Source organism: Lutjanus erythropterus, chromosome 12 (genome assembly GCF_056507025.1).
Source record: "Lutjanus erythropterus isolate fLutEry1 chromosome 12, fLutEry1.hap2, whole genome shotgun sequence".
Lineage (NCBI taxonomy): Eukaryota > Metazoa > Chordata > Actinopteri > Lutjaniformes > Lutjanidae > Lutjanus > Lutjanus erythropterus.
This window is the reverse complement of record NC_139328.1, coordinates 37,272,878-37,344,966: the sequence shown is the minus strand read 5'-3', so window position 1 is coordinate 37,344,966 and position 72,089 is coordinate 37,272,878. Positions and strand designations below refer to the sequence as shown.

At 44.6% G+C, this 72,089-nt stretch overlaps 2 protein-coding genes across 2 annotated transcripts; both read right to left on the bottom strand.

Moving 5' to 3' along the window:
• Window positions 1-14,358: 14,358 nt before the first annotated feature.
• Window positions 14,359-41,903, bottom strand: LOC146318433 (SUN domain-containing protein 1-like). The gene is made up of 8 exons (XM_084732547.1): window positions 41,833-41,903; window positions 16,068-16,258; window positions 15,879-15,955; window positions 15,429-15,564; window positions 15,124-15,239; window positions 14,838-15,011; window positions 14,643-14,732; window positions 14,359-14,472 (listed from the first exon to the last, which is right to left on the bottom strand). Exons 1-8 carry the CDS (start codon window positions 41,901-41,903, stop codon window positions 14,359-14,361), a joined length of 969 nt encoding a protein of 322 aa, XP_084588673.1.
• A 12,964-nt stretch (window positions 41,904-54,867) lies between these two features.
• On the bottom strand, window positions 54,868-59,733 carry LOC146318432 (uncharacterized). Its single transcript, XM_084732546.1, has 11 exons — window positions 59,625-59,733; window positions 59,414-59,517; window positions 59,050-59,322; window positions 58,809-58,902; window positions 58,596-58,663; window positions 58,070-58,456; window positions 57,776-57,979; window positions 57,593-57,664; window positions 57,192-57,261; window positions 56,771-56,842; window positions 54,868-54,962 (listed from the first exon to the last, which is right to left on the bottom strand). The coding sequence occupies exons 1-11, from the start codon at window positions 59,731-59,733 to the stop codon at window positions 54,868-54,870; spliced, it is 1,548 nt and encodes a 515-aa protein (XP_084588672.1).
• Between the last annotated feature and the right edge of the window lie 12,356 nt (window positions 59,734-72,089).

The window sequence follows — 72,089 nt, the reverse complement described above, 5'->3', positions numbered from 1 at the left end:
CTCAATATCTACTCATTCCTGTGCTGATGTGAGGAGGGATGAAGATCTCCAGTACATAAAATACTCCAAGAATTTCAACAGAAAACAAAACCATAGTGACATGCATTGCAATTAAAGTGAAGAGTGATCAGTTTTATAATGTAAAAATGAACACAAACAGCTCACAAAATGTCTCCATGCTGCACGAATGATTTAATCCTGGAAACAACTCAGACAACAGACAGAGTTTTTCTCAGAAACAGTGACTTGTTAGGCACACAGTTTAACTAACAAACTTTGAACAGAAAAGAAAATGTCTGAGCACTTGGACATAGAAGAGAAACACTGTTTTTTGGCTGCAGCTGTGCCGCTTGGGATAGAGCTTCTGTAGAGGCTACAGTTGACAATGAGGCTGAAAACACGGTGTAAATGGTGTCTTTTTGGGTTACATTTTACTGTCACCTCTTACAAACACTTAAATCACACCACAGGAGCGGTACGGAGACAGTTTGTGGGTTATTTGTGCGCACTTGAGGTCTTCACCCGTCCTCGCATCGGCACGGGGGTGAGTGGGTGTCGCGAGCAGTTTGGTTTTCGCAGCGGACCGTGGCTTCGGGGCGACGTCGGACGGTCGCGGCGACGCGTGGCCTCTCCGCTCCCGGGGCGGGTCCAGCCGGCGGGCGGCGGTGGCCGGCCCCCCGAGTGGCGCGGGGGTGCTCGGGCCCGTTCATCGCTGCTTGCAGCTTTAATTCTTCTTCTTATTTTTCCTTTTATCCTAAGGTCGCATTTTTGAGGGCCTAAACGTGCTCAAAAAGTCCCAGTTTTTTGCACACTCGTCAGGTCTTGTGAAAAATTCAATATTTTATGGTCGTTACAAAGGGGCGTGGCAAAATGGCTCAACGGCGCCCCCTAACACTTTTCAAAATCGAAGCCCCCAGCTTTAACTTTGCCCTAGGCGTACGAAATTTGGTACACCTATGTATCATGTTGGGACGGACAAAAAAGCCTCTTGGAGTGACCCCCTAAACCCAACAGGAAGTCGGCCATTTTGAATTGTATTTTCAAATTAAGGTCATTTTTGGCCATTTTCACACGTCGTACTTTAACGAACTCCTCCTACACGATTAATCAGAACGGCTTCAAAATTGCTGGCCACCACCTACACGACTTTGTGATCAAAAGTTGTTAAAAGATCGCGCTATCGTTAAAGTGCCTGACCGTGAGGTGGCGGCGAACTTTGACTTCTCGCCATGAAAAACAAAACTGCTATAACTACACCATAAAAGGTCCAATCTGCACCAAACTTCACATGTTTGATCATAGTCCCGCCCTGAACACACGTATATGAAAATATTCCATAATTGTCACAGTGCCCCCTGGTGGCGACAGGAAATGTCATTTTTTACAGTTTAACGTGCTGTTCCCACCACGTTGACCATATCTGACTCATATTTGGTCAGCTAGGCCTTAACAAGTTGGTAATGCTATATTGTGAAGATTATGATGTATCGTCAAACGGCGTTGCGCCGAGAGCGCGGCGAAGTCGATGTTTCGCCAAAACGCAGAAAAGTGGCCTGAACTTCACTGTCCTTGGTCATATCTGCCTGAAATTTCACATGTGTGTTAATGGTCCAGGTCTGAACATGTGATATGAGTTTCGTTGATGGGCGTGGCCAAATGGCTTGGCCACACCCCTTAAACATCAGCCCCTGCGGCACGTTTCACCGTTATGCACCAAACTTGGTACAGATATGTATCACACCCAGACGCACAAAAAAGCCTCTTGGACCCATTGGCCAAACCCAACAGGAAGTCGGCCATTTTGAATTTTGTGGCCATTTTTGGCGTTTTCAAAGCATTGGAATGTGACGAACTCCTCCTACAGGATTGATCAGAACGGGTTCAAAATCACTGTGTGCCATCTAGACAACATTGTGATCAAAAGGCATTAAAGATTTACGCCCTCGTTGAAGGGTGTGGCCGTCAGGTGGTGGCGAAGTTTGATATCTCGCCATGAAACACGAAATTGCTATAACTTGGGCAGACATGGTCCGATCCCCACCAAACTTCACAAGTGTCATAGAAGTCCCGGTCTGAACACATCCACATGACAAGCAGGAGACATACTCACAGCGCCACCTAGCGGCGACAGGAAGCGACGTCGAATTCCTTAAGGGGACGTCAAAAGGCCGTGACAATCACAGAGCCTCTTCGCCCGGGGCGAATCCTGCCACGAGGCCGCGGCCGCCGGCCCCCCGAGTGGCGCGGGGGTGCTCGGGCCCGTAAAACGCTGCTTGCAGCTTTAATTATTTATCTTTTTCCCCTAAGATCGCATTTTTGAGGGCCTAAACAGGCTCAAAAAGTCCCAGATTTTTGCACACTCATCAGGTCTTGCGAAAAATTCGATATTTTATGGTCGTTACAAAGGGGCGTGGCAAAATGGCTCAATGGCGCCCCCTAACAGTTTTCAAAATTGAAGCCCCCTGCTTTAACTTTGACCTAGGCGTACGAAATTTGGTACACATATGTATCATGCCGGGACAGACAAAAAAGCCTCTTGGAGCAACCCCCTAAACCCAACAGGAAGTCGGCCATTTTGAATTGTATTTTCAAAATAAGGTCATTTTTGGCCATTTTCACACGTCATACTTTAACGAACTCCTCCTACAGATTTCATCGAAATGACTTCAAAATCGGTTTGTGTGAGATCCACAACTGTGTGATCAAAAGTTATTAAAAGATCTTCGTATCGTTGAAGGGCGCGGTCGCTGCGGAAGGGCGAATTTTGATATCTCGCAACACCCACATCAAAAACCACGAAATTGCTATAACTTTAGCATAAATGGTTCGATCTGCACCAAACTTGCTGTGATGGATAATAGTCCCGCCCTGAACACATCTATGTCACAATATTCTGTGATTGTCATAGCGCCCCCTGGTGGCGACAGGAAATGACATGTTTTACTCTTTGAGGTCCTGCTCCAAGCACGTTGACCATATCCAACTCAAACCTGGTCAAACCGTCTTTAACATGTTGATAATCGTGTATTATGAAAATCGTGCCATGATGTCACACTGTCTTTCCGTGACGGAGCGGCAAAGTTGATGTTTCGCCAAAAATGAAAAATTAGCATTAACTTCACTATACTTAGTCAAATCTGCCTGAAACTTGACATGTGCGTTAACGGTCCAGGCCTGAACATGTGATATGAGTTTCGTTAATGGGCGTGGCCAAATAGTTTGGCCACGCCCCTTAAACATCAGCCCCTGCGGCACGTTTCACCGACATGCACGAAACTTGGTACACATATGTATCACACCCAGACGCACAAAAAAGCCTCTTGGACCCATTGCCCAAACCCAACAGGAAGTCAGCCATTTTGAATTTTGCGTCCATTTTTGGCGTTTCTCACGTGTCGTATTTTAACGAACTCCTCCTACAGGATTGATCAGAACGGGTTCAAAATCACTGTGTACCATCTAGACAACATTGTGATCAAAAGGTATTAAAGATTTACGCCCTCATTGAAGGGTGTGGCCGTCAGGTGGCGGCGAAGTTTGATGTCTCGCCATGAAACACGAAATTGCCATAACTTGGGCGGACATGGTCCGATCCCCACCAAACTTCACAAGTGTCATAGAAGTCCTGGTCTGAACACATCCACGTGACAAGCAGGAGACATACTCACAGCGCCACCTAGCGGCGTCAGGAAGCGACGTCGAATTCCTTAAGGGGACGTCAAAAGGCCGTGACAATCACAGAGCCTCTTCGCCCGGGGCGAATCCTGCCACGAGGCCGCGGCCGCCGGCCCCCCCGAGTGGCGCGGGGGTGCGAGGGCCCGTAAAACGCTGCTTGCAGCTTTAATTCTTATTATTATTATTATTCTGGCAAAAGTAAATCGCTTATTTGGGGGCCTTAACATATCTGAAAACTCACGAAATTTGGCGGCCGCGTCAGTCCCGGCGAAAAATTACGTATTTTAAGGGTCTCGCAAATGGGCGGGGCGAAATGGCTCAGTAGCGCCATCTACAGACGAGCCCCGACGGCATGTTTCTCCGACGCGCACGAAACTTGGTACGCAGATAGAACACACCGGGGCGCACAAAAAAGCCTCTTGGAGCCATGGGCTAAACCCTACAGGAAGTCGGCCATTTTGGATTTGGTGCCCGTTTTTGGCGTTTTCCACGTGTCCTATTTGAACGAACTCGTCTGACACGGTTCGTCATAATGGCTTCAAAATCGCTGTGTACCATCTAGACAACTGTGTGATTAAAAGTTATTAAAAGTTTCACGTCATGATAAAGTGCCTGGATGTTAGGTGGCGGCGAATTTTGGCGTCTCGCCATGAAACAGGAAATGGCTATAATTTTTGGGGTACATGGTCAGATCTGCACCAAACTTCATGTGTATGATCAGTGTATGGCCCTGAATGGAAATATATGAAAATATTCCATAATTGTCGTAGCGCCCCCTGCTGGCGACAGGAAATGTCATGTTTTACAGTCTGAGGTCCTGCTCCCACCATGTTGATTATAGCACTCTCAAATTTGGTCTGAAAAGCCTTAAGACGTTGATGATGCTACATTATGAAGATCAGGACGTTTCGTCAAACGGCGTTGCCATGGCGGCGCGGCGAAGGTCCATGCTTCGCCACAATACAGGAAATGGCTATAACTTTGGTAAAAAAGGTCATATCTGCACCAAACTTGACATGTCTGATAATAGTCCGGCCCTGAACACACCTATATGAAAATATTCGATAATTCTCATAGCGCCCCCTGGTGGTGACAGGAAATGAAATTATTTACAGTTTGAGGTCCTGCTCCCACCAAGTTGACCGTATCAAACTCCAATTTGGTCTGAAAAGTCTTGAGACATTGATGATGCTATATCCTGAAGATCAGGACGTCTCGTTAAACGGCGTTGCCCTGGCGGCGTGGCGAACGTCCATGCTTCGCCATAAAACAGGAATTGCTGTAACTGGACTGTACATGGTCAGATCTGCCTGCAACTTGACATGCTTATTAAGAGTCCTGGTCTGAACATATGGTATGAGTTTCGTCCATGTCTGTGGCCAAATGGCGTGGCCACGCCCATTAACGCGTTTCGCCAAAACACAGGAAGTGGCTTTAGCCTCCCTGTACTTGGTCAAAACTGGCTGAAAATTTACATGTTCATTAGCAGTCTCCACCTGAACATGTGATATGAGTTTTGTCCATGGGGGTGGCCAAATGGCTTGACCACGCCCTTTGACGTGCGGCGCCGGAAATAGTGAGTTTTGGCCGACGTGCACGAAAATTAAAACACATATGTATCACAGGGAGATGAACAAAAAAGTCTCTTGGACCCATAGGCTAAAATCAACAGGAAGTCGGCAATTTTGAATTTTGTGCTCAATTTTGGTGTATTCCACAAGACCTATTTTAACTAATTCCTCCTACAAATATTTTTCAATTTACTTCAACACTGGCCTGGAGCATCTACACAAGTGTGTGATTAAAACTTATTAAAAGATTTTGTCAGCGTTAAACGCTGTGGCTGTAGCGGGGTGGCGAATTTTGGTGTTTCGCCATGAAACAGGAAATTGCTATAACTTTAATGTAAATGAGCCAATCTGCATCAAACCTCACATGTGTGATAATAAGCATGCCCTGAACACAGCTATGTAATACTGGGAGCAGGAAACAACACTGAATTCATTTCAAAAGTAGTTCACCTAAAAATGAAATTGCACTCAATATCTACTCATTCCTGTGCTGATGTGAGGAGGGATGAAGATCTCCAGTACATAAAATACTCCAAGAATTTCAACAGAAAACAAAACCATAGTGACATGCATTGCAATTAAAGTGAAGAGTGATCAGTTTTATAATGTAAAAATGAACACAAACAGCTCACAAAATGTCTCCATGCTGCACGAATGATTTAATCCTGGAAACAACTCAGACAACAGACAGAGTTTTTCTCAGAAACAGTGACTTGTTAGGCACACAGTTTAACTAACAAACTTTGAACAGAAAAGAAAATGTCTGAGCACTTGGACATAGAAGAGAAACACTGTTTTTTGGCTGCAGCTGTGCCGCTTGGGATAGAGCTTCTGTAGAGGCTACAGTTGACAATGAGGCTGAAAACACGGTGTAAATGGTGTCTTTTTGGGTTACATTTTACTGTCACCTCTTACAAACACTTAAATCACACCACAGGAGCGGTACGGAGACAGTTTGTGGGTTATTTGTGCGCACTTGAGGTCTTCACCCGTCCTCGCATCGGCACGGGGGTGAGTGGGTGTCGCGAGCAGTTTGGTTTTCGCAGCGGACCGTGGCTTCGGGGCGACGTCGGACGGTCGCGGCGACGCGTGGCCTCTCCGCTCCCGGGGCGGGTCCAGCCGGCGGGCGGCGGTGGCCGGCCCCCCGAGTGGCGCGGGGGTGCTCGGGCCCGTTCATCGCTGCTTGCAGCTTTAATTCTTCTTCTTATTTTTCCTTTTATCCTAAGGTCGCATTTTTGAGGGCCTAAACGTGCTCAAAAAGTCCCAGTTTTTTGCACACTCGTCAGGTCTTGTGAAAAATTCAATATTTTATGGTCGTTACAAAGGGGCGTGGCAAAATGGCTCAACGGCGCCCCCTAACACTTTTCAAAATCGAAGCCCCCAGCTTTAACTTTGCCCTAGGCGTACGAAATTTGGTACACCTATGTATCATGTTGGGACGGACAAAAAAGCCTCTTGGAGTGACCCCCTAAACCCAACAGGAAGTCGGCCATTTTGAATTGTATTTTCAAATTAAGGTCATTTTTGGCCATTTTCACACGTCGTACTTTAACGAACTCCTCCTACACGATTAATCAGAACGGCTTCAAAATTGCTGGCCACCACCTACACGACTTTGTGATCAAAAGTTGTTAAAAGATCGCGCTATCGTTAAAGTGCCTGACCGTGAGGTGGCGGCGAACTTTGACTTCTCGCCATGAAAAACAAAACTGCTATAACTACACCATAAAAGGTCCAATCTGCACCAAACTTCACATGTTTGATCATAGTCCCGCCCTGAACACACGTATATGAAAATATTCCATAATTGTCACAGTGCCCCCTGGTGGCGACAGGAAATGTCATTTTTTACAGTTTAACGTGCTGTTCCCACCACGTTGACCATATCTGACTCATATTTGGTCAGCTAGGCCTTAACAAGTTGGTAATGCTATATTGTGAAGATTATGATGTATCGTCAAACGGCGTTGCGCCGAGAGCGCGGCGAAGTCGATGTTTCGCCAAAACGCAGAAAAGTGGCCTGAACTTCACTGTCCTTGGTCATATCTGCCTGAAATTTCACATGTGTGTTAATGGTCCAGGTCTGAACATGTGATATGAGTTTCGTTGATGGGCGTGGCCAAATGGCTTGGCCACACCCCTTAAACATCAGCCCCTGCGGCACGTTTCACCGTTATGCACCAAACTTGGTACAGATATGTATCACACCCAGACGCACAAAAAAGCCTCTTGGACCCATTGGCCAAACCCAACAGGAAGTCGGCCATTTTGAATTTTGTGGCCATTTTTGGCGTTTTCAAAGCATTGGAATGTGACGAACTCCTCCTACAGGATTGATCAGAACGGGTTCAAAATCACTGTGTGCCATCTAGACAACATTGTGATCAAAAGGCATTAAAGATTTACGCCCTCGTTGAAGGGTGTGGCCGTCAGGTGGTGGCGAAGTTTGATATCTCGCCATGAAACACGAAATTGCTATAACTTGGGCAGACATGGTCCGATCCCCACCAAACTTCACAAGTGTCATAGAAGTCCCGGTCTGAACACATCCACATGACAAGCAGGAGACATACTCACAGCGCCACCTAGCGGCGACAGGAAGCGACGTCGAATTCCTTAAGGGGACGTCAAAAGGCCGTGACAATCACAGAGCCTCTTCGCCCGGGGCGAATCCTGCCACGAGGCCGCGGCCGCCGGCCCCCCGAGTGGCGCGGGGGTGCTCGGGCCCGTAAAACGCTGCTTGCAGCTTTAATTATTTATCTTTTTCCCCTAAGATCGCATTTTTGAGGGCCGATATTTTATGGTCGTTACAAAGGGGCGTGGCAAAATGGCTCAATGGCGCCCCCTAACAGTTTTCAAAATTGAAGCCCCCTGCTTTAACTTTGACCTAGGCGTACGAAATTTGGTACACATATGTATCATGCCGGGACAGACAAAAAAGCCTCTTGGAGCAACCCCCTAAACCCAACAGGAAGTCGGCCATTTTGAATTGTATTTTCAAAATAAGGTCATTTTTGGCCATTTTCACACGTCATACTTTAACGAACTCCTCCTACAGATTTCATCGAAATGACTTCAAAATCGGTTTGTGTGAGATCCACAACTGTGTGATCAAAAGTTATTAAAAGATCTTCGTATCGTTGAAGGGCGCGGTCGCTGCGGAAGGGCGAATTTTGATATCTCGCAACACCCACATCAAAAACCACGAAATTGCTATAACTTTAGCATAAATGGTTCGATCTGCACCAAACTTGCTGTGATGGATAATAGTCCCGCCCTGAACACATCTATGTCACAATATTCTGTGATTGTCATAGCGCCCCCTGGTGGCGACAGGAAATGACATGTTTTACTCTTTGAGGTCCTGCTCCAAGCACGTTGACCATATCCAACTCAAACCTGGTCAAACCGTCTTTAACATGTTGATAATCGTGTATTATGAAAATCGTGCCATGATGTCACACTGTCTTTCCGTGACGGAGCGGCAAAGTTGATGTTTCGCCAAAAATGAAAAATTAGCATTAACTTCACTATACTTAGTCAAATCTGCCTGAAACTTGACATGTGCGTTAACGGTCCAGGCCTGAACATGTGATATGAGTTTCGTTAATGGGCGTGGCCAAATAGTTTGGCCACGCCCCTTAAACATCAGCCCCTGCGGCACGTTTCACCGACATGCACGAAACTTGGTACACATATGTATCACACCCAGACGCACAAAAAAGCCTCTTGGACCCATTGCCCAAACCCAACAGGAAGTCAGCCATTTTGAATTTTGCGTCCATTTTTGGCGTTTCTCACGTGTCGTATTTTAACGAACTCCTCCTACAGGATTGATCAGAACGGGTTCAAAATCACTGTGTACCATCTAGACAACATTGTGATCAAAAGGTATTAAAGATTTACGCCCTCATTGAAGGGTGTGGCCGTCAGGTGGCGGCGAAGTTTGATGTCTCGCCATGAAACACGAAATTGCCATAACTTGGGCGGACATGGTCCGATCCCCACCAAACTTCACAAGTGTCATAGAAGTCCTGGTCTGAACACATCCACGTGACAAGCAGGAGACATACTCACAGCGCCACCTAGCGGCGTCAGGAAGCGACGTCGAATTCCTTAAGGGGACGTCAAAAGGCCGTGACAATCACAGAGCCTCTTCGCCCGGGGCGAATCCTGCCACGAGGCCGCGGCCGCCGGCCCCCCCGAGTGGCGCGGGGGTGCGAGGGCCCGTAAAACGCTGCTTGCAGCTTTAATTAGGGGGCCAAGCCCGCGGGGCCTGGGGACCGCGAATGCAAGGCATACGCGGTTCCCAGGACCAGCGGTGCTGGGAACCCTATTGTTTTTGTTCAGATTTTTATTAGGGGGCCAAGCCCGCGGGGACTGGGGAACGCGGATGCAAGCATACGCGTTTCCCAGTACCAGCGGTGCTGGGAACCCTATTGTTTTTGTTCAGGTTTTTATTATTATTATTCATCATCATCTTCTTCTCTATTTTTATTCTTCTGTTGATAAAACTCATGCTGCAGCCTAAACCGTGCAAGTTTGGACGATGAAAATTTGAGGGCTGGCCCAGACCCCTGCAGGGACGGCAGACGCTAAAAACTGCACATGTCCGCCTGCAGGGGGCGCTATAACCAAGGACAACGTGTTTTGGTCTATAACTCCCACACCGTATGTCGCACATTCAAAAACCTTATATCCCCATATTCCTTGAATGGAGCTGAGTCACTTTGTAATTGGCCACGCCCACTTCCGCCTAAATAACGTTTTCGCAAAATCGCGAAAACTGGCAAACTTGCTTTTTCGAACTCCTCCTAGGGATTTTGTTCGATCTGCACGAAAATTGGCCAGGACACTCTTCTGCTCCTCATGACCTAAAGTTATCAAAAGATTTTTTTTGGGTTGAAAATTCCGCGAATTATTAACGAACAAATTTCCGTAGCTAGCCGTAAAAATGGAAAATGTTGCATATCTCGGTCAAAGTAAATGCTATCGACACCAAATCAGAGATCCTTGGTTGGCATGAGACTGGGAGCCTATGAGCTGAATTTGGCGAATGTTGGCTCCTAGGGGGCGCTACAGATATGGGAAGTTTATATCTCTAGAACGGCTGCACCGATTTCTACGAAATTTGGTCCGTACGATGTAGGGCCGGTCCTGAGGCCATATCTTTAAGGGGGTCATGACAGGTCAATGTGGGCGGGGCTTATTACAAGATAAACAAAAAAAATTAATTTCTGCCAAAGTATAACACTTAGGGCTTTGAAACTTTATGGGTACATGTAGAATAGGACTCAGATCCCGCCTACCGAAAATCGCACGTGTGCTCCACTAGGTGGCGCTATAACGCATTTTTGCCTATAACTTCCACATTTTAAATGACACGTTGAAAAATCTTATATTGCCGTATTCCCCGAATAGCGCTGGATCTTCTGACGTAGGCCCCGCCCACTTTCGCCGAAAATTCCCGTCGCTAAGTCGCCACGTGTCCGAAACCTACTTTTTAGAACTCCTCCTACAGTTTAAGCGCCATCAAGGTGAAAACTGTTCCAAAAGCCCAAGATGATGTCCTCAAACGTCTTGTCTTTATGTCTTCATCCACAACCAAAAGATATTCAGTTTACTGTCATAAAGGAGTAAATAAACCAGAAAATTTTCACATTAATAAGATGACTTCTGTCACTCAACTTTACGCTTCTCTTCTTAAGGCCATTACCAGGTCACGAAATCCCAGCCCAACCTGACAAAACATATTTCTGTAATAAAAACAATCATTTTCATAGTCCATGTTCTGTCATTCTGCACATACAAATGAAAGAAAATACACTTTTCTGCAAAGTTTTTCGGTCTGCTACTTACAGCTTTAGTAACTTAAACAACAAGTTGCCAACTGACAGATGGGCACTATGTTTAGCAAAAACTAACAACATAAAACACGTTGTTGATTTGAGGGAGGGTGAAGGTGGATGTAGGGGCAGGGGGGTTGTTTAGTTGAATATGTTAGTTTGCTTGACTCATCTATCCTGTATTTGACTGAAGCTCGTGCAAGTTAAAATCTATTCCTGCATCCATGTGGTGTTTGGTTTTAAACTTTTGGGTTTAAAAAGTGGATTTATCGTCATGTTTGCTTGTAAACCTGTTTGCAGCAGCTACCACAGAGGAGCTGACTGTCCTGTTTACAGTAAGATAATTAGTCTCTATGTTCACGTTGACCGCTGACCAGAGGGGAAAATGTATTTGAAAGACACTTTGTGAGAGTAAACAGAGGAGGGATGTAAAGGAAAGAATCAGCTACTCAGGTGAGCACTGTCAGCAGTGACAAACAAACACATAAAGGGCTTTTTCACTGGTCAAACCATGCCTTTATTGTGCCGAGTTGCACCTGAGATGGACCTGCTGGAGCAGGAGCCAAAGCGAGCCCAACTCGCCTGCAAGTGGGATGCGGTCATGTCTTTTCTCCCCCTCAAACAAGCTGCATTGTGATACTCAGTGAAAAAGACGTTTTTAAAAGTCTCTTTATGTTCGGCTCTCCGTACCTTTCGTTTCTAACTGAATTTCTGTGTTTTGAAATGTAGTTTCTCTCCTCTGGCATTGTTTGTACTTTCAGGTCTCTGCTTTATTACACACAGCTGATGTCTGTCAGTCTGTGCTCACTCATGATTGCTTCAGTACATTGTTGCACATGCAGTCTGGCTGATAGGACGGGATCAGGACAGAGAAAATGAAGCCCAACTCAGATCTTCAATCAAGTATTTAAGCGTTTGCATGATGGACAAAATCCCAGCTATACTTTGTTATGTAAATTTTCAAATGTTGGCAAAGCATTTACAATTAAAATGCAGTTGCAGTTATTAAATGCAGTAAAATATTTGATTCATCTGTAAACCCCAGCTGCTGACTGTCACAAGAAGCCATCTCACTGGGGAGGTGACGCCCCCTGGTGACAAAACTAGGATTCAGTTCCCAATAAAAGTGTGCCAAAAACTGCCAAAACTAAATAACGCTTTTCGCCAAGAACAAATGGAGGTCTGTGGCACTCCAAAGGGTCTGTATAAAGTTTTCAGATTCATTTAAATTATGTTTATTTGCACATCATTGATACTGAAAAAAAATGTCTTAATACAAAAGGCATCATTATAGCATGACTTTATATTATAATTAATTAAACAATTTGAGTAATTTGCATAATTACCTCATTATCAGGTTTAACAGAAAAGATTAAAGTCAAATATCATCACAGACTTCCAGAGTAAGTTTATTTTAATGTTAATGAGCTCCAGCCTCTGCCCGTTGGCTGTGGGCACTGGATTAGGACACCTGCTCCTCCTCGTCCTCCTGCTGTTGCGAACATGGCGGCAGCAGTGTGTTCAGCTGGGGCTGACGTTCTCCCCTCCGCTGCTGCTCCAGCTCATCTCTGAGGTCATACACCTGAATCAACGTTTGGCTCCACCTTTTGTCACGTTTAACTGTTTCTTTTTTCCCATCTTTCACATAAGTCGCATTGGAAATGAAGACATTGCTGCAATATGTCAGTATCTGAATCCATGTTTCCAGGCTCAAGGTGTCAGTTATGTTGCTGATGGTTTCATTTGCTTATGTAAGTCACATAGAGGCATCAGTAATAAACTGAGGCTGTCATAACCAGTTAATAACTCCTTGTAGTACAGAACTTGATTTGACCCCTGGATGCTACATATCTACATATATTATGAGACTGTTCTGAGCATGTAGGGAAAAATCCCTTTTCACTCTACTGTAATTGCAAAGCCAGTGACTTAGTAAAAGACTGTGGTACAAGAATATTCTCATCAACCAAAATGAATGTTAGACTAGAGTTTGAACACCTACAGTTACAGAGAATGTAACTGACAGCATGTAAAACATTTTTAGTCAAAGTGAACAGTGTAAGTTTGAACCTGTCTACCAGGTGTTAAGAGCAGAAACACCCAAAAACAGCATAAAATAAAATAATTTCTTTGTCTTTGTTTCAACAGAACAGAGGTAAATCTGCAGTTTTCTTCAGTATCACCCTCGCTTTCACCAAGCAGCCAAAGTATTGCCTTTACTTTTTGAGATACACATTGCATTCAGCAAGTAGTGTTTTACCTGCATTTTTTTTCTCAAACACAAATGTTGAAATAGTTCATGGTTGTCACAGTTTGTTATGATACAGTTGAACTTTTCCAAAAATAAAATATTTTTACAAAAATGTTTATAAAAAATGTTGGATCATGTAGACTTTAAAAGTTTAAAACTCACCATATTTTTAAAACAGGCATTTTACAAATACACTGTGTCCTTGTTGTGTCAGTTATTGGACTTATAACCCCTGAATCAAACTTTTCAACAAAAAGCATGAGCTCTTAGATAACCAAAAGTAAAAAAAAACATGCAGAAACAAATAAATATGTTATCAGTTAGTGTTTATTGTTCCAATGTGCACAGAAAAAAAAATCTCAGATGGGCCAATTAACCTAACGTGCATGTCTTTTGAGTGTGGGAGGAAACCGGAGCACCCGGAGAAAACCCACGCAGACACAGAGAGAACATGCAAACTCTACACAGAGAGAGAACCAGAGCCGGAACCGACCGCCAGTCCTTCCTCTGTGTTGCCACAGTGCTAACCACTGCGCTACTGTGCCGCCCAAAGAGTGAAGGTGAATCAGAGTGACACATAGACAGACAACCACTCATACTCACATTCACACCTACGGGCAATTTAGAGTAACCAATTAACCTAACGTGCGTGTCTTTGGACTGTGGGAAGAAGCCGGAGCACCTGGAGAGAACCCACGCAGACACGGGGAGAACATGCGAACTCCGCACAGAAAGGCCCCGCCCGAGCAAGCCGGGAGATCGAACTCAGGACCTTCTTGCTGTGAGGCGGCAGTGCTAACCACTGCGCCACCGTGCCAAAACCTTTTGATTCACAGAGTCTGATTCACCTTCACAGACAGAGAAAAATAGACAGGTTGAGAGACAAACAGAGAAATAGAGATACAGAGACAAACAAACAGAGAAATAGAGATACAGAGACAAACAAACAGAGAAATAGAGATACAGAGACAGCTGTCCGTCGATGATGTCCGCTGGTCCTCCTCTTCTTCCGTCTTCAGTCTGCCAGGTTCCCATGGACCTTGAAGCTGTACAGACAGGAGTAGTCCGGATGTCCCCAGTTGCTCTCGACTTGCAGCTTCACATAGCTGAAGACACCTGCTTTGTGATCCTGAGAGACAAGAGAAATGAGCAGAGTTAGTTTGGATGGTCAAAAATGAGAGGAAGGGGAATAAGGGATAAAAGGGAAAGCAAACTGCAAACTCATAATATTTTAGCGTTTGGATGAAATTAAAAAAAAAAGAAATGTGTGTGTGTTTTATTGCATGCTATTATACTTACAGGTATTTTGAAAGTCTGCACTGAGCCGCCGTCCTGGTCATAAAGAAAAGTGCCAAGTTTGGTCCATTCGCCGTCTACAGTTTCCATTCCCTGTGAGAGAGAAAGCAACAGGTCCAGTTGAAGACTTGGCCTCCATGTATGAGACAGTGAAACTGAGGATGTCTGTAGTGTAACAACGTTGAAATTGTGACTTACATAGACTGAAAACTCTTTTGGGGCGCTCATAATAGCGCCAGTTGGGGACAAGCTCTTTGAGATGTGACCCAGTGTCACATGGCTGATGGCGACGGGGTAGGACAGGGCGATGGATAAATGCCCACGCCCACCTGCAAAGGCCCAGCAACATCCTGGCCTCAGAGGTGTGTGTCCCTGAGGAGAGAAAATAAAAAAGACAATTTATACATGTGTTGTATGTAGTGTACCAACTATAATAGGATATAGCCATACCACATAACTATTTGTTTTTGTGTGTATTTCCTACCTGAATAACAGTCATTGGGCTTACAAAGGATGCCCAGATCGGTATGCCAAAAATTGTTATTTCTTTGTCTTTCGGCAGATATGGTTTTGAAGTCTGTTGGAATAAAACCTTGGCACCTGCCCACGAAAAAACACAACAGGAAAGTGATAAGGCAATCCTAAGACTATGTGAATTACAATCTATGAATAATGTATTAAGAATTCTATGTAAACTGCTTTGGTAACAACATATTTTGTTCATGTCAATGAAGCTATTTGAGTTAAAATTGAACATTGAAAATAAAAAGATGGATTTAGATGTCTCACCCAGTGACTCCAGTGCAAAGTTGGGCCAAGTGTCTGCGTCCGGAAGCAGGTACTTAATTTTTTTCTTTAACTTGAGCAACTCATCCTGAAGCTCTTGCAGCTGCTTTGTTATGTTTCTATCTCCTGCATTTAAGTCCTGTAAGTGAGAAGAAATTCATCTTTTAGGTTTGATTGCACCAACAAGGATTGTTTTTTTAAAAAAAAAACAATTAAATCATGGTTTAACTTTAAATTTTGTTGCAGCATTTTAAACTAGCTTAAAATTAAGAAATATTCCATTTAAACCTCAGTTTAGTTTTTTGTATAAACCTGGATTAATTTACTCCAATTTAAAATGTGATCAGAATCTATATTGGGAAGGAAAAAATAGTATTGGAACATCTCTGGGGTGCACAGGAAGAATAAAAAGTAATTTCTATTTTAATGAGAATCTGCTTATATGGGTCATACCTGATCTAAACTGGTAGGTGAGTCTGACGAATCTGTGGGTCGTGATACTAAAATGATGCTCCTCAAGTATACAAGTCCTAATGGATAGAGAGAAACTAGGTCAGATGTTTTATACAAAAGACAGACAAGTCTACAAAACTCACAAGCTTATGTCCTAGATATTATGAGTGTATGGAAGAGATGACTTACCAAAACACAGAGGCAGCATGAAGACAAAGACAAAAATCTTAAGAAAGATCATGGTGCGGCCCCTGCTGTCGGTGTGGCTGTTGCCTTGGCTCATAACGTTGTGGCTATTAATGTCACTGAGGTGGCTGTCGATGCTGTGCGTGTCACTGAAGAGGCTGTCGTTATTGATCCTGGGGTTGATGGTCTTACTTCTAAAAGATCCAGAATGGTACTGGCGTCTTTTGAAAATCCTGTATTGATGAAAATTATAAAAGAGTGAGAGCTTTGAAGATGCATAGTTAAAAACACATGACTGCATTAAACACATAACTGTGTGCCAAATATGTGTACACATATAACATGATGGTGGCATGAAAATGCTAACGTCCACTTACTTGTAAAGGAGCTCCTTGTAGGAAATGGATGGTGTTCCATCACTATTGTAATATCCTGTGGATTCTAGTCGGGCGCTTCTTCGTGCCATGTCATGTAAACTAAACAACAGAGCAGAGGGGGTCAGTCACTCTCTGATACAAGGCAAGTCATGTCATACACTTTTAAATGTTACTTTTCTAATTACTAGACTTCTAGATGGCGTCTAGTTTGTGGTGCTTACCAAAAAACACATATGACAAAATCAACATCACTGTCCCTGTTATTCAAAATAATCCACAGACTTTGTTATGAGCAATTTAATGTAGGTCTGTGGATTATCTTGGGTAACCAGGTCATAAATTCCGAAGAGACATTAATGTTGAGTTTTTCAAATGTATTTTTTGGTGCTTTCAGCTCGACACCATCTAGTTCCATAATATTCAATACAAGGCAGACATCTCTACGGCTGATATCTCCAAAACTCACACCAAAATAATTAAATGGACAAGTTTTTGAATAAGTATAACTGTAGGGCTACAACGATTATTTTCATTATTGAGAAATCAGCCTAAAGTTTTATGCATTAATCAATTATTTGTTTGGTACATAAAAGATCAGAAAATGGTGAAAAATGTTGAGACGTTCTCAATTGTTTTGTCCACATGCCAAAAAATATTCAGTTTAGTGTCATAGAGCACTAAGAAAAACACAATAATCACATTTGAGAAGCTGGAATCAGAGAATTTGGACATTTTCTTTATTAAAAAATTAAAAATGTCTCAAAACGATTAATTGGTTGTTAATTGATTTAATAGTTAATTAATAATTCTTGCACCTCTACATCTAATTCACTATGTGCTACATTTGATTAGAGTTTAAATGTACGTTAAAGTTTTAAGGGGTTTACAATATTTTGTCAAGATACACTGGACAACATATAAACATCTCGCACTGTTTGAATATTTTTTTTTCATATTACACAAACACAATGTTTTACGAATGTAAGATATAAATAATGGCTTACCTTAAAGGCGACAGAAGTTTTTTCGTGTGTTGGTCGTGTCTTCAGTGTCCTCTGGGAGTGAAATGAGACTCACAGAATCAAATCCTGGAACTGTTGACCGTCACATTCTGTTCACATCACAATGATGTAGAACTCTAGAACTCTAGAACATCAAAGACCACGTTCCACGTTCCATCACGGTGCGAAGTAACTAAATACATTTACTCAAGTACTCAAGTCCCATTTTCAGACACATGCGCCTCACTTTCGTGTATCTAGTTTATCCTAGCCTGGTCTATACCTCACAACGTTTCAGCGGGAAATATTGTTCTTTTTAGCCTATTTCATTACATTTCTTTGAACACAAAACATATGATCAACTCATTAAATATGATACACTGTTAATGATTAATTACGTGAGATCTTCATTTCTTATAACACACAAGAAGAATAAAGTTGTAAATTAAGCCCCTAAAGTCCCGACAAAAATCTTGTTGCACAAAATAATAACTTCTGTGTACAAATTATTATTATTATTAGGGCCCGAGCACCGAACCGGTGCGAGGACCCTATTGAAATCAAAGGAATTATTATTAGGGCCCGAGCACCGAACCGGTGCGAGGACCCTATTGAAATCGCAAGAATTATTATTATTAGGGGGCCAAGCCTGCGGGGACTGGGGAACGCGGATGCAAGCATACGCGTTTCCCAGTACCAGCGGTGCTGGGAACCCTATTGTAATTGTTCTGATTTTTATTATCCCTATTATTAGGGGGCCAAGCCCGCGGGGCCTGGGGACCGCGAATGCAAGGCATACGCGGTTCCCAGGACCAGCGGTGCTGGGAACCCTATTGTTTTTGTTCGGATTTTTAGGGGGCCAAGCCCGCGGGGCCTGGGGACCGCGAATGCAAGGCATACGCGGTTCCCAGGACCAGCGGTGCTGGGAACCCTATTGTAATTGTTCAGATTTTTATTATTATTCATCTTTTCTATTTTTATTCTTCCGTTGATAAAAGTCATGCTGCAGCCTAAACCGTGCAAGTTTGGACGATGAAAATTTGAGGGCTGGCCCACACCCCCGCAGGGACCTCAGATGCAAAAAACTGCACACGTCCGCCTGCAGGGGGCGCTATAAGCAAGGACAACGCGTTTTGGCCTATAACTCCCACACCGTATGTCGCACATTCAAAAACCTTATATCCCCACATTCCTTGAATAGAGCTGAGTCTGGCCACGCCCACTTCCGCCTGGACGTCTTTACCCGAAAAATTGCGAAAACTGGAAAACCTGCTTTTTCGAACTCCTCCTAGGGATTTTGTTCGATCTGCACGAAAATTGGCCCGGACACTCTTCTGTTCCTCATGACCTAAAGTTATCAAAAGATTTTTTTTGGGTTGAAAATTCCGCGAATTATTAACGAACAAATTTCTGTAGCTAGCCATAAAAATGGAAAATGTTGCATATCTCGGTCAAAGTAAATTCTATCGACACCAAATTGGAGATCCTTGGTTGCCATGAGACTGGGAGCCTATGAGCTGAATTTGGCGAATGTTGGCGCCTAGGGGGCGCTAGAGATATGGGAAGTTTATATCTCTAGAACGGCTGCACCGATTTGTACGAAATTTGGTCCATACGATGTAGGGCTAGTCCTGAGGCCATATCTTCAAGGGGGTTATGACAGGTCAATGTGGGCGGGGCTTATTACGAGATAAACAAAAAAAATTAATTTCTGCCAAAGTATAATACTTAGGATTTTGAAATTTTATGGGTACATGTAGAATAGGACTCAGATCCCGCCTACCAAAAATTGCGTTCGTGCTCCACTAGGTGGCGCTATAACGCATTTTTGCCTATAACTTCCACATTTTAAATGACACGTTGAAGAATCTTATATTGCCGTATTCCCTGAATAGCGCTGGATCTTTTGACGTAGGCCCCGCCCACTTTTGCCGAAAATTCCCGTCGCTAAGTCGCCACATGTCCGAAACCTACTTTTTCGAACTCCTCCTACAGTTTAAGCGCCATCTGCGCCAAACTTTGCACATACAATGTCTAGATGTGTCTGATCTAAAGTTATCAAAGGAATCGTTGAACGACAAAAAATTCGCTAATTATAACCGAACGATTTTTTGGCTAGCTCAAAAAACGCATGTTGTGTCATATTTCGGTCAAACTAAAGTCTTTTGACTTCAAACTTAACACGCTCGTTCCAGAGGTCATCCGCAGACTCTGTGCCAAATTTGGTGCGGATCGGCCAATAGGGGGCGCTACAAACCCAACTAGGTGGCGCTATAACGCATTTTTGCCTATAACTTCCACATTTTAAACGAGACGTTGAAAAATCTCATATTGCCGTGTTCCCTGAAAAGCGCTGGATTTTCTGACGTAGGCCACGCCCACTTTGGCCGCAAATTGCCGTCGCTAAGTCGCCATATGTCCAAAACCTACTTTTTCGAACTCCTCCTACAGTTTAAGCGCCATCTGCGCCAAACTTTGCACATACGATGTCTAGACGTGTCTGACGAAAAGTTATCAAAACAATTGTTGCACGTCAAAAAATGCGCTAATTATAACCGAACGATTTTTTGGCTAGCTCAAAAAACGCATGTTGTGTCATATTTAGGTCAAACTAAAGTCTTTTGACTTCAAACTTAACACGCTCGTTCCAGAGGTCATCCACAGACGCTGTGCCAAATTTGGTGCAGATCGGCCAATAGGGGGCGCTACAAACCCAAAAACATCAGGTTTCCCAAAAGTTGCTCAGAGTCGTCCTAAATTCGCTGTGCATGATGTGGGTTCCCTCCCGAGGCCGACCGCAAAGTTACCTAATGATTGGTCATGCGTCACGCGTCCCCGCGATCGCCCCGAGCCCCGCGTCCCTCAGAGCCCGCGGCGCTGGGTTCCAAGGGCCGCGGGGGCCGGCTCGCGCGGGGAGGCTTGGCCCCCGTTCATAACTGCTTGCAGTTCTAGTTATTAGGGGGCCAAGCCCGCGGGGCCTGGGGACCGCGAATGCAAGGCATACGCGGTTCCCAGGACCAGCGGTGCTGGGAACCCTATTGTAATTGTTCGGATTTTTATTATTATTATTAGGGGGCCAAGCCCGCGGGGACTGGGGAACGCGGATGCAAGCATACGCGTTTCCCAGTACCAGCGGTGCTGGGAACCCTATTGTTTTTGTTCAGATTTTTATTATTATTCATCTTTTCTATTTTTATTCTTCTCCCGATAAAACTCATGCTGCAGCCTAAACCGTACAAGTTTGGACGATGAAAATTTGAGGGCTGGCCCACACCCCCGCACGTACCTCAGACGCCAAAAATTGCACATGTCCGCCTGCAGGGGGCGCTACAAGCAAGGACAACGCGTTTTGGCCTATAACTCCCACACCGTATGTCGCACATTCAAAAACCTTATATCCCCACATTCCTTGAATAGAGCTGAGTCACTTTGCAATTGGCCACGCCCACTTCCGCCTGGACGTCTTTTCCCGAAAAATCGCAAAAACTGGAAAACCTACTTTTTCGAACTCCTCCTAGGGATTTTGTTCGATCTGCACGAAAATTGGCCCGGACACTCTTCTGCTCCTCCTGACCTAAAGTTATCAAAAGATTTTTTTTGGGTTGAAAATTCTGCGAATTATTAACGAACAAATTTCTGTAGCTAGCCGTAAAAATGGAAAATGTTGCATATCTCGGTCAAAGTAAATGCTATCGACCCCAAATCAGAGATCCTTGGTTGGCATGAGACTGGGAGCCTATGAGCTGAATTTGGCGAATGTTGGCCCATAGGGGGCGCTAGAGATATGGGAAGTTTATATCTCTAGAACGGCTGCACCGATTTCGACGAAATTTGGTCCGTACGACGTAGGGCCGGTCCTGAGGCCATATCTTCAAGGGGGTCATGACAGGTCAATGTGGGCGGGGCTTATTACAAGATAAACAAAAAAATTTAATTTCTGCCAAAGTATAATACTTAGGGTTTTGAAATTTTATGGCTACATGTAAAATAGGACTCAGATCCCGCCTACCGAAAATCGCGTTCGTGCTCCACTAGGGGGCGCTATAACGCATTTTTGCCTATAACTTCCACATTTTAAATGACACGTTGAAAATTCTTATATTGCCGTATTCCCCGAATAGCGCTGGATTTTCTGACGTAGGCCCCGCCCACTTTCGCCGAAAATTCCCGTCGCTAAGTCGCCACATGTCCGAAACCTACTTTTTCGAACTCCTCCTACAGTTTAAGCGCCATCTGCGCCAAACTTTGCACATACGATGTCTAGACGTGTCTGATCTAAAGTTATCAAAGGAATTGTTGAACGACAAAAAATTCGCTAATTATAACCGAACGATTTTTTGGCTAGCTCAAAAAACGCATGTTGTGTCATATTTCGGTCAAACTAAAGTCTTTTGACTTCAAACTTAACACGCTCGTTCCAGAGGTCATCCGCAGACTCGGTGCCAAATTTGGTGCGGATCGGCCAATAGGGGGCGCTACAAACCCAACTAGGTGGCGCTATAACGCATTTTTGCCTATAACTTCCACATTTTTAATGAGACGTTGAAAAATCTCATATTGCCGTGTTCCCTGAAAAGCGCTGGATTTTCTGACGTAGGCCACGCCCACTTTTGCTGCAAATTGCCGTCGCTAAGTCGCCACATGTCCAAAACCTACTTTTTCGAACTCCTCCTACAGTTTAAGCGCCATCTGCGCCAAACTTTGCACATACGATGTCTAGACGTGTCTGACGAAAAGTTATCAAAAGAATTGTTGCACACCAAAAAATGCGCTAATTATAACCGAACGATTTTTTGGCTAGCTCAAAAAACGCATGTTGTGTCATATTTAGGTCAAACTAAAGTCTTTTGACTTCAAACTTAACACGCTCGTTCCAGAGGTCATCCACAGACGCTGTGCCAAATTTGGTGCAGATCGGCCAATAGGGGGCGCTACAAACCCAAAAACATCAGGTTTCCCAAAAGTTGCTCAGATTCGTCCTAAATTCGATGCGCATGATGTGGGTCGCCTCCTGAGGCCGACCGCAAAGTTACCTAATGATTGGTCATGAATACCGCAGCTCGGACGACGGCGCGCGTCCCCGCGATCGCCCCGAGCCCCGCGTCCCTCGGGGCCCGCGGCGGCGTTTCCCAAAAGTTGCTCAGAGTCGTCCTAAATTCGCTGTGCATGATGTGGGTTCCCTCCTGAGGCCGACCGCAAAGTTACCTAATGATTGGTCATGAATACCGCAGCTCAGACGACAGCGCGCGTCCCCACGATCGCCCCGAGCCCCGCGACCCTCGGGGCCCGCAGCGGCGGGTTCCGAGGGCCTCTGGGACCGGGTCGCGCGGGGAGGCTTGGCCCCCGTTCATAACTGCTTGCAGTTCTAGTTAGGGGGCCAAGCCCGCGGGGACTGGGGAACGCGGATGCAAGCATACGCGTTTCCCAGTACCAGCGGTGCTGGGAACCCTATTGTTTTTGTTCAGATTTTTAGGGGGCCAAGCCCGCGGGGCCTGGGGACCGCGAATGCAAGGCATACGCGGTTCCCAGGACCAGCGGTGCTGGGAACCCTATTGTAATTGTTCTGATTTTTATTATCCCTATTATTATTTTCTATTTTTATTCTTCCGCCAATAAAAGTCATGCTGCAGGCTAAACCGTGCAAGTTTGAACGATGCAAATTTGAGGGCTGGCCCACACCCCGGCACGTACCTCAGACGCAAAAAACTGCCCATGTACGCCTGCAGGGGGCGCTATAACCAAGGACAACGCGTTTTGGCCTATAACTCCCACACCGTATGTCGCACATTCAAAAACCTTATATCCCCACATTCCTTGAATGGAGATGAGTCACTTTGTAATTGGCCACGCCCACTTCCGCCTAAATAATTTTTTCGCAAAATCGCGAAAACTGGCAAACCTGCTTTTTCGAACTCCTCCTAGGGATTTTGTTCGATCTGCACGAAAATTGGCCCATACACTCTTTGGCTGCTCATGACAAAAAGTTATCAAAAGAATTTTTTTGGGTTGAAAATTCCGCGAATTATTAACGAACAAATTTCCGTAGCTAGCTGTAAAAATGGAAAATCTTGCATATCTCGGTCAAATTAAATGCTATCGACACCAAATCAGAGATCCTTGGTTGGCATGAGACTGGGAGCGTATGAGCTGAATTTGGCGAATGTCGGCGCCTAGGGGGCGCTAGAGATATGGGAAGTGTATATCTCTAGAACGGCTGCACCGATTTCTACCAAATTTGGTCCGTACGATGTAGGGCCAGCCCTGAGGCCATAACTTCAAGGGGGTCATGACAGGTCAATGTGGGCGGGGCTTATTACAAGATAAACAAAAAAAATTAATTTCTGCCAAAGTATAATACTTAGGGTTTTGAAATTTTATGGCTACATGTAGAATAGGACTCAGATCCCGCCTACCGAAAATTGCGTTTGTGCTCCACTAGGGGGCGCTATAACGCATTTTGGCCTATAACTTCCACATTTTAAATGAGACGTTGAAAAATCTTACATTGCCGTATTCCCCGAATAGCGCTGGATTTTCTGACGTAGGCCCCGCCCACTTTCGCCGAAAATTCCCGTCGCTAAGTCGCCGCGTGTCCGAAACCTACTTTTTCGAACTCCTCCTACAGTTTAAGCGCTATCTGCGCCAAACTTTGCACATACGATATCTAGACGTGTCTGATCTAAAGTTATCAAAAGAATTGTTGCACGACAAAAAATGCGCTAATTATAACCGAACAATTTTTTGGCTAGCTTAAAAAACACATGTTGTGTCATATTTCAGTCAAACTACAGTCTTTTGACTTCAAACTTAAGACGCTCGTTCCAGAGGTCATCCGCAGCCTCTGTGCCAAATTTGGTACGGATCGGCCGATAGGGGGCGCTACAAACCCAAAAACATCAAGTTGCTCAGATTTGTATTAAATTCGCTGTGCATGATGTGGGATCCCTCCATTTTTGCCTATAACTTCCACATTTTAAATGAGACGTTGAAAAATCTCACATTGCCTTGTTCCCTGAAAAGTGCTGGATTTTCTGACGTAGGCCACGCCCACTTTTGCCGCAAATTGCCGTCGCTAAGTCGCCACATGTCCAAAACCTACTTTTTCGAACTCCTCCTACAGTTTAAGCGCCATCTGCGCCAAACTTTGCACATATGATGTCTAAACGTGTCTGACGAAAAGTTATCAAAAGAATTGTTGCACACCAAAAAATGCGCTAATTATAACCGAACGATTTTTTTGGCTAGCTCAAAAAACGCATGTTGTGTCATATTTAGGTCAAACTAAAGTCTTTTGACTTCAAACTTAACACGCTCGTTCCAGAGGTGATCCACAGACGCTGTGCCAAATTTGGTGCGGATCGGCCAATAGGGGGCGCTACAAACCCAAAAACATCAGGTTTCCCAAAAGTTGCTCGGAGTCGTCCTAAATTCGCTGTGCATGATGTGGGTTCCCTCCTGAGGCCGACAGCAAAGTTACCTAATGATTGGTCATGAATACCGCAGCTCGGACGACGGCGCGCGTCCCCGCGATCGCCCCGAGCCCCGCGTCCCTAGGAGCCCGCAGCGGCGGGTTCCGAGGGCCGCGGGGACCGGGATCGCGCGGGGAGGCTTGGCCCCCGTTCATAACTGCTTGCAGTTCTAGTTAGGGGGCCAAGCCCGCGGGGCCTGGGGACCGCGAATGCAAGGCATACGCGGTTCCCAGGACCAGCGGTGCTGGGAACCCTATTGTTTTTGTTCTGATTTTTATTATTATTATTATTTTTATTCTTCCGCCAATAAAAGTCATACTGCAGGCTAAACCGTGCAAGTTTGGACGATGAAAATTTGAGGGCTGGCCCACACCCCCGCACGTACCTCAGACGCAAAAAACTGCACACGTCCGCCTACAGGGGGCGCTATAACCAACGACAACGCGTTTTGGCCTATAACTCCCAGACCATATGTCGCACATTCAAAAACCTTATATCCACAGATTCCTTGAATTGAGCTGAGTCACTTTGTAATTGGCCACGCCCACTTCCGCCTAAATAATTTTTTCGCAAAATCGCGAAAACTGGAAAACCTGCTTTTTTGAACTCCTCCTAGGGATTTTGTCCGATCTGCACGAAAATTGGCCCGAACACTCTTCTGGTCCTCATGAGCATAAGTTATCAAAAGATTTTTTTTGGGTTGAAAATTCCGCGAATTATTAACGAACAAATTTCCGTAGCTAGCCTTAAAAATGGAAAATGTTGCATATCTCGGTCAAAGTAAATGCTATCGACACCAAATCAGAGATCCTTGGTTGGCATGAGACTGGGAACCTATGAGCTGAATTTGGCGAATGTCGGCCCCTAGGGGGCGCTAGAGATATGGGAAGTTTATATCTCTAGAACGGCTGCACCGATTTTTTAGAAATTTGGTCCGTACGATGTAGGGCCACTCCTGAGGCCAGATCTTCAAGGGGGTCATGACAGGTCAATGTGGGCGGGGCTTATTACAAGATAAACAAAAAAATTTAATTTCTGCCAAAGTATAACATTTAGGGCTTTGAAATTTTATGGGTACATGTAGAATAGGACTCAGATCCCGCCTACCGAAAATCGCGTTTGTGCTCCACAAGGGGGCGCTATAACGCATTTTTGCCTATAACGTTCACATTTTAAATGACACGTTGAAAAATCTTATATTGCCGTATTCCCTGAATAGCGCTGGATTTTCTGACGTAGGCCCCGCCCACTTTCGCCGAAAATTCCCGTCGCTAGGTCGCCGCGTGTCCGAAACCTACTTTTTGGAACTCCTCCTACAGTTTAAGCGCTATCTGCGCCAAACTTTGCACATACGATGTCTAGATGTGTCTGACCTAAAGTTATCAAAAGAATTGTTGCACGACAAAAAATTCGCTAATTATAACCGAACTATTTTTCGGCTAGCTTAAAAAACACATGTTGTGTAATATTTCAGTCAAACTAAAGTCTTTCGACTCCAAACTTAATACGGTGGTTCCAGAGGTCATCCGCAGACTCTGTGCCAAATTTGGTGCGGATCGGCCAATAGGGGGCGCTACAAACCCAAAAAAATCGAGTTTCCGAAAAGTTGCTCGGATTCCTACGAAATTCGCTGTGCATGATGTGGACTGCCTCCTGAGGCCAACCGCCAACTTACGTAATGATTGGTTAAAGTGGGCGGGATTTATTACAACAAATCAAAATCACCACGCATTCTGCCTTTGGCACTAACAGTGCACACCCACTACAGTGAATACTGCAGCTCAGCATCAGGCTGTGTCCTGACAATTGCCCTGAACTGGAATGCCGCAGCTCGGACGACGGCGCGCGTCCCCGCGATCGCCCCGAGCCCCGCGTCCCTCGGAGCCCGCGGCGCTGGGTTCCGAGGGCCGCGGGGACCGGCTCGCGCGGGGAGGCTTGGCCCCCGTTCATAACTGCTTGCAGTTCTAGTTATTATTATTATTATTTTCTATTTTTATTCTTCCGTTGATAAAACTCATGCTGCAGGCTAAACCGTACAAGGTAGGGCGGTGCAATTTGGCGGGCTGGCCCACACCCCCGCAGGGATCTCAGACGCAAAAAACTGCACACGTCCGCCTACAGGGGGCGCTATAACCAAGGAAAACGCGTTTTGGCCTATAACTCCCAGACCGTATGTCGCACATTCAAAAACCTTATATCCACTGATTCCTTGAATGGACCTGAGTCACTTTGTAATTGGCCACGCCCACTTCCGCCTAAATAATTTTTTCGCAAAATCGCGAAAACTGGCAAACCTGCTTTTTCGAACTCCTCCTAGGGATTTTGTTCGATCTGCTCGAAAATTGGCCCAGACACTCTTCTGCTGCTCTTGAGCTTAAGTTATCAAGAGATGTTTTTTGGGTTGAAAATTCCGCGAATTATTAACAAACAAATTTGCGTAGCTAGCCGTAAAAATGGAAAATCTTGCATATCTCAGTCAAAGTAAATGCTATCGACACCAAATCAGAGATCCTTGGTTGGCATGAGACTGGGAGGCTATGAGCTGAATTTGGCGAATGTTGGCTCCTAGGGGGCGCTAGAGATATGGGAAGTTTATATCTCTAGAACGGCTGCACCGATTTCTATGAAATTTGGTCCGTACGAAGTAGGGCCGGTCCTGAGGCCATATGTTCAAGGGGGTCATGACAGGTCAATGTGGGCGGGGCTTATTACAAGATAAACAAAAAAAATTAATTCCTGCCAAAGTATAATACTTAGGGCTTTGAAATTTTATGGGTACATGTAAAATAGGACTCAGATCCCGCCTACCGAAAATCGCGTTTGTGCTCCACTAGGGGGCGCTATTACGCATTTTTGCCTATAACTTTCACATTTTAAATGACACCTTGAAAAATCTCACATTGCCGTATTCCCCGAATAGCGCTGGATTTTCTGACGTAGGCCCCGCCCACTTTCGCCGAAAATTCCCGTCGCTAAGTCGCCACATGTCCGAAACATACTTTTTCGAACTCCTCCTACAGTTTAAGGGCCATCTGCGCCAAACTTTGCACATACGATGTCTAGACATGTCTGAGCAAAACTTATCAAAAGAATTGTTGCACGACAAAAAATGCGCTAATAATAACCGAACGATATCTTGGCTAGCTTAAAAAACACATGTTGTGTCATATTTCGGTCAAACTACAGTCTTTCGACTTCAAACTTAACACGGTGGTTCCAGAGGTCATCCGCAGATTCTGTGCCAAATTTGGTGCGGATCGGCCAATAGGGGGCGCTACAAACCCAAAAACATCGAGTTTCCCAAAAGTTGCTCGGATTCGTACGAAATTCGCTGCGCATGATGTGGACTCCCTCCTGAGGCCAACCGCCAACTTACGTAATGATTGGTCAAAGTGGGCGGGATTTATTACAACAAATCAAAATCACCACGCATTCTGCCTTTGGCACTAACAGTGCACACCCACTACAGTGAATACTGCAGCTCAGCATCGGCCTGTGTCCTGACAATTGCCCTGAACTGGAAGGCCGCGGCTCGGACGACGGCGCGCGTCCCCGCGATCGCCCCGAGCCCCGCGTCCCTCGGGGCCCGCGGCGGCGGGTTCCGAGGGCCGCGGGGACCGGCTCGCGCGGGGAGGCTTGGCCCCCGTTCATAACTGCTTGCAGTTCTAGTTATTATTATTTTCTTCCTCTATTTTTATTCTTCCGTTGATAAAACTCATGCTGCAGGCTAAACCGTGCAAGGTAGGGCGGTGCAATTTGGAGGGCTGGCCCACACCCCCGCACGTACCTCAGACACAAAAAACTGCACATGTCCGCCTGTAGGGGGCGCTATAACCAAGGACAACGCGTTTTGGCCTATAACTCCCACACCGTATGTCGCACATTCAAAAACCTTATATCCCCACATTCCTTGAATAGAGCTGAGTCACTTTGCAATTGGCCACGCCCACTTCCGCCTAAATAATTTTTTCGCAAAATCGCGAAAACTGGAAAACCTGCTTTTTCCAACTCCTCCTAGGGACTTTGTCCGATTTGCACGCAAATTGGCCTGGACACTCTTCTGCTCGTCATGACCTAAAGTTATCAAAACATTTTTATTGGCTTGAAAATTCCGCGAATTATTAACGAACAAATTTCCGTAGCTAGCCATAAAAATGGAAAATGTTGCATATCTCGGTCAAAGTAAATGCTATTGACACCAAATCAGAGATCCTTGGTTGGCATGAGACTGGGAGCCTATGAGCTGAATTTGGCGAATTTTGGCCACTAGGGGGCGCTAGAGATATGGGAAGTTTATATCTCTAGAACGGCTGCACCGATTTCTACGAAATTCGCTGTGCATGATGTGGACTCCCCCCTGAGGCCAACCGCCAACTTACGTAATGATTGGTCAAAGTGGGCGGGATTTATTACAACAAATCAAAATCACCATTCTGCCTTTGGCACTAACAGTGCACACCCACTACAGTGAATACTGCAGCTAAGCTTTGTCCTGTGTCCTGACAATTGCCCTGAACTGGAAGGCCGCAGCTCTGACGACGGCACGCGTCCCCGCGATCGCCCCGAGCCCCGCGTCCCTCGGGGCCCGCGACCGTGGGTTCCGAGGGCCGCGGGGAACGGCTCGCGCGGGGAGGCTTGGCCCCCGTTCATAACTGCTTGCAGTTCTAGTTAGGGGGCCAAGCCCGCGGGGCCTGGGGACCGCGAATGCAAGGCATACGCGGTTCCCAGGACCAGCGGTGCTGGGAACCCTATTGTAATTGTTCTGATTTTTATTATTATTATTATTATTATTTTTATTCTTCCGCCAATAAAAGTCCTCCTGCAGGCTAAACCGTGCAAGTTTGGACGATGCAAATTTGAGGGCTGGCCCACACCCCCGCCCGTACCTCAGACGCTAAAAACTGCACACGTCCGCCTACAGGGGGCGCTATAACCAAGGACAACGCGTTTTGGCATATAACTCCCACACCGTATGTCGCACATTCAAAAACCTTATATCCCCCAATTCCTTGAATGGAGCTGAGTCACTTTGTAATTGGCCACGCCCACTTCCGCCTAAATAATTTTTTCGCAAAATCGCGAAAACTGGTAAACCACCTTTTTCAAACTCCTCCTACGGATTTTGTCCGATCTGCACGAAAATTGGCCAGGACACTCTTCTGCTCCTCATGGGCTTAAGTTATCAAAAGATTTTTTTTGGGTTGAAAATTCCGTGAATTATTAACGAACAAATTTCCGTAGCTAGCCCTAAAAATGGAAAATGTTGCATATCTCGGTCAATGTAAATGCTATCGACACCAAATCAGAGATCCTTGGTTGGGATGAGACTGGGAGCGTATGACCTGAATTTGGCGAATGTCGGCGCCTAGGGGGCGCTAGAGATATGGGAAGTTTATATCTCTAGAACGGCTGCACCGATTTCTACCAAATTTGGTCCGTACGATGTAGGGCCAGCCCTGAGGCCATAACTTCAAGGGGGTCATGACAGGTCAATGTGGGCGGGGCTTATTACAAGATAAACAAAAAATAATAATTTCTGCCAAAGTATAACACTTAGGGCTTTGAAATTTTATGGGTACATTTAGAATAGGACTCAGATCCCGCCTACCTAAAATCGCACGTGTGCTCCACTAGGGGGCGCTATAACGCATTTTTGCCTATAACTTCCACATTTTAAATGACCCGTTGAAAAATCTTATATTGCCGTATTCCCTGTATAGCGCTGGATTTTCTGACGTAGGCCCCGCCCACTTTCGCCGAAAATTCCCGTCGCTAAGTCGCCACATGTCCGAAACCTACTTTTTGGAACTCCTCCTACAGTTTAAGGGCCATCTGCGCCAAACTTTGCACATACGATGTCTAGACATGTCTGAGCAAAACTTTTCAAAAGAATTGTTGCACGACAAAAAATGCGCTAATTATAACCGAACGATTTCTTGGCTAGCTTAAAAAACACATGTTGTGTCATATTTCGGTCAAACTAAGTTCTTTGGACTTCAAACTTAACACGGTGGTTCCAGAGGTCATCCACAGACTCTGTGCCAAATTTGGTGCGGATCGGCCGATAGGGGGCGCTACAAACTCAAAAACATCGAGTTTGCAAAAAGTTGCTCGGATTCCTACGAAATTCACTGTGCATGATGTGGACGCCCTCCTGAGGCCAACCGCAAACTTACGTAATGATTGGTCAAAGTGGGCGGGATTTATTGCAACAAATCAAAATCGCCACGCATTCTGCCTTTGGCACTAACAGTGCACACCCACTACAGTGAATACTGCAGCTCAGCATCAGGCTGTGTCCTGACAATTGCCCTGAACTGGAATGCCGCGGCTCGGACGACGGCGCGCGTCCCCGCGATCGCCCCGAGCCCCGCGTCCCTCGGAGCCCGCGGCGCTGGGTTCCGAGGGCCGCGGGGGCCGGCTCGCGCGGGGAGGCTTGGCCCCCGTTCATAACTGCTTGCAGTTCTAGTTATTATTATTATTTTCTATTTTTATTCTTCCGTTGATAAAACTCATGCTGCAGGCTAAACCGTGCAAGGTAGGGCGGTGCAATTTGGCGGGCTGGCCCACCCCCCCGCACGTACCTCAGACGCAAAAAACTGCACACGTCCGCCTGTAGGGGGCGCTATAAGCAAGGACAACGCGTTTTGGCCTATAACTCCCACACCGTATGTCGCACATTCAAAAACCTTATATCCCCATATTCCTTGAATGAAGCTGAGTCACTTTGTAATTGGCCACGCCCACTTCCGCCTAAATAATTTTTTCGCAAAATCACGAAAACTGGAAAAGCTGCTTTTTTGAACTTCTCCTAGGGATTTTGTTCAATCTGCACGAAAATTGGCCCATGCACTCTTCTGGTCCTCATGAGCAAAAGTTATCAAAAGATTATTTTTTGGGTTGAAAATTCCGCGAATTATTAACGAACAAATTTCCGTAGCTAGCCTTAAAAATGGAAAATCTTGCATATCTCGGTCAAAGTAAATGCTATCGACGCCAAATCAGAGATCCTTGGTTGGCATGAGACTGGGAGCCTATTACCTGAATTTGGTGAATGTTGGCTCCTAGGGGGCGCTAGAGATATGGGAAGTTTATATCTCTAGAACGGCTGCACCGATTTCTACGAAATTTGGTCCGTACGTTGTAGGCCCAGTCCTGAGGCCATATCTTCAAGGGCGTCATGAAAGGTCAATGTGGGCGGGGCTTATTACAAGATAAACAAAAAAAATTAATTTCTGCCAAAGTATAATACTTAGGGTTTTGAAATTTTATGGCTACATGTAGAATAGGACTCAGATCCCGCCGATCAAAAATCGCACGTGTGCTCCACTAGGGGGCGCTATAACGCATTTTGGCCTATAACTTCCACATTTTAAATGACACGTTGAAAAATCTTATATTGCCGTATTCCCTGAATAGCGCTGGATTTTCTGACGTAGGCCCCGCCCACTTTCGCCGAAAATTCCCGTCGCTAAGTCGCCACATGTCCGAAACCTACTTTTTGGAACTCCTCCTACAGTTTAAGGGCCATCTGCGCCAAACTTTGCACATACGATGTCTAGATATGTCTGAGCAAAACTTATCAAAAGAATTGTTGCACGACAAAGAATGCGCTAATTATAACCGAACGATTTCTTGGCTAGCTTAAAAAACACATGTTGTGTCATATTTCGGTCAAACTAAATTCTTTCGACTTCAAACTTAACACGGTGATTCCCGAGGTCATCCACACGCTCTGTGCCAAATTTGGTGCGGATCGGCCGATAGGGGGCGCTACAAACCCAAAAAATCGAGTTTCCGAAAAGTTGCTCGGATTCCTACGAAATTCGCTGCGCATGATGTGGACTCCCTCCTGAGGTCAACCGCCAACTTACGTAATGATTGGTCAAAGTGGGCGGGATTTATTACAACAAATCAAAATCACCACGCATTCTGCCTTTGGCACTAACAGTGCACATCCACTACAGTGAATACTGCAGCTAAGCTTTGTCCTGTGTCCTGACAATTGCCCTGAACTGGAAGGCCGCGGCTCGGACGACGGCGCGCGTCCCCGCGATCGCCCCGAGCCCCGCGTCCCTCGGGGCCCGCGGCCGTGGGTTCCGAGGGCCGCGGGGAACGGCTCGCGCGGGGAGGCTTGGCCCCCGTTCATAACTGCTTGCAGTTCTAGTTATTATTATTATTTTCCTCTATTTTTATTCTTCTCCCGATAAAACTCATGCTGCAGGCTAAACCGTGCAAGGTAGGGCGGTGCAATTTGGCGGGCTGGCCCACACCCCCGCACGTACCTCAGACGCAAAAAACTGCACACGTCCGCCTGTAGGGGGCGCTATAACCAAGGACAACGCGTTTTGGCCTATAACTCCCACACCGTATGTCGCACATTCAAAAACCTTATATCTGCCAATTCCTTGAATGGAGCTGAGTCACTTTGTAATTGGCCACGCCCACTTGCGCCTAATTAATTTTTTCGCAAAATCGCGAAAACTGGAAAACCTGCTTTTTTGAACTACTCCTAGGGATTTTGTCCGATCTGCAGGAAAATTGGCCCGTACACTTTTCTGGTCCTCATGAGCTTAAGTTATCAAAAGATTTTTTTTGGGTTGAAAATTCCGCGAATTATTAACGAACAAATTTCCCTAGCTAGCCATTAAAATGGAAAATGTTGCATATCTCGGTCAAAGTAAATGCTATCGACACCAAATCAGAGATCCTTGGTTGGCATGAGACTGGGAGCCTATGAGCTGAATTTGGCGAATGTCGGCGCCTAGGGGGCGCTATAGATATGGGAACTTTATATCTCTAGAACGGCTGCACCGATTTCTACGAAATTTGGTCCGTACGATGTAGGGCCAGTCCTGAGGCCATATCTTTAAGGGGGTCATGACAGGTCAATGTGGGCGGGGCTTATTACAAGATAAACAAAAAATTATTAATTCCTGCCAAAGTATAACACTTAGGGCTTTGAAATTTTATGGGTACATGTAGAATAGGACTCAGATCCCGCCTACCGAAAATCGCGTTTGTGCTCCACTAGGGGGCGCTATAACACATTTTTGCCTATAACTTCCACATTTTAAATGACACGTTGAAAATTCTTATATTGCCGTATTCCCTGAATAGCGCTGGATTTTCTGACGTAGGCCCCGCCCACTTTCGCCAAAAATTCCCGTCGCTAAGTCGCCACATGTCCGAAACCTACTTTTTCGAACTCCTCCTACAGTTTAAGCGCCATCTGCGCCAAACTTTGCACATACGATGTCTAGACGTGCCTGATCAAAAGGTATCAAAAGAATTATTGCACGACAAAAAATGCGCTAATTATAACCGAACGATTTCTTGGCTAGCTTAAAAAACACATGTTGTGTCATATTTCAGTCAAACTAAAGTCTTTTGACTTCAAACTTAAGACGCTTGTTCCAGAGGTCATCCACACGCTCTATGCCAAATTTGGTGCGGATCGGCCAATAGGGGGCGCTACAAACCCAAAAAATCGAGTTTCCCAAAAGTTGCTCGGATTCGTACGAAATTCGCTGTGCATGATGTGGACTCCCTCCTGAGGCCGACCGCCAACTTACGTAATGATTGGTCAAAGTGGGCGGGATTTATTACAACAAATCAAAATCACCACGCATTCTGCCTTTGGCACTAACAGTGCACACCCACTACAGTGAATACTGCAGCTCAGCATCAGGCTGTGTCCTGACAATCGCCCTGAACTGGAATGCCGCGGCTCAGACGAAGGCGCGCGTCCCCGCGATCGCCCCGAGCCCCGCGTCCCTCGGAGCCCGCGGCGGCGGGTTCCGAGGGCCGCGGGGACCGGCTCGCGCGGGTTCCGAGGGCCGCGGGGACCGGCTCGCGCGGGGAGGCTTGGCCCCCGTTCATAACTGCTTGCAGTTCTAGTTATTTTCTATTTTTATTCTTCCGCCAATAAAAGTCATGCTGCAGGCTAAACCGTGCAAGGTAGGGCGGTGCAATTTGGAGGGCTGGCCCACACCCCGGCACGTACCTCAGACGCAAAAAACTGCCCATGTACGCCTGCAGGGGGCGCTATAACCAAGGACAACGCTTTTTGGCCTATAACTCCCACACCGTATGTCGCACTTTCACAAACCTTATATCCCCATATTCGTTGAATGGGTCTGAGTCACTTTGTAATTGGCCACGCCCACTTCCGCCTAAATAATTTTTTCGCAAAATCGCGAAAACTGGAAAACCTGCTTTTTCGAACTCCTCCTAGGGATTTTGTTCGATCTGCACGAAAATTGGCCCGGACACTCTTCTGCTGCTCCTGAGCTAAAGTTATCAAAAGATTTTTTTTGGGTTGAAAATTCCACGAATTATTAACGAACAAATTTCCGTAGCTAGCCGTAAAAATGGAAAATGTTGCATATCTCGGTCAAAGTAAATGCTATCGACGCCAAATCAGAGATCCTTGGTTGGCATGAGACTGGGAGCCTATGAGCTGAATTTGGCGAATGTCAGCACCTAGGGGGCGCTACAGGTGTGGGAAGTTTATATCTCTAGAACGGCTGCACCGATTTCTACGAAATTTGGTCCGTACGATGTAGGCCCAGTCCTGAGGCCATATCTTCAAGGGGGTCATGACAGGTCGATGTGGGCGGGGCTTATTACAAGATAAACAAAAAAAATTAATTTCTGCCAAAGTATAATACTTAGGGTTTTGAAATTTTATGGGTACATGTAGAATAGGACTCGGATCCCGCCTACCGAAAATCGCGTTTGTGCTCCACTAGGTGGCGCTATAACGCATTTTTGCCTATAACTTCCACATTTTAAATGACACGTTGAAAAGTCTTATATTCCCGTATTCTCTGAATAGCGCTGGATTTTCTGACATAGGCCACGCCCACTTTCGCCGAAAATTCCCGTCGCTAAGTCGCCACATGTCCGAAACCTACTTTTTGGAACTCCTCCTACAATTTAAGCGCCATCTACGCCAAACTTTGCACATACGATGTGTAGACGTGTCTGATCTAAAGTTATCAAAAGAATTGTTGCACGACAAAAAATGCGCTAATTATAACCGAACAATTTTTTGGCTAGCTTAAAAAACACATGTTGTGTCATATTTCGGTCAAACTGCAGTCTTTTGACTTCAAACTTAAGACGCTCTTTCCAGAGGTCATCCGCAGACTCTGTGCCAAATTTGGTACGGATCGGCCGATAGGGGGCGCTACAAACCCAAAAAAATCAAGTTGCTCAGATTTGTATTAAATTCGCTGTGCATGATGTGGGTTCCCTCCATTTTTGCCTATAACTTCCACATTTTAAATGAGACATTGTGAAATCTTATATTGCCGTGTTCCCTGAAAACCGCTGGATTTTCTGACGTAGGCCACGCCCACTTTCGCCAAAAATTCCCGTCGCTAAGTTGCCAGATATCCGAAACCTACTTTTTCGAACTCCTCCTACAGTTTAAGCGCCATCTGCGCCAAACTTTGCACATACGATGTCTAGACCTGTCTGACGAAAAGTTATCAAAAGAATTGTTGCACACCAAAAAATGCGCTAATTATAACCAAAGGATTTTTTGGCTAGCTCAAAAAACGCATGTTGTGTCATATTTCGGTCAAACTATAGTCGTTTGACTTCAAACTTAACACGATCGTTCCAGAGGTCATCCACAGACTCTGTGCCAAATTTGGTGCAGATCGGCCAATAGGGGGCGCTACAAACCCAAAAACATCAGGTTTCCCAAAAGTTGCTCAGATTCGTCCTAAATTCGCTGTGCATGATGTGGGTTCCCTCCTGAGGCCGACCGCAAAGTTACCTAATGATTGGTCATGAATACCGCAGCTCGGACGACGGCGCGCGTCCCCGCGATCGCCCCGAGCCCCGCGTCCCTTGGAGCCCGCGGCGACGGGTTCCGAGGGCCGCGGGGACCGGGATCGCGCGGGGAGGCTTGGCCCCCGTTCATAACTGCTTGCAGTTCTAGTTATTAGGGGGCCAAGCCCGCGGGGACTGGGGAACGCGGATGCAAGCATACGCGTTTCCCAGTACCAGCGGTGCTGGGAACCCTATTGTAATTGTTCAGATTTTTATTATTTTCTTCTATTTTTATTCTTCCGTTGATAAAACTCATGCTGCAGCCTAAACCGTGCAAGTTTGGACGATGAAAATTTGAGGGCTGGCCCAGACCCCCGCAGGGACCTCAGACGCAAAAAACGGCATACATCCGCCTGCAGGGGGCGCTATAAGCAAGGACAACGCATTTTGGCCTATAACTCCCACACCGTATGTCGCACATTCAAAAACCTTATATCTACCAATTCCTTGAATGGAGCTGAGTCACTTTGTAATTGGCCACGCCCACTTCCGCCTAAATAATTTTTTCGCAAAATCGCGAAAACTGGAAAACCTGCTTTTTCAAACTCCTCCTAGGGATTTTGTCCGATCTGCACGAAAATTGGCCCGTACACTCTTCTGGTCCTCATGAGCTTAAGTTATCAAACGATTTTTTTTGGGTTGAAAATTCCGCGAATTATTAACGAACAAATTTCCGTAGCTAGCCTTAAAAATGGAAAATGTTGCATATCTCGGTCAAAGTAAATGCTATCGACACCAAATCAGAGATCGTTGGTTGGCATGAGACTGGGAACCTATTAGTTGAATTTGGCGAATGTCGGCCCCTAGGGGGCGCTAGAGATATGGGAAGTTTATATCTCTAGAACGGCTGCACCGATTTCTACGAAATTTGGTCCGTACGATGTAGGGCCAGCCCTGAGGCCATAACTTCAAGGGGATCATGACAGGTCAATGTGGGCGGGGCTTATGACAAGATAAACAAAAAAAATTAATTTCTGCCAAAGTATAACACTTAGGGCTTTGAAATTTTATGGGTACATGTAAAATAGGACTCAGATCCTGCCTACCGAAAATCGCATGTGTGCTCCGCTAGGGGGCGCTATTACGCATTTTTGCCTATAACTTCCACATTTTAAATGACACCTTGAAAAGTCTTATATTGCCGTATTCCCTGAATAGCGCTGGATTTTCTGACGTAGGCCCCGCCCACTTTCGCCGAAAATTCCCGTCGCTACGTCGCCGCATGTCCGAAACCTACTTTTTCAAACTCCTCCTACACTTTAAGCGCCATCTGCGCCAAACTTTGCACATACGATGTCTAGACGTGTCTGATCTAAAGTTATCAAAAGAATTTGTTGCACGACAAAAAATGCGCTAATTATAACCAAACGATTTCTTGGCTAGCTTAAAAAACACATGTTGTGTCATATTTCGGTCAAACTACAGTCTTTTGACTTCAAACTTAACACGATGTTTCCAGAGGTCATCCACAGACTCTGTGCCAAATTTGGTGCGGATCGGCCAATAGGGGGCGCTACAAACCCAAAAACATCGAGTTTCCGAAAAGTTCCTCGGATTCCTACGAAATTCGCTGTGCACGATGTGGACTCCCTCCTGAGGCCAACCGCCAACTTACGTAATGATTGGTCAAAGTGGGCGGGATTTATTACAACAAATCAAAATCACCACGCATTCTGCCTTTGGCACTAACAGTGCACACCCACTACAGTGAATACTGCAGCTCAGCGTCAGGCTGTGTCCTGACAATCGCCCTGAACTGGAATGCCGCAGCTAGGACGACAGCGCGCGTCCCCGCGATCGCCCCGAGCCCCGCGTCCCTCGGGGCCCGCGGCGGCGGGTTCCGAGGGCCGCGGGGACCGGCTCGCGCGGGCAGGCTTGGCCCCCGTTCATAACTGCTTGCAGTTCTAGTTATTAGGGGGCCAAGCCCGCGGGGCCTGGGGACCGCGAATGCAAGGCATACGCGGTTCCCAGGACCAGCGGTGCTGGGAACCCTATTGTAATTGTTCAGATTTTTATTAGGGCCCGAGCACCCGCGGTGCGAGGCCCTATTGAAATTGCTCGGATTATTCTTATTATTATTATTAGGGCCCGAGCACCTCGGTGCGAGGCCCTATTGAAACTGCTCGGATTATTCTTCTTCTTTTTTTTCTTCTTACAATAGTAAATCGCTTATTTGGGGGCCTTAACATATATGAAAACTCATGAAATTTGGCGGCGGCGTCAGTCCCGGCGAAAAATTACGTATTTTAAGGGTCTCGCGAATGGGCGCGGCGAAATGACTCAGTAGCGCCATCTACAGACGAGCCCCGACGGCATGTTTCTCCGACGCGCACAAAACTTGGTACGCAGATAGAACACACCGGGACGCACAAAAAAGCCTCTTGGAGCCATGGGCTAAACCCTACAGGAAGTCGGCCATTTTGGATTTTGTGCCCGTTTTTGGCGTTTTCCACGTGTCGTATTTGAACGAACTTGTCCGACACGGTTCGTCATAATGACTTCAAAATCGCTGTGTACCATCTAGACAACTGTGTGATTAAAAGTTATTAAAAGATATACGGCATGTTAAAGTGCCTGGATGTTATGTGGCGGCGAATTTTGGCGTTTCGCCATAAAACAGGAAATGGCTATAATTTTGGGGTACATGGTCAGATCTGCACCAAACTTCATGTGTATGATCAGTGTATGGGCCTGAACGGAAATATATGAAAATATTCCATAATTGTCATAGCGCCCCCTGGTGGTGACAGAAAATGACTTTTTTTAGGTTGTGACGTGCTGCTCCAGGCGTGTTGATTATTTCTAGCTCAAATTTGGTGAAGATGACCTTAACAAGTGGGTGATGCTACATTTTGAACGGCGTGACGGTCCGGCGAAGGGTGTCGACGCGAGAGAGCGGCGAAGGACCGCGGCCCGAAAACATGACATATTTAACAATAACTTCTGTGTGCAAGTTTATATCGGCATGAAATTTCACATGTGTGTGACAGGTCCCGGCCTGAACATATGACATTAATTTCGTTGATGGGCGTGGCCAAACGGCTTGACCACGCCCTTTAAACTTCAGCCCCCCCGCCACGTTTCTTGGACATGAATGAAACTTGGTACACATGTGTATCACACCCAGACGCACAAAAAAGTCTCTTGGAGCTATAGGCCAAACTCAACAGGAAGTTGGCCATTTTGAATTTCCTGGTCATTTTTGGCGTTTCACTTGTCATGCATTTTAACGAACTCCTCCTAGAGGAAGAATCAGAATGGCTTCAAATTCACTGCCTACCTTCTGGACTACACTCTCATCAAAAGTTATTAAAAGATTTTCCTCATGTTGAAGGGCGTGGCCATAGTGTGGCGGCGAATATTGATGTTTCGCCATGAAACAGGAAATGGCTATAACTTTAGTAAAAAAGGTCATATCTGCACCAACATTCACATGTCTGATAATAGTCCGGCCCTGAACACACCTATATGAAAATATTCCATAATTCTCATAGCGCCCCCTGGTGGTGACAGGAAATGTCATGTTTTACAGTCTGACGTCCTGCTCACACCACGTTGATTATATCAAACTCCAATTTGGTCTGAAAAGTCTTAAGACCTTGATGATGCTATATTATGAAGATCAGGACGTCTCGTCAAACGGTGTTGCCCTGGCGGCGTGGCGAAGGTCCATGTTTCGCCATAAAACAAGAAGTTGCTATAACTGGACTGTACATGGTCAGATCTGCCTGAAACTTCACATGTTTATTAACAGTCCTGTTCTGAACATATGGTATGAGTTTCGTCCATGTCCGTGGCCAAATGGTTTGGCCACGCCCATTAACGCGTTTCGCCAAAACACAGGAAGTGGCTTTAACCTCCCTGTGCTTGGTCAAAACTGGCTGAAATTTTACATGTTCATTAACAGTCCCAGTCTGAACATGTGATGTGAGTTTTGTCCATGGGCGTGGTAAAATGGCTTGACCACGCCCTTTGACGTGCGGCGCCGCAAATAGTGAGTTTTGGCCGACGTGCACAAAAATTGGTACACATATGTATCACAGGGAGATGAACAAAAAAGTCTCTTGGACCCATAGGCTAAAGTCAATAGGAAGTCGGCAGTTTTGAATTTTGTGCTCAATTTTGGTGTATTCCACAAGACCTATTTTAACTAATTCCTCCTACAAATATTTTTCAATTGACTTCAACACTGGCCTGGAGCATCTAGACAAGTGTGTGATTTAAACTTATTAAAAGATGTGGTCAGTGTTAAACACTGTGGCTGTAGTGGGGTGGCGAATTTTGGCGTTTTGCCATGAAACAGGAAATTGCTATAACTTTAATGTAAATGAGCCATTCTGCATCAAACTTCACATGTGTGATAATAAGCATGCCCTGAACACAGCTATGTAATACTGGGGGCATGAAATGACAGTGAATTCCTTTAAAAAGTAGTTCACCCAAAAATGAACTTGCACTCAATATCTACTCATTCCTGTGCTGATGTGAGGAGGGATGAAGATCTCCAGTTCACAAGACACTCCCATAGTTTAAGCAGAAAACAGAACTGTAGTCAAATCCAGCTAAATTGAAGTGAATAGTGATCAGTTTTATAATGTAAAAATGAACACAAAAAGCCCACAAAATGTCTCCATGCTGCACCAATGATTTAATCCTGGGAAACACTCAGACAACAGACAGAGTTTTCTCAGAAACAGTGACCTGTTATGCATAGAGTTTCCTTAGCAAACTTTCAAAAAAGAAGAAAATGTCTGAGCACTTGGACATAGAGGAGAAACAGTGTTTTTTGGCTGCAGCTGTGCCGCTTGGGATAGAGCTTGTGTACGTGCTTCAGCCGTGTGCATGCATTTCCAGTCTCAGAGGCTACAGTTGACAATGAGGCTGTAAACACAGTGTTAATGGTGTCTTTTTGGGTTACATTTTACTGTCACCTCTTACAGACACTTAAATCACACCGCAGGAGCGGTACGGAGACAGTTTGTGGGTTATTTGTGCGCACTTGAGGTTTTCACCCATCTTTGCATCAGCACGGCGGAGAGTGGGTGTCAAATGCCGTTTGGTTTTCCGGGCTCACTGTGGCTTCGGGGCAACGTCGGACGGTCGCGGCCACGCGTAGCCTCTCCGCTCCGGGGAGGGTCCGGCCATCGGGAGGCGGTGGCCGGCCCCCCGAGTGGCGCGGGGGTGCTCGGGCCCGTTCATCGCTGCTTGCAGCTTTAATTCTTATTATTCTGGCAATAGTAAATCGCATATTTGGAGGCCTTAACATATACGAAAACTCATGAAATTTGGCGGCCGCGTCAGTCCCGGCGAAAAATTACATAATTTAGGGGTCTCGCAAATGAGCGGGGCGAAATGGCTCAGTAGCGCCATCTACAGAGGAGCCCCGACGGCATGTTTGTCCGACGCGCACAAAACTTGGTACGCAGATAGAACACACCGGGACGCACAAAAAAGCCTCTTGGAGCCATGGGCTAAACCCTACAGGAAGTCGGCCATTTTGGATTTGGCACCCGTTTTTGGCGTTTTCCACGTGTCGAATTTGAACAAACTCCTCCGACACGGTTCGTCATAATGACTTCAAAATCGCTGTGTACCATCTAGACAACTGTGTGATTAAAAGTTGTTAAAAGTTTCACGTCATGTTAAAGTGCCTGGATGTTATGTGGCGGCGAATTTTGGCGTTTCGCCATGAAACAGGAAATGGCTATAATTTTTGGGGTACATGGTCAGATCTGCACCAAACTTCATGTGTATGATCAGTGTATGGGCCTGAACGGAAATATATGAAAATATTCCATAATTCTTATAGCGCCCCCTGCTGGCGACAGGAAATGTCATGTTTTACAGTCTGAGGTCCTGCTCCCACCATGTTGATTATATCAAACTCCAATTTGATCAGAAAAGCCTTAAGACCTTGGTGATGCTATATTATGAAGATCAGGACGTCTCGTCAAACGGCGTTGCCCTGGCGGCGCGGCGAAGGTCCATGTTTCGCCACAACACAGGAAGTTGCTATAACTGGACTGTACATGGTCAGATCTGCCTGAAACTTGACATGTTTATTAAGAGTCCCGGTCTGAACATATGGTATGAGTTTTATCCATGTCTGTGGCCAAATGGCGTGGCCACGCCCATTAACGCGTTTCGCCAAAACACAGGAAGTGGCTTTAGCCTCCCTGTACTTGGTCAAAACTGCCTGAAATTTTACATGTTCATTAACAGTCTCCACCTGAACATGTGATATGAGTTTTGTCCATGGGCGTGGTAAAATGGCTTGACCACGCCCTTTGACGTGCGGCGCCGCAAATAGTGAGTTTTGGCAGACGTGCACGAAAATTGGTACACATATGTATCACAGGGAGATGAACAAAAAAGTCTCTTGGACCCATAGGCTAAAGTCAACAGGAAGTCGGCAATTTTGAATTTTGTGCTCAATTTTGGTGTATTCCACATGACCTATTTTAACTAATTCCTCCTACAAAGATTTTTTAATTGACTTCAACACTGGTGTGAAGCATCTAGACAAGTGTATGATTAAAACTTATTAAAAGATTTGGTCAGCGTTAAACGCTGTGGGTGTGGTGTGGCGCTGAATTTTGGTGTTTCGCCATGAAACAGGAAATTGATATAACTTTAATGTAAATGAGCCAATCTGCATCAGACTTCACATGTGTGATAATAAGCATGCCCTGAACACATCTATGTAATACTGGGGGCATGAAATGACAGTAAATTCCTTTAAAAAGTAGTTCACCCTAAAATGAACTTGCACTCAATATCTACTCATTCCTGTGCTGATGTGAGGATGGATGAAGATCTCCAGTACATAAAATACTCCAAGAATTTCAACAGAAAACAAAACCACAGTGAAATCCAGTGCAATTGAAGAGTGATCAGTTTTAAAATGAAAAAAATAAACAGAAAAACAAACAGAAAATGCCTCCATGCTGCACAAATGCTGTAATCCTGGAAGCCACTCAGATAACAGACAGCATTCTACTCAGAAATAGTGACTTGTTAGGCACACAGTTTAACTAACAAACTTTCAACAGAGAAGAAATGTCTGAAGACTTTCACATAGAAGAGAAACATCATTTCTTTGCTGCAGCTGTATTACTTGGGCTACAGCATGTGTACCAGCTTCAGCTGTGTGTACGCACTTCCAGTGTCAGAGGCTACAGAATTGTCCAATCTGCATCAAACTTAACATGTGTGATAATAGTCATGTCCTGAACACAGCTACATAATACTGGGAGCAGGAAACAACACTGAATTCCTTAAAAAAGTAGTTCACCCTAAAATGAACTTGCACTAAATATCTACTCATTCCTGTGCTGATGTGAGGAGGGATGAAAATCTCCAGTACACAAAATACTCCAAGAATTTCCACAGAAAACAAAACCATAGTAACATCCAGTGCAATGTAAGTGAAGAGTGATCAATTTTATAATGTAAAAATAAACACAAAAAGCTCACAAAATGTCTCCATGCTGCACGAATGATTTAATCCTGGAAAACACTCAGACAACAGGCAGAGTTTTTCCTCAGAAACAGTGACCTGTTATGCATAGAGTTTTCTTAGCAAACTTTCAAAAAAGAAGAAAATGTCTGAGCACTTGGACATAGAGGAGAAACAGTGTTTTTTGGCTGCAGCTGTGCCGCTTGCAATAGAGATTGTGTACGTGCTTCAGCCGTGTGCATGCATTTCCAGTCTCAGAGGCTACAGTTGACAATGAGGCTGACAACACGGTGTAAATGGTGTCTTTTTGGGTTACATTTTACTGTCACCTCTTACAGACACTTAAATCACACCAGAGGAGCTGTACGGAGACAGTTTGTGGGTTATTTGTGCGCACTTGAGGTCTTCACCCGTCCTCGCATCGGCACGGGGGTGAGTGGGTGTCGAGAGCCGTTTGGTTTTCGGGGCGGACCGTGGCTTCGGGGCGACGTCCAACGGTCGCGGCTGCACGTGGCCTCTCCGCTCCGGGGCGGGTCCGGCTGGCGGACCGCGGTGGCCGGCCCCCCCGAGTGGCGCGGGGGTGCTCGGGCCCGTTCATCGCTGCTTGCAGCTTTAATTAGGGCCCGAGCACCGAACCGGTGCGAGGACCCTATTGAAATCGCAAGAATTATTATTATTATTATTATTCTCGTTCACAATCTTTAATCGCATTTTTGGGGGACTTGCCATATAGGTAGGGCCGCCAAATTTGGCGGGCGCGTCAGTCCCGGCGAAAAATTACGTATTTTAAGGGTCTCGAAAATGGGCGCGGCGAATTGGCTCAATAGCGCCATCTACAGACGAGCCCCGACGGCATGTTTGTCCGACGTGCACGAAACTTGGAACGCAGATAGAACACATCGGGACGCACAAAAAATCCTCTTGGAGCCATGGGCTAAACCCTACAGGAAGTCGGCCATTTTGGACGGCGCGGCCGATTTTGGCGTTTCGCACGTGTCGTATTTGAACGAACTCGTCCCACACGATTCGTCGTATCGACTTCAAAATCGCTGTGTACCATCTAGACAACATTGTGATCAAAAGTTATTGAAGGTTTACGTTTTTGATAAAGGGCCTGCGCGCCAGGTGGCGGCGAATTTTGATGTCTCGCCATGAAACAGGAAATGGCTATAATTTTGAGGTACATGGTCAGATCTGCACCAAACTTCATGTGTATGATCAGTGTATGGGCCTGAACGCAAATATATGAAAATATTCCATAATTGTCATAGCGCCCCCTGGTGGTGACAGAAAATGACTTTTTCCGGGTTTTGACATGCTGCTCCAAATGCATTCATTATTTCTAGCTCAAATTTGGTGAAGATGACCTTAACAAGTGGGTAATGCTACATTTTGAAGGGCGTGGCGGTCCGGCGAAGGGTGTCGACGCTAGAGAGCGGCGAAGGACTGCGGCCCGAAAAAACGACATATTCAGCAATAACTTTTGTGTACAAGTTCACATCGGCATGAAATTTCATGTGTGCGTGACAGGTCCCGGCCTTAACATATAATATTAATTTCGTCGATGGGCGTGGCCAAACGGCTTGACCACGCCCTTTAAACAGCAGCCCCCCCGCCACGTTTGACCGACGTGCACGAAACTTGGTACACACGTGTATCACACCCAGACGCACAAAAAAGTCTCTTGGACCCATAGGCCAAACCCCACAGGAAGTCCGCCATTTTGAATTTCCTGTTAAGTTTGGCGTTTCACTTGTCGCGCATTTTAACAAACTCCTCCTAGAGGAAGGATCAGAACGGCTTCAAATTGGCTGGCTACCTTCTGCACTACACTCTCATCCAAAGTTACTGAAAGATATTCCTCAAGTTGAAGGGCGTGGCCATAGTGGGGCGGCGAATGTTGGCGTTTCGCCAATAATTCAGTTTTTTAATTTTTTGCTATAACTTCTGTATAAATGGTTCAATTTGCACCACACTTCACATGTCTGATAATAGTCCGGCCCTGAACACACCTATATGAAAATATTCCATAATTCTCATAGCGCCCCCTGGTGGCGACAGGAAATGACATGTTTTACAGTTTGAGGTCCTGATCCCAGCACGTTGACCATATCACTCTGCAATCTGGTCTGAAAAGCCTTAAGACCATGATGATGCTACATCATGAAGATCACGGCGTCTCGTGAAACGGCGTGGCCCTGGCGGCGTGGCGAAGGTCCATGTTTCGCCAACACACAGGAAGTTGCTATAACTGGACTGTACATGGTCAGATCTGCCTGAAATTTCACATGTTTGTTAACAGTCTGGCTCTGAACATATGGTATGAGTTTTGTCCATGTCCATGGCCAAATGGCGTGGCCACGCCCATTAACGCGTTTCGCCAAAACACAGGAAGTGGCTTTAGCCTCCCTGTACTAGGTCAAAACTGGCTGAAACTTTACATGTACATTAACAGTCCCAGTCTGAACACGTGATATGAGTTTTGTCCATGGGCGTGGCCAAACGGCTTGACCACGCCTTTTGACGTGCGGCGCCGCAAATAGTGAGTTTCACCGATGTTTACAAAAATTGGTACACATATCTATCACATGGAGATAAACAAAAAAGTCTCTTGGACCCATAGGCTAAAGTCAACAGGAAGTCGGCATTTTTGAATTTTGTGCTCAATTTTGGCGTTTTTCACATGTCCTGTTTTAACTAATTCCTCCTACAGAAATGTTTCAATTGACTTGAAAACTTGAGTGGACCATCTAGACAAGTGTGTGATTAAAACTTATTAAAAGATTTGGTCAGCGTTAAACGCTGTGGCTGTAGCGTGGCGGCGAATTTTGGCGTTTCGCCATGAAACAGGAAATTGCTATAAGTTTAGTGTAAATTGTCCAGTCTGCATCAAACTTCACATGTGTGATAATAAGCATGTCCTGAACACATCTGTGTAAGACTGGGAGCAGGAAATGACACTGAATTCCTGTAAAAAGTAGTTCACCCAAAAATGAAATTGCACTCAATATCTACTCATTCCTGTGCTGATGTGAGGATGGATGAAGATCTCCAGTTCACAAAGTACTCCAAGAATTTCAACAGAAAACAACACCATAGTGACATCAAGTGCAATTAAAGTGAAGAGTGATCAGTTTTACAATGTAAAAAATATTACAGTATTATTATTTCAATTGTATGGAATGGATACAATAGCATTGTATTGGCATACATTGATGCACCACAAACATGAATAGATATGCATGTTTTCGTAATAGAGTGCCCATCATATGGTTTTTCATGTACATGTCAAAATAGTCAGCAGGGCACCGCAGGGTATCGAACCCCATCCCAGTAAAACCAGGAGTACCATTACCAGTGCCTTTTGCTTTTTGACGTTACATGGAAGGTAAAGCAAAACCTGCATCACAACAGCATGTGAGTAGCATTATTACATATTGCGCCTTATGTTTACTTTTTCACACCAAATGTAAATAAATATATATGTAGTGCAAATGTCAGTATGTGCTGTATAGACAACACATATGCTTGATATGTTTCAGTTAAACATGCTGTTGTAACACAGTAAACGAAACCTTTGTTCTGCATTGTGCACACAATACAATAATATACAAACCGTAGACAGCAAACACCCTAGAATTTAACAGAAATGCGGCAAAATAACATTAAAAAAAACAAACATAAATTTAAAAAAATTAATGAATTTGTTTTGTTTTTTTTAACATTTTGTAGAGCACACATACACGACCATAGCTGCAGGAAGTATGTCAAAAACCATGGAAAGCATGTAGGGCACAAAGCAGATGCAATGATGCAACAGACACAGCAAAAACACATTGAACAACAAGCAGAGATTTTGTCTGACCTAGCCTGCTGTACTGTCTTCCTTATTACAGTATGTTCTAGATACAAAAGAACATGCAATCCCCTCGTGGTGGCTGAAATATGTTGGCACCACTATTGTCTTAATGGCATAATTGTTTGTTTTTACATACACATGATCAATTAGTGTGCCCTTTTCCGTTGTGGGTTGACTAACACACTGAACAAACCCCTTTTTGGTCACAAATGTGCAGAGAGATGTGTTTTCTACAATGTTCTCATTGAAATCGCCCATGATAGCGATTGTATCACTCAGTGGATCTAACCAATCAAGTAAATTGCCTAAGTTTTCTTTAAACAAAGGCATTGGATATATTGGTGGTCGATAAATAACTGCTATTAATATGTTGTAAATGGGATAGTTGTATACCGCACATTCAATATTGACATTTGGTGGCTGAATCACATTCCAGTCTATATTGTTGGCATTATACATGCCAACACCACCATGTTCTTGCCTTTGTATATTAATTAATGTGGGGTTGTTACTACTGTACGCTAAACTGCGAGGTTGACAATGAAAAGTGAAACCATTAATGTTCACAGTTTCTAATGATGGCAACTGAGGCAGCCATGTTTCTGTAACAGCAATACAGTTAAGCTGTAAATGCTGTGTACAAGCCACCAAATCTGCTGCATGCAGTCTTAAATTTTGCACATTCATCAGAAACACATTAAAGGTATTGGAGGGCAAGTTACATTCTATGTTTTCCACCAAGAAAGGAGGCATGTTCTTAATTGCATCCAGAATGCCATCTTTACAGTATATTGCTTTTTCCTCAAAGTCTTGAACAATTAAACCAGATAAATTTGTTACGCGGCTTAAGGCCACATATGCCTGACCAGGTGCAAAGATCCTTTTTAACGACACAACTGCTTTTTCTACAGTTAGGCCTTGAACTTTATGGACAGTTATAGCCCATGCTAGCTTAAGAGGAAATTGCCTGCGCAATCCGCCTTTGTTTGTGGCCTTTTCCTCTTCTGGACTAATAGCAGTCGAATCACCTAAATCTTGTGACACATTTGCACATTGTTTCCTGCTTTGTGCACCAACATGTTTATCATCAAATTTAACATACACTTTTAAAGGGAATTTACTTTTTTGAGAATATAGTATGTGTGTAACAGTACCGCACACACCGTTCACAAGGCCATCATTGATGTCTATATTTTTGCACAGCATTACACGTGCATCCTTTCCCAATAGCAATTGTTCTGACAGACAAGTGTAAGGTGCCTTGGCATGATGTCCCTTGATTAATTCTAATTTCCCTGTTCTAGTGTTATTCATATAATCTTGAGCTTCTATCTGTATGTAATCAGGACACATCTTGAATAATTGCTGTTCATTATGCTCATTAACTTGTCTGTTTGTGGGAAATATATGTAAAGCTGGACTATCTTCGCCTGTTTCGCATTGTTTCAATATTTGTATGTCATTATCTAGCATTTTTGTCCCTTTATGACGTGTGCGTAGCCTGTTCAATAACTCTGCAAAAGAGCCATCTTTTTGCCTAACGATGGTGTTGAGTTGTACGACTTTAAATAGAGGGCAAAACAAGTTGACACCTATATTATCAGCATACAGTGGTTTTCCCCGTACTGGAGGCAGTTGGAAAAAGTCTCCAACTGCAATTACACTAACATTTCCGAACGGGGAAAAGTCACCAGTTTGCTTAATTTGTCGTAATCTGCCATGAATGTATGCCAGCAAATGGTGGTCAACCATGGAGATTTCATCGATGATTAACAGTTTTAGATGGCGATATTTAACACGTAAAGAATTCAACTTTTCCTCACCCAGAGGGGTGTAAGGTAAGCGAATGTCTTTACCAATGCTCAAGGCATTATGAATTGTGCTGGCATGTAAATTGTATGCAGCAATGCCTGTTGGAGCAGTTAACATTACAGTAATGTCATCAGGGCAATGACATAGTTTTGACAGAAGCCGTTTTGCCTCATATTGAATGGCTTTAATTAAATGGCTTTTCCCTGTCCCCGCACCACCTGTAATAAATACATGGAATGGTTGTGGGTTTTTGCCTATTACGTAATCTAAACACCACTTTCTTATCTGGTAAAAGACAGTCATCTGTTTTACATTTAGAGACCTAATTAAGGCTAATCCATCACGTCTACTCATGTTATTGTGTTTTTCTAAATGTGCTACTTGTTCCTTTGTTGCTGCTAAATCCGGGATATTGTCTACATTTTCGTCTACTTCCTGTTCTTTGTCTTTCATTTCGTCTACGCATTCTAATCTTTCACGTTCCTGTTCTGGGCAGAGCTCACACCATGCATCTTCAATAACTCCATTAATGTCAATTACATCTTGGATGTTTTCTAACACATCTGCATCAATTTCAAAGTTTTGTCTGTTGCTCTCAACAATTGACCTAACTGAATGTAGACTGCCATCACTACGTCTAACATGGCCGTTTGTATAAAACTGTTCATAAGTCTCGTAACTTGGAGGTTTAAGCTGCTCATCTATACGATAGGGCAAAAACAACTGCAAACTACTCTGATGGAACTGTTCAGGATTTTTGGTTATGGAAAAGCGCGCGTAACGTACAACTGCAGGTTGTGTTCGTGTTCGCTTTATAACGAAACCTAACTTATTTTGCAACGCGATCCTATTAACTGATTTTTCATTTTTATTTGCAACACGATATTCAGATGCAAATGTTGCTAAACACATATCATTAAAAACACTATCATTAGGCCTATTCTTATAGCGATCTACGAAACTAGTCATCCACATGTCCTCTGTGGTGAGTTCATGTGATGATGCCTTTTGTTTTAAAACACTTAAAGGCAAACTCATTTTCACTACGTTATCACCCGTTGGCACGAACACAACCTTTCGAGTGCATTCTTTTAAATGCATATTCGTTAATCTATATACGGCTTCTTGGGCGCTAACATCTCTATTGTGTAAATAAACACTCCCTAACTTTTTCAGGGCATCCTTTGCACTAACATTTCCTTCTTTTGAAGCTTCTCTTTGCGCATTGCCTAACATTAGTCCCATCTCTCTCTCTGATTTCGATATATAAGAGATGATGTACACTACACACGCATATGCGTCTACAACATACTGGATGTCTATGTTTGCATTCCAGCATTTTAGTAAAGGCTTGCTATATTGATTTATCCAAGCTTCGTTAATTTGTCTTCTCAAGACAACTTCTGTCTTCCTAGCAAAGCGTCTATAAGCTTCCTCAAAAGAGCCCTGACTTATGCCTAACCTTGCAAAGAGATGCTCCACACTATCGTAACTAACTGTGTCATCTGATAGTGCCGTTTTAATAGCAGTTAAAATTAGACTCGCATGCTCTTTCTTCATTCTATTAGGTTTTTCCTGCTTTTGTTTTACACATTCACATTTAGGCATGGTCTGTGATTTGTCTTTAGAACACTCACATGATTTGTCATCGTCTTCATCAGTTGGGCTGCGACAAATAAATGTTCGAGCTGACACTGGCCTGGGGAAGTTAAAGCGACAAACAGTCTTTTTCTTTTTACAAGTTTTGGAGTGTCGTTTGGAATGTTGTTGAACGCATGTTACAGTGTCCAACAACGTGTCATCATGTGATGGTAATTCACAAGTGACATATTTGTCAATAAAAGCAATTACTGCTTCATCGGAGTCTTTGTCAATTTGGGGGGCCCCCTCAATCCAGAAAAGAGCGTGCACATGTGGGGATCCGCGTTGCTGAAATTCTATACGATAAAAATAGTCTTTTATTTTTCCGATTGGATATGAAGGTGACATAAGAACTTCCCTTACAAAAATATGCCAGCGGAAATCAAACATTCTTGCCGCAGTAACAGGATGACGACGCAACAAATCACATCTATCTGCCCAATCCAAGCCGTCCACTGTTTGATTCCTGCCGTCTTGTTTTAAGGCACTGTTAATAAGATTTTTCCATCGCATGTCTGCGGAGGAAAAAGAACAGAACCACGTCGGAATACCAAGTTGACGCACGCATGCTAACAGGTCGCGCTGTGCTCCCTGCCAGAAAGCTGGCGTCCCCCTGATAGGTTTTAGAAAACGAAATCCGTTGTCAAATTCTAACAAGTTTTTAAGAGATTCTTCACTATTTACCGTGTTAGGATTAATGTTTTGGGGCGTGCATCCTACTTTACCTTTATGTAATGCGATTGATACATTTGATACAACTTGCTCGACTTCCGACATGTATTGAGCAAAGAAGATATAATCTATATTTTGGGCGAATCTACCATCCGCATGTAGAATCCTGTTATTGAAGTAACGCGATAGTGTTAATCTATGTTGTCTACTCTCATGAAATGTATTACAAGCGGTTGGGAACAAAACGGGAAAGCATTTGGCTTCATTATTACGATCAGATAGCAATTTCACGGGATTATTCCCTTCACCTGGAGCCAAATTCAATATATTATCAAAATATTGATCTAGAGCTTCCTGACCAATATCCACTGGCATGAGGCATGTGTCTTGAAACATGCAATGTTGCTGCCTGTCGTGGAGAAGCTCATCTTCATTAAGCTCAACAGGTTCATTGCTGTTTGCAATACTACATGCGTTATGGGAAACCTCATCTTCTTCCCTGCAAAACTCATTTAGCCATGATTCATTAAATTCTATGTCTTTGTAATGCGCATTTGTCTTTTTTAAATAATGCAAAGCTTTTTTAATGCGCATAGTATCAACAAATTGATATTCATAATGGCCTTTGTAAGTTAGCTTGCGCTTCAATTTCACACGCAGCAAAGAGCCATCCATGTCAGAATGAGGCAACAAATTCGTGGTCTGCACGATATTTGCTGGCACACATGTCACAGGCCCATGTACTCCATTTTGACCACCTTTAGGCAACGCTAGCACTTTCATAAAGGGTATGTGTAACGCTATCAAATGCTGCTCTAAGCTATTTAAACATGCCAATTCAGGTGGAATGGGATGAACTTCCAAGCTGTTCATTGCACATTCCGGTGGCACTTCGCCCTTATTAATCTTATAATGACATGAATAGCAAATCCACAACTGTGCTCTGGATGTCTCCAACCACTGACATGGCAGAACACAGTCAGCATTGCATTCATGTAAATATTTTTCGCTGATACATGTATCTGCAATTAAATACACATTTTTTTCCTTATAATCATCTTTTTTACACGTTAAAACCTGATGTTTAAATAGCAGTCTGTGACAAACGCAACACACAAAATCTGGCCCTTCCTTAACTTTCTCCACAAACTGTTCCATAACAAAATCAAACTCTTTCCTGTTTTCTTTTAGTTGGAGCCTTCTTGATTTGCTACTTGCTTTAGCACGACTCTGATGTTCAGGATTGCAATGGTACTTTCTTAAAGACATGGCTTTTACATGCTGCCTGTGTAACAAATTGGAGCGATATTTATTTTTACTCATATCCTTGACCTTTGCCTTATGTAATGAATTTGTCTGATATTTCTCTTTACTCATGGCTTTTACTTTTTCTTTGTGCAAAACATTAGTTTGATATTTGTCTATACTCATGGTTTTTACTCTCTCTTTATGCAAAACATTAGTTTGATATTTCTCTTTACTCATGGCTTTCATTTTGTCTTTATGCATAATATTTGTATGATATTTTTCTTTATTTCTGACTGTCTTTTTCTCTTTAAACAATACATCATTTGTATATTTCATCTGACTACTTTCCTTTTGCTTCTCTCTATACCTGTCATTGCTATGATAGTTCTCCTTGCGAATGGCTTTACGTTTCTGATAATGTTCCAAATTTTCACAATATTTCAATTTGTTTTTTCTTTTCATATATTTAGATAAACAACATTTACTAGGGGAAGTTGATATATCTGCACTTGCCTTTGCCTGTAACTGTACTGTGGAGCTCCTCCTACGCATGTAATGTGACTCTGCAGAAATTGCTGTGCCAATGTCAGTAGACAAAGTCGTACAACTGATGGTGGTTTTATGCTGCTGTTCCTCTACATCACCTTGGCTAGCAAGGACTCTGTCTACAAAAGTAGAAGGTGCATCGCCACAACTTTTTACTCTACTTTGCCTTCTAAGGTTGTATCCTGTGGCATTGGATACTTTACAATAACCAGAACAACTTTGTATTTCAGGCAACTGAACACAAACAACAGCCTCATAATGATTGCCATTGCAATTTTCTAAATAAATCCCCTGATCTGACAAAGAACCATTCTGACAACTATACTTGAGCCAACGATTACCATAATATGTGTATATGTTGACTCCTAAACACTCTGCTGCTGCAAATATTTCTACTTCTGTGGCCCAGCTGCCAGCAGAGCCCATTTTTGATTGGCTCAGGTAGTCTGAAACAGATGCAAATTGTTGCCTCAACCTGTCCTTATAAAGCACAGCATTAGTGCGTATCTCTTGAACTACAGCATCTCTAATAGTTTGATGGTACTCCTGCGTACCTGACACTGCTTGACTAATTGCTCTAAAAAAACAGTTTCCGTCACCAAATATCTTGTCCTTCTTGCATGGAGCTCCTAAGGCGCCGGCCTGTGCACATACATCAACTTCCTTTGACTTAACATAAGTAATCTTCAACTGTTTGCACAAGGCTTTTGCAACTTTAGCGCTAAGACGATTGAACTGGAATGATTGCTGATGTACCTCGCCAATGATAACATCACCTGATTTACCTACAGTTACATTACTAATCTTTAACTTTTTTCGTGGCGAGGCAGTTGAGGACGCCTCACACTTCATGCCTGTCAGACTGTTTGTGGTTAACTGTTCCGATAGAGCACAACTACGCTCACTAGCTCCTGCAGCTTGACCAGTGGACAGAGGCAGAAGTGAAGACACGTCTTCACTTCTGCCTCTGTGAATAACACGAATGCCAGAAATTTCAAAAGGCTTTTGCCTTGTAGTCAGTGCCATTCCCAGATTGCATATGTAATCATGCACCTCTGGCAATGAATTAAAATACACAATGATACTTTTGCCATTTGGATCTGGCATTCCAGCTGAATCGCGAGCATGTGAGTCGACCGCCGCGTACTGGCCATTCTGATAAATAAGTACACATGTGCTACTACACAAAGTTAGAAAACATGTGTCATATTTGGCAAACATGTTTTCTAATGCATTGCGTAGAGACATGTATACACCTGCCTGGATGAGATCTCCCTCAACTACATTTACATCCCCAAAAGCAACCTCGCCATACTTAAATTCAAACTTATGGCCATCTATCACTGATTGCTTTGGCAAATCAGGAACACTCAGCAAATTTGACAAGCCACTAATCTTGTTGCTGTCTCGCAAACACGTGTACAATTGGTCACCCAACAATACAGCCGTGTCCAAATCTTTTGTCTGCCATGTGAATATACTGTTAACAGCGTGTTTGGCTAAACTTGCCAACCCTACTGCCATACACTGAACTCCTGCATACTGAAAGAGAACATCCCCCTGATGAAATGATCCTATAACACTACCTTTCCTGGCACTCACCAACTCGCCTTCAACCTCACCTGACTTCACTGATATGCTACAAATGCCATAACGCTCTACACCTAAACACTTCCTGAGATTTCTAATATGGATCATCAAATCACCGAGGCACGTGTTGAATACAACTGCAGCCGTGCCACTGTTGGATGACAAACCTGCCATGTCACGTGGACCACAATCAACCACTACGTAATAACTGTGGTGTTGAATGATCAGGCAAACAGCACCACAGAGGTCAAGCAGACACATTCCATCTCTTAACAAAAGCTCCTGCAACCCATCAGACATGGCAGAGTGGTCCTCCAACAACCCAAAGTCCCTATAAACTGGAAGACCAATAGGCACATTCCATTTCTTGCCAAAAACACTATGCTGTGCTATGAAGTTAAACTTCTTCTTCTCAGAATCAGCCGTCTTGGCTTCCTCAGCAACATACATGGCTAACTTTCTTCCTTCTACACATATCTGATCTACATCTGCGTCTTGCCAAGTACAGACAGGAGAACTCACATGCTTGATTGCAGCCACAATACAACATCCTACTAAAGCATCCAAATCAGATGTCAAAGGGCTCTCTCTGATATGAGTCCCTCTAACAACTGGCAACAACCACTTTTTTGGACACCTGCATGACAACATATTATCATTGTGCACACTATGATTGTCTTTTGGAGGGGGATGCCGGTGGAGACTCTTATCCTTTGGCCTCTGTAATAATTAAACAGATGTTATTTATATATCATACAAACAAAAACGTATCACAAAGTGCTGCTCCAACACAACCTTCTCCCTCACAGTCACTTGCACAGGACTGTTAGGTGACAAGCCAGAAACCACCTCAGGGCAACCCAGGGTCACGTGTGCCTAGCAGAAAAAAAAAGAAAGCAAAATCAAATCAATGAAAACATGACATGGTATTTACTTACAAAACTTTGACAATAACAGGGTAAAGACATTAACCAACCAACTTCTATAATTGTCATACATACAACATTATAGTACAAATATGCGAACAATACCGTGCTTTAGATATACATATCCAAATATATATATATATATATATATTCTGTTGAATTTAGTTTGTACACTTGAGTGTATGCCATTTCAAAAAGAACAATAACATATTTTTGATCATTTCACTCAAACACCATAAACCACAATAAGTGCAACTACCTCCTCCCGCGCAGCCACAGGCACAGGCGCCGTGGTTGGTACAAGACCAGAAGGTGTCGCCTGGGTTGACACCTAGATGGAAGAACAAACAAACCAAAAATAACAAAAAAAAAAAAAAAAAATGAATGAACTGCAGAAACAAAATACTGTGTGACTACTGTGATGTGGCACGCACCACCTACCTGTTGATTTCTTAACAAAACAAAACAAAAAAAATTGCATTAACACGCTGATGCATAGCATATATTATTTTAAATATTTTCATAACTGTAAATACTAAACACATTTATAAATAAGCACAACTTTCATTACAGTTTTGCTTGTACATGTCAGTATACGCCATGATAAGAAGAACAGCGGCATCATTTTGATCATTACACTGACATAACATAAACCACAGTAAGTGCAACAACCTCCCCACGGGCAGCCACTGGCACAGCAGTCGCGAGCAGTGCAGGACCAGAAGGTATCGCCAGAGTTGACACCTTCACCTACATAGAGGGGAAAGAAAACAAACAAACAAAACACAACTGAATGACCTGATATATCAAACTGGCTCACACCTGTCCAGTAGTACAAATCACCTCCATGCTATAATCCATTACACAAAAAAAAACCTTTTGTAACCATATTTACTACTATCATGCCCATTACATAAAGACGCATTGCGTATATGTAGTAATGCTTAAATGTACACCAAATTGCCAAAAAACAAATATACCAGCACAACCACCACATTCACTGACTATCACCATACAAAAACAAAATTGCACAGCATTTACACAGTGATGGACAATCATATCTTGTGTTTAAAACACTCACCCCCTCCAGAAAGACGTCGTTCCCAACACAGGCAGGTGCCACCTCAGACAACACCACAGAAGGTGTCTTGACCTAGGCAAAAACAAAATACATTATACACAAGCTACAGCTCCTATAGCTGCCTGTACTGTCAAACACTACAAATAGTATATGTATAGGCAAACATTACAATAAATGCCCTACCTGCTGCCTAACAGCTCTTCTCTTAGAGGCTGCACCTGTCTGTTGCCGTTCCACAATTGGCTTGCCACGTGGAACAGCACGGCACCCAGGATTAGGGAGATGAGACGGAACGAGTTTATCCATCTCATCACCAATGGCACTGCTGAACCGGACAGGATTCAGTGGAATGAAACACTTCCTCAGAACGACTGGTGCTCCATCCACCTATGCAGAAACATAACAACTGACTCAGACAATTGCTGCCATTTTGTCAGAAACCACAACATTCATAACATAATAAAAAACCTCACAAACCTCATACTGAACCATCCTGCGTTTGGGTGCAGGGGCAGACTGAGCAATGTCTGTAGGATGGTTTCTCTGTAAAGACAATTTGATTAATGTATATGTCACACAAAACATTTCATAATCTCCATTTTTGTTTCCCTGAACAATCTCCAACACACACCAACAGAGACTTACCTTCCTGTCCGTGCCAACACGCTTCCATTCAAAGGGGTTTGACGGACGTGGCTTGGGAAGCTCTCCCTTCACGACCACCTTGGGAGCATAGGTTCTCACAGGGGGTGGCGGTCTGTGAGACACCTTCGGTTGTGGAGATGGTGTTTCCACTTGCTTGTAAGCTGAAAGCCACAGCAACTGAGCCAAGATGTCCATACCAAAATCGTCACTAAGGTGGACCTGCAAATACACACATTACAAGACATCATTCACAGAACACAAATTTGATTATCAGTATAAATACATAATGCAATAACCTATGCATATCAAATACACCAAACTTGTCATTCCCATTTTCAAAATCACATTTGCTACGTACACCATCTCTGCTCCACAGCTCAAGGCGGTCCATGGGAAAGTGCTCAGCAGTGGGGTAGTACTTGATGCCTGAAAAACACGTACAGGCTTAACAATGTCTATGTCAAACTGTTGCATAACAAAAGCAAAATACTCCTGCCAAGTACATATTCATTCACTTTGCAAAACTAATATAACCTCTTCTCACTGTGCTAATGAAACATTTTACACTGACCCATGCTGGCTGCCACTCGACGAAATTCTTGGCGCATGTAATCTTGCAGAACCACATCGACGTTGAGACGAGGGGTGAAGTCTTGGACAAAGACCTGTAGAAAACAAAAACTCTTATTCCAAACGTACATTTGTTCCCTCTACATACAATAATTACTAACACACATTATGCCACACCTGCTACACTCAAAATAATTACAGTGTCTCCAACTTCCTACATTTCTGCTACTAAATGATCATACCTTTGCCCAACGACCACAGGCGCTTACAAGCAGCTTGCGAAAGTCTGCTCCTGCCTCGTCTACGGTCCTGCTTGCTGTCAAGTTGTTCCCGGGTGCCATCACGCAGACTGCGTCGGGTGTCCGAGGGACAGCAGCATGAAGAAGCTCGGTCCTCAACTCAGTCGCACAGGCCCCCGGCGTAGACATGAAGCCAAAGGAAATGCAACCCTCTGGCATCTTTGCAAAACCATCTACAAGCGCACGTAGATGGGAGGCCCCCACAACAAGAACGAACTGAAAAGACGACATAGAGTTATGTTTCACCGTTACAATGACATGCGCTTCCTCAAATAAACAGAATTGCTTTTAACTTATAAAACAATACCTTCTTGCCTGGTGCCTCAGCTGGAATGACCAACTTGTGACTGCGTCCAGTCAGAGATGAAATTGGCCATTGCAACACTTTATGGCGGTAACCAGTACCGCAAGCTATAAATACACATACAAACAATCACATTTTTTGCACATAACACAAAAATTACTACTTGCTTTCATGCACCAATACAATTTGTAAATATACATGGTACACCACATACGTGCACAGGAGTCAGTGCGAGCCCGCTGAGGTTCTGCAACCACAGCAAGACGCTCCGCCATTCTCCTCCTAGCTGCCTGAGAACGACGGAAGGACTTGTCACGAGGCATCTACAAACATAGAAAATACAACCATTAGCTATGACATTACATTGCATTAAAAATACAATGACTTTGTATGTCCATGTAAAATAAAAACATGTGAATTGCCCTTTAAAGTAACTATAAATGAAACCCTCATACGAACAGTTATAACAACTTGGCAATATCCATTTCAGTTATGTTACTAATAGCACCATATCAATACCTCCATTACAGCTAAGACATGACATAAAAACATACATACAACACATCAAACACATCACTACAAGACTCAAAGTACTCGAATACTGTCGCAACAACATATTATACATAACACAACAACTGCTTTAATAACATAACCACCACCGCTACTTTTTCAATATGTCCCAGAAATATTGTTCTGTTCCCACAACAACATAACATGCAAACTTTAACTGGCATTGCAGCTGTATGTCACAGCCACGCGACTCTCCCACAGCATCTCACAATCCTAAACAAAGCTTACTTTCTTACCAAATTACCATCCCTGCTCCATTTTCTGTAAGCACTACACTACTCTTGTCGCATCGATCTGCACAGCCCACATTAAATGAGAAGCAATTCAGATACAATAAATACAGAAACGTTGCGGTAATTTACAACCCCCCCCCCCCCCCCCCCCACACACACACACACGGAACAAACACGCAATCATAACGACGGTCAGAAACCAAACATATTTTACCACTTTAATATTATTTAACACCAGCTTCTCAATGGTACAGGCCCAGCTAATACGACAGAAAATGCAGTGAACATAGTCTAAACAAATACACACACTCTAACGTGCAAATCGCGTTGCTGACACGCTGCACCTGTACTAAAGCAAACCACAGCTATGTTATAAACGTCCACAGATCAAAACCATACCATAAACGTGCAATGCGTCCTGCAATGACTGGCTTACACGCACACAACCTGTTCACCACATGTACGACGTGTGCAGACAATTCTAAACCTCCATTCGCACTGTTACAGCGCGCACAAATAGGGTTCCCCGCGCACTTTTACCGCGCGCACAAATAGGGTTACCTGCGACTTTCCGCATTCACGGTGTAGGCCCGCTTGATTACGTTTAGATGCGCTGACTTTATTCATTATCTCTTTACAATTCAAACATAAATTAACCTACTACGACGCTCATTACTTTCGTCTCAACCACACTTTAAAATCGCGCACATGCACGCGACGTTTCGTTTTAATAATCAACATATTAACAGTGCCCGTAACACATAAATTCACTGCCAAAATAAATCGTCTTCAAGAAGATATACTTTTCAAACACATTTCACTCAATATACACGTACATGAAATGCATACAACCACAACTCCATGCTAACTTTACCCTTATGCTCTCCCTCCATAAAGCGCAGTCAAAGACAAGTTACTATGCATCTCCAACAAACGCAATCACCGCGCCACACGGCCACACAACATTCACACTTCCGCGCTTTACATGCATGTTTTCCCATACAATCACTATGCTGTTGTCCACTTCTTACAGTGATAAACGTAAATGCATAGCGAAAACAAGCTAACGACCAAGTCGGCACACCCTCATAAAACCTTTAACACCATGTACATTGCTGAGCAGAACTCACAAAATACTTACTGTGCGTCCACGACAAATCCGCCAAAAAGATACAAAAAATGCGAGAGGACAAACTGACCAAAGCTAGAAATAGCCAGAAATGGTGGAAAAAACTGACAATAGCTCTCAGAATCTCCTCTGTGATCGCACCTGAGTGTTTACTGACTCCGCCGAGACAGGAAACACGCTGGGGAAGATACACCACTGTCCATATAACTGTACCTGCGCGCCAAAGAAAAATTCAAACCAGCCAATCACACGCGCTCTACCGAAGGAGGCGGTGCTACACCTTAATTAAAGGTACAGCGACACGGACAAGTGTATGCACTTTCTATTACAACACATGTGAGACCACCATTATCTGGATTGCCATACTGACACAAAGGACTGTATTTGGTGCAACTTTGGTGCTAGTTTCAATGTCATCTGTTGTACACTAATGGCCACTTTTACAACACTGCCATTCTAACCATGTAGCTCTGTAACAATAAATGCACCTGTTAATTAATATCTTTCCACTCTGTACTTTACATTGCTCACTTTACCATACCACATACGACTGGAGACAACTAAAATCTGATTCTATGACAACACTCAAACAATCCTAGCTTAACAAACCTTAATTCAATATAAGATAACTGCATTTTACACTAAGTTACATTCCACCATGACCTCTTACAAATACTTAAATCACACCACACAACAATACACAGACATTTTGAAAGCTTTTTATTTTCTTTTTTTACCTCACAACACATGAGCGATACAAACACAATTTGTGGGATATTTGTGTTCTTCTTTATACATTAAACAACTGTATGCATGTACCAGATTTGCCCGCGCAGCTGGCTTTTGCTGAAGCTACAGTAGCGTACTGTGCACTTGAGGTCTTCACCTGTCCTCATGTCAACATGGCGGAGAGTGGATGTAGAGCGTCGTTTGCTTTTCAGGGCGGACTGTGGCGTCACACCAACGCAGAGCCCCTCCGCCCGGGATGGGTCTGGCGGCCGGGCGCCAGTGGCCGGCCCGGCCGAGTGGCGCGGGGGTGCTCGGGCCCGGTCACAGCTGCTTGCAGCTTTAATTAGGGCCCGAGCACCGACCTCGGTGCGAGGACCTATTGAAATTGCTCGGATTATTCTTCTTCTTATTATTCTGGCAATAGTAAATCGCTTATTTGGGGGCCTTAACATATATGAAAACTCATGAAATTTGGCGGCCGCATCAGTCCTGGCGAAAAATTACGTATTTTAAGGGTCTCGCGAATGGGCGCGGCGAAATGACTCAGTAGCGCCATCTACAGACGAGCCCCGACGGCATGTTTCTCCGACGCGCACAAAACTTGGTACGCAGATAGAACACACCGGGACGCACAAAAAAGCCTCTTGGAGCCATGGGCTAAACCCTACAGGAAGTCGGCCATTTTGGATTTTGTGCCCGTTTTTGGCGTTTTCCACGTGTCGTATTTGAACGAACTTGTCCGACACGGTTCGTCATAATGACTTCAAAATCGCTGTGTACCATCTAGACAACTGTGTGATTAAAAGTTATTAAAAGATATACGGCATGTTAAAGTGCCTGGATGTTATGTGGCGGCGAATTTTGGCGTTTCGCCATAAAACAGGAAATGGCTATAATTTTGGGGTACATGGTCAGATCTGCACCAAACTTCATGTGTATGATCAGTGTATGGGCCTGAACGGAAATATATGAAAATATTCCATAATTGTCATAGCGCCCCCTGGTGGTGACAGAAAATGACTTTTTTTAGGTTGTGACGTGCTGCTCCAGGCGTGTTGATTATTTCTAGCTCAAATTTGGTGAAGATGACCTTAACAAGTGGGTGATGCTACATTTTGAACGGCGTGACGGTCCGGCGAAGGGTGTCGACGCGAGAGAGCGGCGAAGGACCGCGGCCCGAAAACATGACATATTTAACAATAACTTCTGTGTGCAAGTTTATATCGGCATGAAATTTCACATGTGTGTGACAGGTCCCGGCCTGAACATATGACATTAATTTCGTTGATGGGCGTGGCCAAACGGCTTGACCACGCCCTTTAAACTTCAGCCCCCCCGCCACGTTTCTTGGACATGAATGAAACTTGGTACACATGTGTATCACACCCAGACGCACAAAAAAGTCTCTTGGAGCTATAGGCCAAACTCAACAGGAAGTTGGCCATTTTGAATTTCCTGGTCATTTTTGGCGTTTCACTTGTCATGCATTTTAACGAACTCCTCCTAGAGGAAGAATCAGAATGGCTTCAAATTCACTGCCTACCTTCTGGACTACACTCTCATCAAAAGTTATTAAAAGATTTTCCTCATGTTGAAGGGCGTGGCCATAGTGTGGCGGCGAATATTGATGTTTCGCCATGAAACAGGAAATGGCTATAACTTTAGTAAAAAAGGTCATATCTGCACCAACATTCACATGTCTGATAATAGTCCGGCCCTGAACACACCTATATGAAAATATTCCATAATTCTCATAGCGCCCCCTGGTGGTGACAGGAAATGTCATGTTTTACAGTCTGACGTCCTGCTCACACCACGTTGATTATATCAAACTCCAATTTGGTCTGAAAAGTCTTAAGACCTTGATGATGCTATATTATGAAGATCAGGACGTCTCGTCAAACGGTGTTGCCCTGGCGGCGTGGCGAAGGTCCATGTTTCGCCATAAAACAAGAAGTTGCTATAACTGGACTGTACATGGTCAGATCTGCCTGAAACTTCACATGTTTATTAACAGTCCTGTTCTGAACATATGGTATGAGTTTCGTCCATGTCCGTGGCCAAATGGTTTGGCCACGCCCATTAACGCGTTTCGCCAAAACACAGGAAGTGGCTTTAACCTCCCTGTGCTTGGTCAAAACTGGCTGAAATTTTACATGTTCATTAACAGTCCCAGTCTGAACATGTGATGTGAGTTTTGTCCATGGGCGTGGTAAAATGGCTTGACCACGCCCTTTGACGTGCGGCGCCGCAAATAGTGAGTTTTGGCCGACGTGCACAAAAATTGGTACACATATGTATCACAGGGAGATGAACAAAAAAGTCTCTTGGACCCATAGGCTAAAGTCAATAGGAAGTCGGCAGTTTTGAATTTTGTGCTCAATTTTGGTGTATTCCACAAGACCTATTTTAACTAATTCCTCCTACAAATATTTTTCAATTGACTTCAACACTGGCCTGGAGCATCTAGACAAGTGTGTGATTTAAACTTATTAAAAGATGTGGTCAGTGTTAAACACTGTGGCTGTAGTGGGGTGGCGAATTTTGGCGTTTTGCCATGAAACAGGAAATTGCTATAACTTTAATGTAAATGAGCCATTCTGCATCAAACTTCACATGTGTGATAATAAGCATGCCCTGAACACAGCTATGTAATACTGGGGGCATGAAATGACAGTGAATTCCTTTAAAAAGTAGTTCACCCAAAAATGAACTTGCACTCAATATCTACTCATTCCTGTGCTGATGTGAGGAGGGATGAAGATCTCCAGTTCACAAGACACTCCCATAGTTTAAGCAGAAAACAGAACTGTAGTCAAATCCAGCTAAATTGAAGTGAATAGTGATCAGTTTTATAATGTAAAAATGAACACAAAAAGCCCACAAAATGTCTCCATGCTGCACCAATGATTTAATCCTGGGAAACACTCAGACAACAGACAGAGTTTTCTCAGAAACAGTGACCTGTTATGCATAGAGTTTCCTTAGCAAACTTTCAAAAAAGAAGAAAATGTCTGAGCACTTGGACATAGAGGAGAAACAGTGTTTTTTGGCTGCAGCTGTGCCGCTTGGGATAGAGCTTGTGTACGTGCTTCAGCCGTGTGCATGCATTTCCAGTCTCAGAGGCTACAGTTGACAATGAGGCTGTAAACACAGTGTTAATGGTGTCTTTTTGGGTTACATTTTACTGTCACCTCTTACAGACACTTAAATCACACCGCAGGAGCGGTACGGAGACAGTTTGTGGGTTATTTGTGCGCACTTGAGGTTTTCACCCATCCTTGCATCAGCACGGCGGAGAGTGGGTGTCAAATGCCGTTTGGTTTTCCGGGCTCACTGTGGCTTCGGGGCAACGTCGGACGGTCGCGGCCACGCGTAGCCTCTCCGCTCCGGGGAGGGTCCGGCCATCGGGAGGCGGTGGCCGGCCCCCCGAGTGGCGCGGGGGTGCTCGGGCCCGTTCATCGCTGCTTGCAGCTTTAATTATTATTATTTTCTATTTTTATTCTTCTCCCGATAAAAGTCATACTGCAGGCTAAACCGTGCAAGGTAGGGCGGTGCAATTTGGAGGGCTGGCCCACACCCCCGCACGTACCTCAGACGCAAAAAACTGCACACGTCCGCCTGCAGGGGGCGCTATAAGCAAGGACAACGCGTTTTGGCCTATAACTCCCACACCGTATGTCGCACATTCAAAAACCTTATATCCCCATATTCCTTGAATGGAGCTGAGTCACTTTGTAATTGGCCACGCCCACTTCCGCCTAAATAATTTTTTCGCAAAATCGCGAAAACTGGCAAACCTGCTTTTTCGAACTCCTCCTAGGGATTTTGTTCGATCTGCACGAAAATTGGCCCGTAGACTCTTCTGCTCCTCATGACCTAAAGTTATCAAAAGATATTTTTTGGGTTGAAAATTCCGCGAATTATTAACGAACAAATTTCCGTAGCTAGCCATAAAAATGGAAAATCTTAAATATCTCGGTCAAAGTAAATGCTATCGACACCAAATCAGAGATCCTTGGTTGGCATGAGACTGGGAGCGTATGCGCTGAATTTGGCGAATGTCGGCGCCTAGGGGGCGCTAGAGATATGGGAAGTTTATATCTCTAGAACGGCTGCACCGATTTTTACGAAATTTGGTCCGTACGATGTAGGGCCACTCCTGAGGCCAGATCTTCAAGGGGGTCATGACAGGTCAATGTGGGCGGGGCTTATTACAAGATAAACAAAAAAAATTAATTTCTGCCAAAGTATAACACTTAGGGCTTTGAAATTTTATGGGTACATGTAGAATACGACTCAGATCCTGCCTACCGAAAATCGCGTTTGTGCTCCACTAGGGGGCGCTATAACACATTTTGGCCTTTAACTTCCACATTTTAAATCACACGTTGAAAAATCTTACATTGCCGTATTCCCCGAATAGCGCTGGATTTTCTGACGTAGGCCCCGCCCACTTTCGCCGAAAATTCCCGTTGCTAAGTCGCCGCATGTCCGAAACCTACTTTTTCGAACTCCTCCTACAGTTTAAGCGCCATCTGCGCCAAACTTTGCACATACGATGTGTAGATGTGTCTGATCTAAAGTTATCAAAAGAATTGTTGCACGACAAAAAATGCGCTAATTATAACCGAACAATTTTTTGGCTAGCTTAAAAAACACATGTTGTGTCATATTTCGGTCAAACTACAGTCTTTTGACTTCAAACTTAATACGTTCGTTCCAGAGGTCATCCGCAGACTCTGTGCCAAATTTGGTACGGATCGGGCGATAGGGGGCGCTACAAACCCAAAAACATCAAGTTGCTAAGATTTGTATTAAATTCGCTGTGCATGATGTGGGTTCCCTCCATTTTTGCCTATAACTTCCACATTTTAAATGAGACATTGTGAAATCTTAGATTGCCGTGGTCCCTGAAAAGCGCTGGATTTTCTGACGTAGGCCACGCCCACTTTCGCTGAAAATTCCCGTCGCTAAGTTGCCAGATGTCCGAAACCTAGTTTTTCGAACTCCTCCTACAGTTTAAGTGCCATCTGCGCCAAACTTTGCACATACGATGTCTAGACCTGTCTGACTAAAAGTTATCAAAAGAATTGTTGCACTCCAAAAAATGCGCTAATTATAACCAAACGATTTTTTGGCTAGCTCAAAAACCGCATGTTGTGTCATATTTCGGTCAAACTAAAGTCGTTTGACTTCAAACTTAACCCGATCGTTCCAGAGGTCATCCACAGACTCTGTGCCAAATTTGGTGCGGATCGGCCAATAGGGGGCGCTACAAACCCAAAAACATCAGGTTTCCCAAAAGTTGCTCAGATTTGTACTAAATTCGCTGTGCATGATGTGGGTTCCCTCCTGAGGCCGACCGCAAAGTTACCTGATGATTGGTCATGAATTCCGCAGCTCGGACGACGGCGCGCGTCCCCGCGATCGCCCCGAGCCCCGCGTCCCTCGGGGCCCGCGGCGGCGGGTTCCGAGGGCCGCGGGGACCGGCTCGCGCGGGGAGGCTTGGCCCCCGTTCATAACTGCTTGCAGTTCTAGTTAGGGGGCCAAGCCCGCGGGGCCTGGGGACCGCGAATGCAAGGCATACGCGGTTCCCAGGACCAGCGGTGCTGGGAACCCTATTGTTTTTGTTCTGATTTTTATTATTATTATTATTTTTTTCCTCTATTTTTATTCTTCCGTTGATAAAACTCATGCTGCAGGCTAAACCGTGCAAGGTAGGGCGGTGCAATTTGGAGGGTTGGCCCACACCCCCGCACGTACCTCAGACGCAAAAAACTGCAAATGTCCACCTACAGGGGGCGCTATAACCAACTACAACGCGTTTTGGCCTATAACTCCCAGACCGTATGTCGCACATTCAAAAACCTTATATCCACAGATTCCTTGAATGGAGCTGAGTCACTTTGTAATTGGCCACGCCCACTTCCGCCTAAATAATTTTTTCGCAAAATCGCGAAAACTGGAAAATCTGCTTTTTTGAACTCCTCCTAGGGATTTTGTCCGATCTGCACAAAAATTGGCCCGTACACTCTTCTGGTCCTCTTGAGCTTAAGTTATCAAAAGATTTTTTTTGGATTGAAAATTCCGCGAATTATTAACGAACAAATTTCCATAGCTAGCCGTAAAAATGGAAAATCTTGCATATCTCGGTCAAAGTAAATGCTATCGACACCAAATCAGAGATCCTTGGTTGGCATGAGACTGGGAGCGTATGAGCTGAATTTGGCGAATGTCGGCGCCTAGGGGGCGCTAGAGATATGGGAAGTTTATATCTCTAGATCGGCTGCACCGATTTCTACCAAATTTGGTCCGTACGATGTAGGCCCAGCCCTGAGGCCATAACTTCAAGGGGGTCATGACAGGTCAATGTGGGCGGGGCTTATTACAAGATAAACAAAAAAAATTAATTTCTGCCAAAGTATATCACTTAGGGCTTTGAAATTTTATGGGTACATGTAGAATAGGACTCGGATCCCGCCTACCTAGAATCGCACGTGTGCTCCACTAGGGGGCGCTATAACGCATTTTTGCCTATAACTTCCACATTTTAAATGACCCATTGAAAAATCTTATATTGCCTTATTCCGTCAATAGCGCTGGATTTTCTGACGTAGGCCACGCCCACTTTCGCCGAAAATTCCCGTCGCTAAGTCGCCGCATGTCCGAAACCTACTTTTTCGAACTCCTCCTACAGTTTAAGCGCCATCTGCGCCAAACTTTGCACATACGATGTCGAGACATGTCTGAGCAAAACTTATCAAAAGAATTGTTGCACGACAAAAAATGCGCTAATTATAACCGAACGATTTCTTGGCTAGCTTAAAAAACACATGTTGTGTCATATTTCAGTCAAACTAAAGTCTTTCGACTTCAAACTTAAGACGGTGGTTCCAGAGGTCATCCACACGCTCTGTGCCAAATTTGGTGCGGATCGGCCAATAGGGGGCGCTACAAACCCAAAAAATCGAGTTTCCAAAAAGTTGCTCGGATTCCTACGAAATTCGCTGTGCATGATGTGGACTACCTCCCGAGGCCAACCGCCAACTTACGTAATGATTGGTCAAAGTGGGCGGGATTTATTACAACAAATCAAAATCACCACGCATTCTGCCTTTGGCACTAACAGTGCACACCCGCTACAGTGAATACTGCAGCTCAGCATCAGGCTGTGTCCTGACAATTGCCCTGAACTGTAATGCCGCGGCTCGGACGACGGCGCGCATCCCCGCGATCGCCCCGAGCCCCGCGTCCCTCGGAGCCCGCAGCGCTGGGTTCCGAGGGCCGCGGGGGGCGGCTCGCGCGGGGAGGCTTGGCCCCCGTTCATAACTGCTTGCAGTTCTAGTTATTATTATTATTAGGGGGCCAAGCCCGCGGGGCCTGGGGACCGCGAATGCAAGGCATACGCGGTTCCCAGGACCAGCGGTGCTGGGAACCCTATTGTTTTTGTTCTGATTTTTATTATTAGGGGGCCAAGCCCGCGGGGGCTGGGAACCGCGAATGCAAGGCATACGCGGTTCCCAGTACCAGCGGTGCTGGGAACCCTATTGTTTTTGTTCAGATTTTTATTATTATTTTTATTCTTCCGCCAATAAAAGTCCTGCTGCAGGCTAAACCGTGCAAGTTTGGACGATGCAAATTTGAGGGCTGGCCCACACCCCCGCACGTACCTCAGACGCAAAAAACTGCACATGTCCGCCTGCAGGGGGCGCTATACCAAAGGAAACGCGTTTTGGCCTATAACTCCCACACCGTATGTCGCACACTCAAAAACCTTATATCCCCATATTCCTTGAATGGAGCTGAGTCACTTTCCAATTGGCCACGCCCACTTCCGCCTAGACTTTTTTTCCCGAAAAATCGCGAAAACTGGAAAACCTACTTTTTCGAACTCCTCCTAGGGATTTTGTTCGATCTGCACGAAAATTGGCCCGGACACTCTTCTGCTCCTCATGAGCTAAAGTTATCAAAAGATTTTTTTTGGGTTGAAAATTCCGCGAATTATTAACGAACAAATTTCCGTAGCTAGCCGTAAAAATGGAAAATCTTGCATATCTCGGTCAAAGTAAATGCTATCGACACCAAATCAGAGATCCTTGGTTGGCATGAGACTGGGAGCGTATAAGCTGAATTTGGCGAATGTTGGCGCCTAGGGGGCGCTAGAGATATGGGAAGTTTATATCTCTAGAACGGCTGCACCGATTTCTACCAAATTTGGTCCGTACGATGTAGGGCCAGCCCTGAGGCCATAACTTCAAGGGGGTCATGACAGGTCAATGTGGGCGGGGCTTATTACAAGATAAACAAAAAAAATTAATTTCTGCCAAAGTATAATACTTAGGGTTTTGAAATTTTATGGGTACATGTAGAATAGGACTCAGATCCCGCCTACCGAAAATCGCATTTGTGCTCCACTAGGGGGCGCTATAACGCATTTTGGCCTATAACTTCCACATTTTAAATGACACGTTGAAAAATCTTACATTGCCATATTCCCCGAATAGCGCTGGATTTTTTGACGTAGGCCCCGCCCACTTTCGCCGAAAATTCCCGTCGCTAAGTCGCCGCGTGTCCGAAACCTACTTTTTCGAACTCCTCCTACAGTTTAAGCGCTATCTGCGCCAAACTTTGCACATACGATGTCTAGACGTGTCTGATCTAAAGTTATCAAAAGAATTGTTGCACGACAAAAAATGCGCTAATTATAACCGAACAATTTTTTGGCTAGCTTAAAAAACACATGTTGTGTCATATTTCGGTCAAACTACAGTCTTTTGACTTCAAACTTAAGACGCTCGTTCCAGAGGTCATCCGCAGACTCTGTGCCAAATTTGGTACGGATCGGCCGATAGGGGGCGCTACAAACCCAAAAACATCAAGTTGCTCAGATTTGTATTAAATTTGCTGTGCATGATGTGGGTTCCCTCCATTTTTGTCTATAACTTCCACATTTTAAATGAGACGTTGAAAAATCTCACATTGCCTTGTTCCCTGAAAAGCGCTGGATTTTCTGACATAGGCCACGCCCACTTTTGCCGCAAATTGCTGTCGCTAAGTCACCACATGTCCAAAACCTACTTTTTCAAACTCCTCCTACAGTTTAAGCGCCATCTGCGCCAAACTTTGCACATACGATGTCTAAACGTGTCTGACGAAAAGTTATCAAAAGAATTGTTGCACACCAAAAAATGCGCTAATTATAACCGAACGATTTTTTTGGCTAGCTCAAAAAAAGCATGTTGTGTCATATTTAGGTCAAACTAAAGTCTTTTGACTTCAAACTTAACACGCTCGTTCCAGAGGTCATCCACAGACGCTGTGCCAAATTTGGTGCGGATCGGCCAATAGGGGGCGCTACAAACCCAAAAACATCAGGTTTCCCAAAAGTTGCTCAGAGTCATCCTAAATTCGCTGCGCATGATGTGGGTTCCCTCCTGAGGCCGACCGCAAAGTTACCTAATGATTGGTCATGAATACCGCAGCTCGGACGACGGCGCGCGTCGCCCCGATCGCCCCGAGCCCCGCGTCCCTCGGGGCCCGCGGCGGCGGGTTCCGAGGGCCGCGGGGACCGGCTCGTACGGGGAGGCTTGGCCCCCGTTCATAACTGCTTGCAGTTCTAGTTATTATTATTATTTTCTTCTATTTTTATTCTTCCGTTGATAAAACTCATGCTGCAGGCTAAACCGTGCAAGGTAGGGCGGTGCAATTTGGCGGGCTGGCCCACACCCCCGCACGTACCTCAGACGCAAAAAACTGCACACGTCCGACTGTAGGGGGCGCTATAACCAAGGACAACGCGTTTTGGCCTATAACTCCCACACCGTATGTCGCACATTCAAAAACCTTATATCTACCAATTCCTTGAATGGAGCTGAGTCACTTTGTAATTGGCCACGCCCACTTCCGCCTAAATAATTTTTTCGCAAAATCGCGAAAACTGGAAAACCTTCTTTTTCAAACTCCTCCTAGGGATTTTGTCCGATCTGCACGAAAATTGGCCCGTACACTGTTCTCG

Excerpts from the sequence above, each read along its gene's own strand:
- LOC146318432 (XM_084732546.1), bottom strand. The coding sequence starts at position 59,733 with ATGCCTCGTGACAAGTCCTTCCGTCGTTCTCAGGCAGCTAGGAGGAGA. Across the intron at positions 58,664-58,808 it reads TCGAGTGGCAGCCAGCATGG|GCATCAAGTACTACCCCACT; the intron begins GTCAGTGTAAAA and ends CGTGTTTTTCAG. Across the intron at positions 57,262-57,592 it reads ACGACGTCTTTCTGGAGGGG|GTGAAGGTGTCAACTCTGGC; the intron begins GTGAGTGTTTTA and ends CCCTCTATGTAG.
- LOC146318433 (XM_084732547.1), bottom strand. The coding sequence starts at position 41,903 with ATGGCCGGACCCTCCCCGGAGCGGAGAGGCTACGCGTGGCCGCGACCG. Across the intron at positions 15,240-15,428 it reads CTTTGCACTGGAGTCACTGG|GTGCCAAGGTTTTATTCCAA; the intron begins GTGAGACATCTA and ends TTTCGTGGGCAG. Across the intron at positions 15,012-15,123 it reads GCCCAATGACTGTTATTCAG|GGACACACACCTCTGAGGCC; the intron begins GTAGGAAATACA and ends TTCTCTCCTCAG.